Genomic DNA, 71,620 nt, shown 5'->3' with positions numbered 1-71,620 from the left:
TGAAGTATTTCATGCTTTGTGTATGCTTATTAGGATGTTTTATAGGGCATGCTAGGGAACACCAATCGCAACACTCCTTTCGTAGTCTAAATGCTTTTCCTTTGTAGTTAATTTTTATGTGGTAGTGATTGGTGTGTAACTAAGATGCCTTATTATTACATCTTAACCAAAAAAAACCGGTGAATTTTAAAGGTTGAACCGGTTTTGTCATGATTTTAATAAATTTATTGTACTTTAATAAAAAAAGAACATGGGTATTAATCTTTATGAGACGAAAATAAAGATTTTTTTTCGCATTATATCATTAAGTGTCATTATAGCCGCACTAAGTTGTGAGATTTTTTTAAAAAATAAAATTAAAAACATGCATTAATTCTAAGCGGTCAATTTTTTTTTTTCTCCAAAATCTTATTTCAAAAATTTTCCTGAATTTCATTAAGTTCAAAAGTTTAATGTACAATACTATGGTTTCAGAATTTACTACTCTCCAAAATTGAGTAATGATTCAACGCCATCTAAAGATACAACTTTTCACCACCTCGCCTATGTGGTAAGGTGGTCCCTCACCTTAATTCATTTTTAAAAAATAAAAAATAAAATAAAAAAACTCAAAAAGTAGTGGGGGACCACCTTGTCACATAGACAATGTGGTGAAAAGTTGTATCTTTAGGTGGTGATGAATCATTACTCTCCAAAATTATATAGAGACAAAATTTAAAACTAAGAACGTACTACATTAACTACCAATAATTGATCATATAGGTATTGTATGTATTAATTCTAAAAAAATTGTACAAATAAGCTCAAAAATCATATTACTCTTTTAGATTGATTATTTATACCACTCTATCTCTTTAGGGTTTGAAACATCTAACAGAGACATTCAAGAGAAGAACAAAGTGTTGAAGTACATAATTTTATTTTGTTTTGTTTTTTTGAAGGACTTTGTTTTCTTTTCTTTTTTTCTTTCTTCTTCTTCTTTTTTTCTTCTTCTTCTTCTTCTTCTTCTTCTTCTTTTTTTTTTTTTTTTTTTTTTTTTTTTTTTGTGGAGGTTGAAGGACTTCATGTTTTATGCATTTTTATAATTAGAATCTGGATATTCTTCTTGATATTTTTTTTTCTTTATACTTTCCGTTTTCAACCATGTCTACCTATGGGAATTTCCTGTATTTTTTTCCTTAACGTTTAGAATTATTTGCGTTTTATTTGTATTGAAATATAATAGGTATTACACAAAGATTCCTACAATTTTGTATTAATGTTTTGATATTTAGATTAAACTATGTATTCTTCTTGATATTTTTATTCTTTGTACTTTTCATTTTAAACCATGTATACCTATGGGAACAGAGATTTAAACATATTTTAATATATATGGATTAACCTAAGATAAAGACTCTTATGTTTTTCGGAATTTTTTTTTTTTTTTTTATGTGATTTACTCCATTTTTAGCCATTTTTTGAAAGTATTTTTATGCTTGTGAAAGAAAAACAAGGAAAAAACTTATTTGATTGTTGTGCCATAAAAGGAATATAAATACTTTTGAAACACCAAAGAGATATTAAGCATTGAACGTAACATGAGGATTTATTTGATTGCGTTAAATGTTTAATAAAAGATTTTGTTTATTTTGTATTAGTAAAAAAATATTTTGTTTAGTTTGTTTTTTTTAGTATTTTTTTTAAAATGTTTATAATTACTTGGATTTTATTTGTATTTAAATATAATAGGTATTACACTAACAATATCATAGATTCCTGCTAATTTTTTATTAATGCTTTGATAATCAGACTAAACCATGTTTTCTTCTTGCTATTTTTTTTTTCTTTATACTTCTTTTTCGTTATAAAATATTCATATGGGCACAAAGATTTTAACATGTTTTAATTTATATGGATTAAACTAAAATTAAGTGTCTTATTTTTTAGTTCATTTGAATGTTTTAAAGAATATTTTTGTTTTCATTTGTATGATTGACTCGATTTTCAGCCATTTTGTTTAGTTTGATATGTATTTTTTTTAGAATATTTAGAATTATATGGGTTTTATTTGTATTGAAATGTAATATGTATCACACCAATAATATTATAGACTTTTGCTAATTTTTTTTTTATTATTAATGCTTTGATAATCATAATCTATAGGTTTTCTTCTTGCTTTTTTTTTTTTTTCTTCTTGCTTTTTTTTTTTTTTTTTTTTTTTTTTTTTTTTATACTTCTTTTCATTTTAAACTATTGATATGGGAACAAAGATTTTAACATGTTTTAATTTATATAGATTAAAATAAAATTAAGGGTCTTATTTTTTGATATATTTGAATTTTTTGTATAAAATATATAAAATTTACCTTTTTTAGATGCTTCATCACACATTTAAATTGATTGAGATTTTTCAAGGAATTTTTTTTCTAATGCATTTTTTTTTCTTTTTTACTTTAATTGGAATTCATACAACTATCTAATTTTTTTTAGGTCAGGAGAGAGAATTTTGAACAAGCTTATGTAATTATTCTTAATAATAATATTGTAATGTGCTTAAACTTGATAATGCTTGAGAGGGGGTTAAACATGATAATGTTACGTTTTCAACCATGATTACCTATGGTAGGATGTGTTCTTGATCTGGCTATTAGTCTCAAAACTTAATACTTAAAATCAAACTATTAAATTTATTCATTATTATCCTCTTAAACTTTTAGGATATATTGTGATGTGAGAATTTATTAGATTCATTAAATGTTGAGTGAAAAATTTTGTTTTATTTTGTAGGATTTGGCTTAGGTGCTGTAAAAAAAAAAAAAATTACAGCACCATCTAGACTATTGAAAAAACTACAACACCTATGCTGTAATATTTGGAATTTAGATTTTCTTTTTACTATTTTTTTTTAAATACTTCTATTAGACAACAGTATATATATTCCACTGCTATATTATAACTCTGATGTTGTAGCAATGTCACGTGAAAATAAAAAAAAATTCACTTACGCCTTTTTGTAAAAGGCGAGACGTTACGGCATAAGAGACCATATTGATACATGTTATAATGAGCCTGATCCATCTACTTGAGAAACCCAATCTCCTCATTACCACCTCTAGAAATACTCATTTCACCCTATTATATTCTTTGCGCATATCTAATTTGAGCCCCATGTACCCCACTTTACCCCCACAGTCTAGTCTGTATGGAATGTAGAGTCATAAGCTGCCAGAATATTGTCAGAAATCAATCTACCAGGGATAAAAGTACTCTAATTGGGAGAGATGACATGTAGAAGCACTTCTTTTAGGGTCCGTTTGGATTTGCGATTTAAAAAAATGGGATTTAAAATATGCGATTTGAAAAAAATGATTTTTAAAAACGCAATTAAGCATTTGGCAAAATCGCAGTTTAGTCTTTAAAATCGCAAATTTGCCTTTAAAATTCTGCGTTTTTAAAAAATCATCTTACTTGCAATTTGAAAAATCAAATTTTCTGCGTTTTTAAATCGCAATTTTTAAAAACGCAGTTCCTAAACAATTTATGTTCTGCAATTTGGTTTAAAATCGCACTTATTGTTTACGAAATCGCAATCTCAAACGCACCCTTAATCTGTTAGCTAATGCCTCAGAGATTATTTTGTAAATCACATTACAAAGATATAGGACGGAATTCAGAAACATGGGTGGGATTCTTCACTTTAGAAATAAGGGTTATATTTGTAACATTAATCTGCTCATCCAATTGTCCAGAATTTAAAAAATTAAGGACAGCCGAACATACTTCCCCTCCAACGGTGGCCCAATTTTGTTGGTAAAAAAAAGCAGAAAACCTATCTATCCCTGGGGCTTTTATGGGTTGCATCTGGCTCAGAGACTGACCTCTTCCATAGTAAATTCAGACATAAGTTGCAGGTTCATCTCTGGGCTCACTTTTCTAGTTTTCTGTCAATGGCATGAGAACAATCATCAATGTTTCTCGGCTCTGCTGTGGCGAATAAATGCTGGTAGTATTGGACAAAAGCTTTGGAAATGTCTCCATTGGTAATGCACACTCGACCACTTTCATCCAGAACTTGGGTTCCCAAAAGCAGGGGTACTGGCGTCACAATGTGTAGAAGGTTTTCAAAAATTAATAATGACTTAGATGCAAACGTGGTGACGAGGCCTCCATGCATTCGGGTTTGTTAAAGGATTCGGGGGGAAAAGCAGAGAAAGGGATGATTATCACTAAAGATAAGGGCTCGAACAGACAAGAAGAGTGATTGGGAAATGGCGGCTAGATGTCCAAGATATTGAAGTGTTGGGTGTGGGAAGTGGCAACAGAGAAAATGCGACGACCTATTTTTTTATTTTTTTGTATAGTATACAAAATAAATCATCCATTAGCACGATTATTTGTCGCAAAGTCAATATACGATACATATCTCATAACATGTATCTGGTATAACAGAGTAAATATCTATGCAGCGGATAATATAATCTGAACGGTGGAAAGCAACTCTTATAAAACTATCATAATTTAATGCATCAATAGAGCCATTTCTAATTTGTTTGGTGAATATTATCAAGATGCTGCGCAGATATATGGTAGAGAAAGATCTTGCGTAGATATTATCAAGATGCTTTGCAGGTTTCTCCTTAATATATTATCAAGATGTTGCGAAGAAAAAATAGAAAAAAACGAAGAAGCATGAGAACTGCGAGAGGAAAGAGAACATTTTTTATAAATATAATAAAGGAATGGAAAAGCTAACTTTCTTAAAGAATAGAAAAATATAAGGTGTCGATTGCGGTGAATGCTCTAACACATTGAAAACACAAGTTTACCCTTTTTTTCTTCTTTTTTATTTTTTTATTTTTTTTTTATCATAACTATAGGACCAAAAAACATAAGGGGGCGAGATTGTATTAATTAAGCAAAAGAAGAGAAAATTTAGGGGAAATTATTCTAGGGTTTCAAATGGGGACGAAGGAGTAGGTGAGAGAAAGGGGAGTAGGTGTTCAAAGGGAGAACAAAAATGAAAAGTTTATTCTCATCATTTGGGACATGGTTTATCTCTTGTGAACTTCAATCGTGGCAACTAAAAAAAGCCTCATTCATGTATATTAAGAGCACCTAAAGAATAACCTCCACCCATGAGCATGTTCAGATGGATAGTAGAGCCACCCATAAGTAATAATATTGAACATTTAGAAAAGAACAGATTCTTCTCAAATCTACAAGTTGGTTAGCCAAGACATTATTAAAATTTAAATTTTCCTAACACAATCAAATTAAAACCGACAAGAAAATGAAACTAATTCGTATGCAAACGACGGATGTGTGGAATAAGAAATAATAGTTAACGCGATGTAGGGAGAGCGTGTCATTCATTTGTCTTCGCAGTCCTACCTAATCGCAAGCTACCAGAAGAGTCAGGCAGAATTACTGAACTTATATCCATTTCTCTGCTCTTCATAGGAGAAGATAGCCTATCTTTTGACCATTCTTTTAGGGCCTTGCGATGGAGGGCATTCATCCGAATATAAGGGCGTCTTTCTCGGATTAGCCTCTCGGCAGTTTTCCAATCTTCCACCACACCTAGAGCCACTAATAGCGCACACATGACAGCGACACTTCTTCCATGACCTAAAAGAGAAAGAAAAAGTCAAGTGCACACCTTGCTACTTGAACGCATAAAACAAGATTAGGCCAGAAAATAAATACACAAAGGAATAGCAGCAGATCTGATCAACAAATTAATAATTCTTATGTCAATTCATCTCAAAGCTATAATGAAAACCTTTTTCATAGTTTATGTAGAAATTCTTCGGATATAGGTTCAACTAGTCCTAGTAGTAAATTTGTAATATGCCTTTATTCTTCATTAAGCAAAATGGTTATATAGCTCCTTGCTAGAAACCTAGTGCTTATAAAAGTCATAGATATGTATAATGTATTGCAACCATGACTGGGCAGGCAACATAAAAATGAAATCCTGTGCCATCAAATCTGTTCTACTACTGTCAGAATGCTAGAAATTTTATGAGAGAACCTGAGACCCATGCCAACCTATTCACCCTTTACCACTTCAGTTAAGGCTCAAGAGGTGGTCTTCATTCCACATATATTAGTTATTTTTTAATTTTTGGGACGCCCCGCCTCTGCACCTTTACCCTCTATCTAAGCTGAGAGGCATTCTTGGTAAAGAATTTACTTGTGAATTTTAATTTCATGCACAAATTGATTCAATTGGACCATTGATACTGATTTCTCAAAGGACATCCGAGTAATGAACTCTTCCACAATCTGCACTAAATTTCTCCTGTGGAATTTTAAAAAGGCCAAAAGCCCTGGACATGCAAGGAGTGTGTGTGTCTGTGTGTGCTCGGTGTTTGGGGGGAGGAGGGACTCAAAAGGCTCCCTACAAAGAAAGAAGATAAAATAAATAAATATATATATGCCAATCGATATAAATGTAAGAAACATTTAGCCAACATTTCCCACTATTTTGCATCTAAATATGACATGTCGGCTGATATACTTCTAAATAATATTTTCGGACATCACTCTCGCTTCATCAAGAGATTAAATCATGCCCAACACAAACGTCCAATCAACCACTAAGACAAACACCAGCAGTAGAAACATCCATTTTCTTATTTCTCTGCTCCAGATATCCACTCCTTGCCAAAGTTAACTAATCTGATTCAAAGAAATAAAAATGAAATAAAGGGGCATCAAACTCCATCTATAACGGAAACTACACACGCATTCAAAGATTTTAGTTCATAATGATTTCATTGGAAGCGACAACAACAGTGGAGCACATGATGCAGGATCCTATAGTTTAGCACCTAACAACTACCAATCTACGAATTTTGGAGTTGATTTAGAGGATACTGATGGATCTTATCCATATCGGTACAGATTAGGTCCATAGGTCGTGTTTGGGATGTGATTTTAGAATTTAGGGCTGGAAGAATCCGAGTAAAAGAGCTGGAACAAAGCAAACAGCAAGTAGAAAGAAAATAATATTGGGAAAGACGAAGATCAACCTACCATCAAACTAAGGTTATTCAGCATCACCCCTACGAGAAGATGCATGATGCATTAAACAAGCAGTTGTGTTCTCCGTATCTTTCATTGCCCCATGAAAAGATCAGTAAATGACTTACATAGGTCTAAAGCTACCCTATTTCTCACTGACTTCTGAAAACATTAATGATGTCTTATATAGACCTTCCATAATGAAGCCCAACTAAACAGCTGCTGGGAACAACACAGAAAGACCAAAACTCCTGACTTCTAAAATTAAATCAAACTCAGTTAAAATAAAACCATCTTATTGCTGCCTGCATCATTCTTCCCTGGCTGCAGAAAATTTGTCCTTGAGTTTTAAAGTATTCAATTAATAAAATTTCCATTTCTTAAATTGTATCCTTGACATAGGATAAAAGGCTTCAGCCTGAATTTCCTCTCTCCTTTTTTAGTAGCAACCACAATGATACCAGAGTATCCTTTCCAATCTGAGTGTCAAATTTTTCAGGAATCAAATCAATAATGGGAACCATCAATATAGGTTGTGCGGCCTTAACTTGATGCCGCATGTAGAACTATCAAAATTTGCTTTTTTCAATTCTTCTAGGGAACTCTTTGTAGTAACAACAGGAGAGGAACCTGGATCTTTCAATTCTTTACTCCACAAAGTGTATTCCTTTACTTCAACTTTATCCTCTTCAAGGACATTTCTTGAATATTGTTGAGGTGTATTTGACACAGCTGAACTTTCAATTTCCTTTCCTCCAACAGACTGTTTGACCTGGTTCCCTTGCCTTCGCACTTGATGTCCTCCCTGTCAATCAATTCAATAGCTTCCTTTTTGTCGAGAGTTTCCTCTATACCATTCAGGTTGCCATTCTGGCACACCTACAAGTTGTCTAGGCATTTTGAGTTGCTGATTAGGCTCTTTGCTTGTTGTTCCTGCTCTTTGGGCTGTATTGCGTATTTGGTCCAACTCTTGAGCTTATTGTTTAGGTTCAACTACTTGCTCTTCTTGGTGTCCTACCTTTCCAACAATCTGTTTTAATAAAAAAAATTCCTGAGCTACAAGGGAAAGGGAAAGTTACACAAGGGGGTCTTTCCTAGTCTTGATCTTGATGGAAGAGAGAATGGGAGAAAAACTAGGAATGCTTCCAAACATAAGGTGGAAAGCGGCCCACTTAGCAACCTGATGTGCTCGAGTATTTGCACTCCCAGAGATCTTCGAAGCTGTCCGACTTTGAAGGAGGAGCTGTTAGTGAATATTTGCAATGACAGGTGAAAAGATCTAGGCAGCTCACTTTACTGCCAGCAGGGCAGCATGAGCCTCCCCTGCATTGGCTTCCACCAGAGGAAGGTGGCAAGTGGTTGCTGAGATGATGTTGCTTTCAGAGTCACTAAGGACTGCTGCTGCAACAACAAGATTGAAGCTTATGGAGTAGAGTTCTGCAAGGCCAAAAGATGTGCCCAAGCCAAGAGTTATCTGCTTCATAGTGGGGACCTCTGACTTGACTGCTTTATGGATAAATTGATTTCTTGCAAACCAAATATGATCCATGGTGACTGCTGCCATGATTTGAAACTAATGCATATCCCTTCTGGGGATGGCAAGCATGCTATGAGGTCTTAAAATGGCCTTGATCCACAATTCAATGGACTGGTTCCTAAACACAGAAGGGTCCAAAGGCCATTTAGAGCTTCTCCAAATATTTCTTGCAAAGGGGCAATCCAGAAAAATGTGTTGTATGGATTATGGAGGTCCTATGCAAATAGGGCAATTCCAAGCTTCCAGATCTCTAGATTGAATGAATCTGCCAGTGTTTGATCTCACAGGCCGAGAGTTCCAATCTATTTTCCAGAGTAAGTGCTTTAGTCTGCATTGGAGTTTTAAACTCCACAGACAGTTCCATTCTTGAGGATCTAAAGGGGGGGCTGGTGGGTTGAGTTTGGATAACCACTTCCTGGGTTGATTTAACTGAAAATTGGCCAGAGGGGAGGGAGCCCAGATCTATCGATCAATTGAGTTGTTCTGTGCTAGATGAATGTTTTGAATTTGCTGGACAGTGATGGGACAAAAAAGGAGATGCAACATAGCAGTATTCCAGGATCAGTGAGAGGGATTTATCATATCAGCTACTTGAATGGAGGGTTCAAAAGGTTGGGGTTAGGATTTAGTCTGAAACTAGGAAGAGAATGGATCCAAGGGAAAGACCAGATACTGATTTTTGCTCATTTGAAATAGCCCAACAAGCACCTTTTTCTACTACTAGTCATTTCTTTAGAGTTCCTTTCCAAAGCCAAGAAGCCCAAGGTTGATTGGAACATTAAGAAAAGCATCATTCGTCAGGTGATTAGGCAAGGCGCACATGGTGTAGGGCTGGGTGGGTTGATCGGGTTTTCTTCTGGGTTTTGAGGGTTTTGTTGGGTTGGGGTGCTTGCGGGGCAGGTTTGGGTGTTTGATGGGGGCTTCTTGGGTTTTAGGGTTGTTCCTTGTGGGTTTGTTTGGTTTTTCTTTTTGTAGGTTAGCTTTGGTTGTTCCTATGTATACTTCCGGTATACTTAGGGCCGCCTTACGCTTTTTATAAAAAAATTTTACTTAAAAAAAAAAAAAAACCCACAGCAAAGATTGATTGTTCATCATCTTCCAGCCCAATTTTGCAAGGAGAGTCGTATGGTTTTAAGGCTGAGCCCTCCAATAGATTTGAGAGTGCAAATGTTGTTCCAAACATGGAGGGTCAAGTTGTGTCTTCTGGTTTGAGGAAACCCCCACCAGAACTTTCTAAGGGCTGAATCAATTTCTTGACAGAGTGTCTTTGGAAGAAGGAATCGGGCCATGGTGTAGGTGGGAATGGCATTGGCAAGCATCCTTTTTCTAGATTTTCAACTTCCTTTTGGGGCAGTTTAGCTCTTTGTTTAGGCTTTTCTACTGGCTAGTCTTGCTGTTAAGGCCATCTTGCATGCAGTTTTGGCAATTCAACCTTCTCTTTGGGCTTGAAAATCTACTTTCTTCATTAATCTTATGAACTAGCTTCCGAGTTGACAATTTCAACAACTCCCCCTTGGAGATTTCACATCTGTTGTTCGCAGATGATACTCTTATTATGTGTGATGCTGATGTGGATCAAATTCATAATTTGGACCACATTCTTCTGTGCTTTGAGGCCATCTTGAGGTTAAAGGTTAATCTTCAAAAACCCGAGTTAGTCACAATGGGGGAGGTCCCATACATTGAGCTGGCGAATATTCTTGGTTGTAATATCTCTTCCCTTCCATTGTGTTACTTGGGTCTTCCTCTTGGTGCTCCCTTCAAATCTAAAGCCATTTGGGATAAGGTGGTTGAGAAAATGAAAAAAAAGGCAGGCGAGTTGAAACAAGATTTACTTGTCTAAGGGAGAACGCCTTACTCTCATCAAGAGTACGCTTTCAAGTAATTCCCACTTATTTTCTATCTCTCTTCCCCCTACTAGTTGGCATAGCCAAAAGACTTGAGCATTTTCAGAGAGATTTTCTGTGAGACAATCCAGGCGGGGAACACAAACTACATTTGGTAAATTGGAAGACTTTTTGCTCCCCAATTGCGAGAGGGGGTTTAGGTTTCAAAAACCTTACTCTATCTAACAAAAACCTGCTCGGTAAATGGCTTTTGAGGTTTAGGAATGAACAAGAATATTTATGGAGGCATGTAATTGCTTCGAAGTATGGGATCCAGAGAGGGGGGTGGTGCTCTGAGGAAGTGCAAGGTTCTTATGGGGTTAGTCTCTGGAGGTTTGTTAAGAAAAATTGGGGAGCTTTTTCCAATTATATTTCCTATAAGGTTGGGGATGGCCTTCACATTCGTTTCTGGCATGATATTTGTTGTGGTGATAGTGCTCTAAAGTGATCTTTTCCTAAATTCTTTTCCTTAGCTCGTAACAAGGAAGCCTTGGTTTTAGAGTACATGGATCACTCCAATCCACACACCCTTTGGAATCTTAATTTCATTCGAGATGTTTATGATTGGGAAATTGAATCTCTGGATTCTTTTATCTCTTTTATACTCTATGAACCCACTTCCCGGAGCTATAGATAGCATGGTATGGACTCCTTCGAGTTGGCATGGTTTCACAGTAAAAAGCTACTACATTATGTTAACTTCTCCTAGTAGTGAAGAGCCTCGTTCATTCCCCTGGAAAAGCATATGGAAGATGAAGGCCCCTCCATACATTGCTTTCTTCTTATGGGCCACAGCTTTGCGTAGAATTCTTATGGTGGACAATCTTAGAAGGCCGGGTTTTAACTGATTAATCGATGTTGCATTTGTAAGAAATATGAGGAAACTATTAATCATCTTCTCTTCCATTGTGAGTTTTCTGTGGATATTTGACACTTAGTGCTTAACAGCTTTTGGGTCTCTTGGGTCATACCGGAAAACATCCCCCAACTTCTCCATTGTTGGAAATTCCTTGGGCATGGACATCCTAGAGAAGCTATTTGGAAAGTTATTCTCGCCCTCTTAATGTGGAGCATTTGGAGAGAAAGAAACCGTCGGCTTTTTGAGAGTAGTGAGTTCAATGTGCTTCTTCTTAAATCCTCCTTCATGAGATCTCTTCTGGATTGAGCCCTAGCTCATGTTCCTAACTTCTCTTCAAGGAATTTGGTAGATTTGATTTGTTTTCTAGATTATAACAGCAACTAGTTCTTGGTGCTCTTGTTTCTCTAGCAATCAGTTCTTTGGTGCTCTTGTTTTCTTGTAAACTCTTCATCCACAAGGAATTTCCTTTTTCTTCAATAAAATTTATTATTCATCAAAAAATTAATGTTATCAATATCTCAAACCGGATAGCCATTTTTCAATAGCATCTTCAAATTTTCTCAAAACACATGAGATATCTCTTTTTTTTAATTTCAAATTTTGGCCCACTCTTGAATATAGTGATAGTCATATGATCACTCTCTACCACTCCAAAATTTGATAAATACTTCCTTACATTTCCTTGCATAATCAATTAAAAACAAATCACCTTGTTCAGAGTATTCAGTCGATCACGAAAATCATCCTGAAGATCTCGTAGAAGAATTTCTTCTTTAAGACCCTTAACCTCTTCCCAAGCAAATCCACTAATGTAGAAATCTCCATCATGTGAAAATATCATTGCAGACAATTTTCTAGCACCAATTATGGTGCAGAATCTTATAGTTCAGTACCTAATAACTAAGAATTTTGGGGCTGGTTTAGAAGATACTGACAGATCTGATACAGATTGTGCATATTAGGTTTGTAAGTTGTATTTGGGGCTGGGATATTAATGTTTAGGGCAGGAAAAGTCTGAGTAAGGGGATGAAACACAGCAAACAGCAAGTAAAAAGAAAGGAAAATAGAAAGAAAAAATGAAGTCAACTAGCATCCCACTGAGTTCTTGAGCATCACTATTCACACCCAAGAGAAAGATGCATCACAAGTCCAACCAGGAGCAGTGTTTTCCATATATGTCATTGCAAATATTCAATACATGACTTACATAGTAGGCCTCTATCCATTCTTAATTTATGGACTTCTGGAAAGATTAATCCATGCTTTACATAGACCTCATACATAACCAAGCCCAACTAACCAGCTGCTGGGAAAAGTATGGAAAAACCAAAATACCCCTGATTTCTATAAACAAGTAGAAATCGGTGGTTTCTGTTTTTGGGTCTTGTTTGTATCGCGCATAGGGGCTCAACCGGTGGTTTCTGTTTTTGTGTTTCTCTCTTCCGGCGACAATGTGTTCTTCTGAGGTGGCCGATTGAGTGTTGGGTGTGTGTTGAGATGGAGAAAAGTTTTATCGTGGAATCGAGGATTTTTGTCTTCTCGATGCTGGATGGGGCGTCAATGCTGAGGGTGGGGGAGAAAAGAAAAAAGTTTCTCCAAGGAGATCATCATCAGTTCTCAATGCTCTAAGTAGCTTGCATCGACGTTGGAGATTCTCTTGGGTCATCTGGAAGATCAAGATTTCATCAAATCCTTTAGGGAAGGGTTGAAAATATTGATTACTCAGAGAGGTGGCAACCAAGCGGGCCGTTTCTTAGAGGCAGTAGCATTCGGGATGGATGGCCGGAAAGGGTTTATCGCGATCCCTGAGGGGTGTAGAGGGTAGGGTTGGCTCAAATTCTCAAACAAGCTGAGAAAGGCCAAAGATTATCTCTCTGTCAAAACAGGTTGCGAGTCTAGGTCCTCGCTTGCGTCGGTCAAGACAGTTGGGAAGGAAGAAGAGGTTAGGCCAAGTTTAGCTCCTCTTTGGAAGGGGCCCTCCTTTGTGGAGGTGCTGAGGTCTAGTTCGGTCTTAGCTGTGAAGAAGGAGCCCATCGTGGGGGGTCGTCATTCAGGGTAGAGGGCATCGCCGGAGGAGCAGTGTGCTCTTGACCTTCTTCTGATGGTGAGGCACGCAGAGGTTGAACCAAGATCGGTGGTGGATTGCTTCTCGTTGGAGTCCCCGCCTCTAGAGTTGTTGGGCAAAGACCGGCATTTTCGTCCGAAGGGTAAGAAGGTTATCTTGCGTTCGAATTTGAATTTTGAAAATTCAAAATCCAAATATTCGAGAAGCGTACGTGGAATAAGCTGGGTTCCAAGTTTTATGTGACCTTGGGCCGGGCTGTAAGAAAACTTCTGGACTGGTTTTCCGGGTCGGGGATGGGTTGTAAACATTCAGGTTTCCGCGTGGCTTGTTTTTGGCCGAAACCTAAAGTTGCCCATCCGTCCAAATCCCTACCAGAGACAACGCCGAAGTGGTCTTTTGGGATGCTTTTGGTTCAGTCTCCTCCTGGGTATTTGGTGGGTGATGCGCTGGTAGCCATAGAGGGAGCGGGTCTGGCATCGTTAGCTTCTCCAGCCTCTAAAAAATTTGGGTTTCCCCCTTCCCCGACATCGGAGCTTGCTTTTCTGACGGCTCCTTCTCCAACTCGTCCTCTGGATCCTGTGTTTAAGGTCTCTCCTCTGAGGCCGCTTCAGATTCCTCAACCTAAGTTTGCTCCTCTGTCTCTCACTGGAGCGGCTGTGTTGGCTGAGAAGCTACGTTCTCCACTCCTCATTGTGGTTTCTAAGCCTTTTCAATGTTACTACAGGAGGGAGAAGGTGCTAAGGGAAGGGCAATCTATGAAGTGGAATAAGGAGCTATTTTCTGATTCTCTAGAAGCCGCGAAGATGACTGTTGGCTGCTATGTTAAGAAGGTTACTGCTGTTGAGCCGCCAGTGAAGAAGGCCGCAAAGCCACCAATGAAGAAGGGTCTTAGGAAGGGATTTCTCAACCCTCGCCCGAAGGTGCCAGTTAATCCCACATCGCCGCAGAAGGTCACCAAGGTCGGCATGGTTGGACCTTCATCCCCCCCAAGAGGTTGTCTCACTCTTTATTCATCTTTAGGAAATGGTTTTTCCCTTTCTCGCAATTGGCCTATCAATTTTGATCATAACAGGGAGATTGTGGCTTGGGAGGAAGACGATGGGTTTTGGGATGGCTTGCCCTTGGATTGGGCTTTAGATGGTGGTTTTGAGGATGAGGCCTTGGCTATTCGAGACGTCATGGAGGAAGAGTCTTTTTTTTGATAACTAAGAAAACTTTATATATAAGCGTAAGACGCCCCTAAGTACACCGGAGTATACACAAAAACAGCCAAAGCTAACCCATAAAAAGAAAAACCCAAACAAACCCATAAGGACCAACCCTAAAACCTGCATGCAACACCCACAACACCAAAAACTGCAAGAAACCCAAAGCCCAAAAAACCAAAAAAGCCCCCCAATATTCACCCAAATCTGCCCAAAAGCACCCAATCCCAACAGAAAAACAAACCCAAAAATATAAAAAAAGCCCAAATTACATCTGAAAAGCAAACTCAAAATACAAATCAAACCCCAAATACAAAAGAAAAGCCACAGCTACAACCAAGAAAAAAAAAAAAAACAAAAAAAAAAACTACAGTCGGTGGTGCATGACGTCACACGCACCGAAGCATGGCGCTACTGTCGCCGGTGCGACGCTAAACCAGCCGAAAAAACTGTTGGACATCGCGGAATCTGCTAGAAAAGCCGCCAGAGGGGTGCGTACGTGGCGAAAAGATCCCCAATACCGTAAATCTAACTCCCAAACTTCAAAAAACTCCCTTGGCCACGTGCACCGGGATGGCGGGTGGCGTCCACCCATAGCAGCGCCAATAACGAGGTAAGCCAGACCATGACGGCAAAACCACCAGTGAAGCACATGCACTAGTAGGAGGACCCAAACACAGTAGATCTACAACCCATGATGCAAAAGAACCAAAACCCACACACAACAGCGTAGCGGCCAACCACGGAAACGGTGTCGATGGAAGAGACCGGAACAAGCCGGAGAAGACCCAACCACCGAGAATTACACCCAAGAAATAGATAAACCCTAAGAACCTAGAGAGGCAGAGGGAAAGAGAAGAAGACGTGAGGAAAGAAGAGAAGAGGAAGGGAGAAGGGAAGAGGGGAAGGGACAAAGCTCTTCCCTCCTCCCCTGGAACAGCCATAGAAGGAGGAGAAAGAGGGGGGAAGCAGAGGATTATGAAAAAAGGGTGGAGAGCTTCTCTCTCTAAAAAGTAAAGAGAGAGAGACAGAGAGAGAGAGAGAGTTTTTGCATCTATATGAGAGAGAAAATGTTAGCACACCAAAAGTCAAAAGGCAAGAAGGAGCTTCCGAATCTGCAAAGTTCCATTAATTATGGCGACTGGTTAGCTTCCTCCAGGCATAGGAAAGGATAGACCCACGTTTTGTAGGGTTCGTTGTTGCTTTGGTGGGTTGTGGGTTGTCTCTCGGGCGTTTAGTTTTTTCTTGTAACTCGTTTTGGGCTCCTTTGTGGTTGTTTGGTTGTACTTTCTTGGGTTTTGGGGTTTTTTCTGTTGATTTTGTTGGTTGTTTCGGGTTAGCTTTGGATGTTTCTGGCATATACTTCTTGTGTACCTAGGGGCGCCTTTACACTTTTTTAATAAATCTTTTCTTACTTATCAAAAAAAAAAAAAAACAGTAAAGAGTTGCACCCACAAGAAACAGGGTAACTGAAATTTAAATATAAACATCTTTATTAGATTATACACCTTTAGAAGAGGGAAGCAAAAAAGAACTACAAAAAGAAATAATGAGAATTATGCTCCCTCTTGGTTTGTTAATTGTCTTAGGGAACAACTTCAAACCCTGGCATTAAAGTAAAGACTGAAGTCATTTGCATATGCAAAGGACATAAAAGTCAGTGGCGAAAGTTCCCCGCACAACAAGGTTGCACACAACCTTGTTGTGCAGGGATCATTTCCCTAAGTCAGTATGCTCACTATTTTCATGTATAAGCACGTGTGCAAAGTAATCATGTATGAGGAATGCACAAAACTAACATGAATTGTATCCAACAATTTCATTTCAGAAGACAAGATTGGATGCTATATTATCTAGCCTTAAAAAGCAACTATTTGCGTAGTATTTCCAGGAAAGCAAAAGGTAGGAAACTTAAAAACAAACACACTAGCAAGATTTCAATTTGAAATTTGACTAGCATGTAACTGATGCAATGCATAGTTCATTTTCTGTTACACTTCTATTAAATTTTGATTGACTATCTGTTAGTAAGATGTGATTTCTCATGCTAATAGCTAAAAAATTTCTGCAGGACCATGTTTTTTTATTACTTTTGAAAACAAAATAATATTGTAAGTATATTAAACGAATCATAAGGGACATTGCTATATATTTTTAAATTTGGGACATACTATAAGCTAATTCTCTTCCTTGCATATCATTAGCAATTACAATTATATGTAACAACACAACTATAACCACCACTGATTTAAGTCAGCAATATTAGTCATAATTATTCATTTCAAATGACAACTAAATCCATCATCGTAGACCATCGAGCATGGTCATCTCTCATATTTACAGCTACATAACACTATCACCAACATAAACCTACTTAACACTGAAGTACACCTATCAGTATAGATCTTCGAAAAGTACTACACACCTCACTGATCACTTCATTTACCTTATTGACGTATATATCGCCATAATTTTCTTATAACAATTTTATGTTCTGATCGACGACTATGAGAGAATGTTAAAAGTTAAGAGTTTGAATCCAAAATAAAACTAAGAGGATAATAAAGTTCTCTCTGAAATGTGGCAGAATTTCAACCCGCTACGAATAAAAAAGAAATGAAAATGCCATTTAATTCCTTAAGGAAAAAAAAAAAATGGAAGAAAAAGAGATGCTTTTGTAACACGTCTCTAGCATGTGGCAAAAGCAAGGAAAAAAAAAACTACTATTAAGACAAACCTCAGGTTTCATGGACAGATGGCAACACCCACTAAGGGGCTGATGGGATTCAACCCGCAATTGCTACAAGGAAAAGGGAAATGCACAGAGTTGTCTTTGACGCAATTACAGAAAGCATGACGGAACTATGATTAATAGTTGACCCTCCATGAAAAAAATAATAAAACATCATTCTGTGATTACTGAGATAGAAGGTATTCCATGTGATCAAGTATTTAGGTTGTAAGTCAACCATATTGATTTGAGTAATCAGGTCATTGCCAAAAACATACAAGTTTTCTTACTAATGTAATTACGTGTGGAAAACCCACCAACAGGAAGACTCATGCTTAGAAACATCTCTACTCTCACTTACACCAACAATCTGTAATATGCATTACAAAAAGCAGAAGCAGTACTACTTCCAAGTGAAATTAATTAAATGGTTTCAGAATTGAGTAACATACCATATGCACAGTGGATGAACACAGGCCTGTTCTGAGCTCTCTTTCGACAAGCCCACTGAACAGCTGACTCGATCTCAGCCGGCTGAGGACTCCTCGTATCCCAAGTTGGGATACACAAATAGGCATGGCCCGAGAATTCCAGCCTTCTTGGCAATTCACAAGTACAATCGACGACAGCAGGGTTACCGGACGGCAATTTATCCGGCGAAGAAGGCCATCCGCCAACATACAATCCCTCGCAAATTTCATTATAAGGGGCTTCCCCACTTCCCAATCTCCGCAATGCTGAGAAACCTCGAACGAAGTTCAAATAAGGGCTGAACATAATTATGGACCAAATGGGGAAGCTCCCATCTGAGTTCTTGCCCAAGAACATGGGAAGATTGATAGAAGGATGTGAAGCAATAGAAATTAACAAAGATATCAAAGAGGTATACAAGAATGGCATTGATAACAATGTGAAACCAAAGCTTCTAAGGTATGCAAAGAAGAGGAACATAACAGCTGCCTTAAATCCTATCAAAACTGAAATACCCAACCCCATCTTTTCTTTGCTCAAGCTATACAATATTGGAACCAAAACAACAACTTCAAATCCGCAATTCAAATGGGTTCCTACAAATCATAGAACTTTCAGATTAAAAGACCCAAAAACCAATTTATAACCAGAAACTATAGTATTAGAACAACAATCACTAAACTAAAAACTTTTCTGCAATTAGCGAAGTGTCAGGGACGGGCGTTTGAGAGTGGTCCTCCTAATCAAGCAAAGAAGCTGAACAAGAGAGAATAAGAAGCTGTGTCACATTAAAGACTCCGAAAGGTATACAACATTTGCGACCCACTTGTGCAACAGAGTTTCCAATCACTTTCCACCCAATAGCACTCCCACAATGCCAAATGGGATTAAAAATCACAATTAAATTTTGAATACCTCCCTATTAAATTTTGGATCAAATCATAAATTTTAAAGTCAATTTAAAAAAAAATCTCATATTTAACTTAGGGTTGACAATTTTTTACAGGACCAACAAATTGGACACGAACTCAATACCAAAATTAGGAGGTTATAATTGATGGATCTGATCCATTTAATTAACTGAGCTGAGCCGGTTTATAGTTTATTTATATAGTCTTATACTCATGCCTTAACACGATTCAAACCTGATACGCGATAGAAAGGTTGATATTTTTTACAAGACCTGTGAACCCGACATGAGATTAAGGGTGTGTTTGGGATTGCAATTTCGTAGAGAAAAAAAAATGCGATTTTAAACCAAATCATAAAAAATAAACAGTTTGAAAATTGCGTTTTTAAAAAATTGCGATTTAAAAACACAAAAATCAAAAAAGTGCTCATTCAAATCGCAGGCAATGAGATACTTTTTTGAAAACACATTAACCTATAATCTTATGTTTATGCTTAGACACAATTTGAACTTGACCCTAATTTGATCAAAACTCGAGCTACTTCCAAAAAGTTGACCCCGTCTCCTAGCACACACTAACTCTTTATTTTCTCTAAAATCATCCCAAGTGCAATCTACACCGAAGCAAGCAAAGTTATAAGGAGAATTCATGTTTTCTTTAATTTTTTTTAAAATTGATGAGACTTTTAAAATGATAAAAAAATAATAATAATAAAATAAAAAAAAAAATTGGAGACTAGTCGGGAATGGAAAAGGAGATCAAATTTTCTTGGGTTAAACACTTTTTTGCCCCATGTGATTTAAAGATTTTATTTTTTTGCCCTTTATGCTTCATTTCGTATTGCATAGGGTACATCGTTTATGGTTAAAGACTGAGATAGTACTTCCGTCCATAATTTGACGGAAGTTCACGTCAGCACTATTAAGAAACTAACACTTATCCTATGTCCCATTAAAAATAAAATAAAATAATAAAACAATTAAAAAACTAAAAATATTAAAAAAATTAAAAAAAAAATATTAGGGGTGGCTTAGCCACCGTTATAGCTGGTCTGGGGGTGACTAAACCATCTCAGGCCTTTGAGCGTGGTTTAGCCACTTCCAAAGAGCAAAAATGGAAGTGGTTGAAACCACCCCTAAGGTCCAAACCCTAAAACGATTATTTTTTTTTTTTAGCCTTGTGGGGTGGCCGAATCCCATGGGCCATGAGGGTGGTTCGGCAAACCCTAGACTGGCTATGGGGCCACCCTTAATTGTTGCTTTTCAAAATGTATTTTTTTAAATGTTTTTATATTTTTTTATATTTTTAATATTTTTTAATTTTTAATTAGACATAGGGACACGTGACAATATTTTAAGGCTAATGACATAGATTTCTGTTAACTTTTAAATAAAAATTAGATAAAGACACCATCTCTATCTTTAATCATATGTAAACAAAAAAGATAGAGGAAGAGTCAATTCAAATTAACAACCAACAGGCTCACAACTGGAGGCTGGTGTGGAGGTAGGGATCCCATCACCCCTCACCGAAACCCTAGCCCCCTCTAGGGGTGGGCGCGGACCGGATTGGGCCGAATTTGCATATTTTCCACAACCCGCCCCGCAGTGAACGGATTTAAAAATCAAGATCCGCAACTCGCATAGTGAATGGTCAACCCGCTGGGCCTTGGGTAGTGCGGATTGAGACGGGTTCATGCGGGTTCGGGTATTTTTTTTTATTTTTTTTATGTGCCCAAAACCCAAAAAATAATTCACAATCTTGTTAACCCAATTCAAAATTTGAAAATCCCTATTGAATCAACTTCACCAGCAAACAATAACAAGAAGAAAGAACTAGAATTACCAACAAACCTAACTGTAAATAACTTTTTTATTCTTTTATGTGATTGTAGATTGAATGAGTATGTGTATGTGAGAATGTAGAGATAAAAGTGTATATAAAAATGGAATAAGAATAGAGATGAAATGGAAAGTGCAGAATTGAATGAAATCAAAGGTACACAATCTGGGCAATTCGTGAGTCTTATAATTTTTTTGGAGAAAATTTGATGAAATCAAAGGCACACCCCTAATCATGATTCTTATAATTTTTTTGGGGAAAATTTGATGGTACGAATATAAAGGGATTGCGGGGTGGGGCGGGTGTGCGGGTGAGAAAAAATTTAATATCGCAACCCGCCCCATAAATCACGGGTTGGCATATTTAGGATTCGCACTTTTTTAGAAATGTCTTATATCCGTTATTGACGGGGCGGGTTGGTGCGGGGCGGGGCGGGTTCGCGGGTACGGGTGGGTTTTGCACACCCCTAGCCCCCTCCCCCTTCCCGATTCCTTTTTCCCCTCCTCCATCCGTTGCCCCGATTCTTTTCTCCCACCCCCCTTTCCTTTCTCTAGTCCCCACGGACTCGTTCCGTCGGTGGTTATCATCCTCATAGTCCTTTTGGACTATGACGGTTTCGTTTTTTTTTTCTTGTTGTTTTGTGTTGTTTTTAGTTTGTTTTGGCAGGTGAACCCACTGGAGAAGGTGCCGGAGAGGAGCGGTCGTCCCGTGCGTGCCGACGGCGGAGATCGTGGCTGAGTTTTCACACGCTTGGAGGTCAAATCTGCGATTTTCTGTCGTCTTCTGTTGGACACGCGCCCTCCAGGCTTGTTCGTCGTCGCATTCTGGTGCTGCTGCCGCTTTCCACGGCCGTGTTTAGTCCCGGTGGCCGGCGCGTGGTTATCACGCGTTTGTTGGGTTCTGGTCTGTGTGGCGCGTGATGACCACGAACCGTTTGTTTTGGCCGTGTATGGTGGAGATCAGAGGTTTTTGGTGAACGGCCGCTGTCTGGGGTCTTCTTGCGGTGACGCATGGGCCCCACGCGCCGCCTCCGGTGGCGATCCTCCTGGATGGCAGTTTCTGTTTTTGGGTTTTCCTGTTTAAGTTTGGTTGTATTGGCAGTTTGCTTTGTGCTTATTAACTTAGTCTTTGCTTTTAAGCCAAAATGTGTGACCGACTCCCTGTTCTCTAGTAGTTTTTATGTCACCGCAGAGGCATCATTTTGGTTGGCTAAGTTTTATTTGTAGTATTCTGTTTGTAATAGTCTGAGTCAGTTTGTTGGCTCAGTTTGAGTATACACCTTTATGGTGGTTCTTATGTTCACCTTTATGGTGGTTGAATTTGTACCCTTGTCTCTTGATTAATGAAAATTGATCTTCTCTTAAAAAAAAAAAAAAAAAATCATATGTAAACAAGATATCATTGCAATATGAAATGACTTTATATGCGATGGTGAAAACTACCACATATATTCTGTGAAATTTTTAACCAATGGGATGCAACCTAGGGATTTTAAACCCAAATTTTTGATGTTTGGTATTTTCGTCGCTTCACTCTGTTCCACGGCAAAACAACTTGGTTTATACGGGCATGCAAAGATGCAAGAGAAGTGGCAAGCCAAAAGTCATTTTAAAAAATATCCAAATATTCCATCCAACTAAAATACTATTGAAATGTGTAATGATATTTGCACAATTTATGCATAACAATTCATATAGTTGATGATTAAAAAAAAAATTGAAAGAGAAATGATCCCTACACTCATTTCTCACAACAAGCTGACGTGGCTAGTAATATTTTATTATTTTTTTACAAAAAGAAAACAAAACAAAACCAAAAAAATAATAAAATATTACCAGTCACGTCAGCTTGTTGTGGGATTGTTGTGAGAAATGAGTGTAGGGATCATTTCTCTTTCTGGGAAAAAGATACATGCACAATTTATATTATATAATTATTTCACAATCAAAATATATTGGGTAGGATCTATGTACGTGGGTTTCATATATAAATATCACCTAATTTATTTTGGGGTTATGCGATAGTTGTGCAAAGATTATAATTTTATCATTTCATAAGGGACAACTTCAACTTTTTTTACCGATAAAATATTCTTGCACAATATTGTACAACTTGTGCACAACACAAGACACATGTAATGGGTTCCGCCCCATGTGTCTTATGTTGTACAATGTTGTTGTGTGATCCTACTCATATGAGTCTCACGTATGTGTCTTGTGTTGTACACAAATTGTATAATGTTATTGTACACCGATCACTTTTTTTTTTACCTTCTTTCTGGGGATGAATATTGTCATGTGATGGGAGGAATAAGGGTTAATAAAGGTATTTCACATGCACTAGATGATTAATCCATAATATTATCAATTATCATAAGTCATAACAAACACACACACACATATATATAGATGATGTAAGAGCTTATTGCTCCTCATTTATCCATTAAATTTTTAAAGAAAAAAGAAAATATTATTTTTTCAGCATTTATGTGTATATATATATAGCTGAGACCTACATTAAACATATAACTATAAGATTTAGATATTAGCTCCACCGCCTCCACCAAAGTATTTGAACTCTTGTGTAGCACGGCCAGCAGCTTCTAACACAACCTTTTTGAGGGCTTTGTCGGTTGGTACTTGGTAACAGTTATTTATGGAGAAGGGAGTAGAGAGATGGGTGGTAGACATATCAAAGTGGGACCCATCTCCCCATGAGTTCTCCTCTGCCATCCTTCTCCTCCCTCAACATGAACACTCCTCCATCGCCAGGTCAGCTAACCTTTCCTCTTTTCTCTCCTTCACTCTCTGTTTGCTTGCCGAGAAACGAAATAACAAGAAAACCACAAAACTAAAAAAGTTTTAGTGAATATTATGATGCCTGTTTCAGAATTTTGCATAAAAGCTCTGTTTGGTTACTGAGAAATTTTAAAATTTTATGATCCTAGGCTGTTTCAATAATGTCAAATTTGTAGATTTGTTGTGTAAGATTCGATGACCTGTAAATGTGCCTTCACATTGGTAGATTTTTTAGAATGGAGGACAGAAAACGGGCACTTGTGAGCCGATTGCTTCAATATGCTCTTGTCCATCAAGTGTTGGGAATCCCATTTGATGAAATCACCATAAAACGCACGGTGGAGGGCAAGCCATATCTGGTATAACCAAAGTTAACCATTTTTATGTGTTTTTCTTTTAGTTTTAATTATGGCCAAAATTAGGGGGTGCTTGCATATAATACCTGTGTGTATATGTGTTTCTTGGTGATTATGTGGCTAAGTTCAAATTCAAATATAATTTCAAGTCAAACCGACTTACATATTTAATGAAATTTTTTTGCTTCTTATTGTTAAAGGCATCAGGCCATTCCAAGGAAAAAGAAATGGAAACATTCAGAAAAGTGAAACATCTCTTAGAATATGGTGAAAGACAAAAATATTTGGAAAATTTAATTAGCTTTGGTTGCAAATTCGGTAGTCAATCGAAGTATGATTTAGGGATAAGAAAGTAGGTCTCCATATTGAAAACCCTATGTTAAAATCATGCAGTTGGTTTTTGGTTTCTCAATAGCTCGTATTAAGGTATTCTATGACTTGTATGATTTAGGGATAAGAAAGTAGGTCTCCATATTAAACGTTGCCCTCAAACATATGATACTTATGGATGGAGATGGGTTTCTGGGTATCTTGACTGGAGATGGTTGCTAGTTGGGATGACTCTATACATCATGCAATTTCTTTTGTGCATCTTTGTATCCTCTGGTCATGTGTTGGCTATGTAATTATTAGGCAGGAGATGGTTCTGTAGCAACATGGAAATTAAATGGGGTGCCATTATAGTTAGTTTTTAATTTTTTCTTATGGTAATGGATTTAGTTTTTACACTTAAGAGTACATGCATGTGCCTCTCTCTCTCTCTTCTCTCGCTTTGCATTCGTGGTTTGTGCTGAAGCATGTGGAGATAGAATTAGGCTTTGTTGGAGCGTACACTAGCACATGGCATATGCTCTATAAAGGTTCTCAATCAAGGTTGTTCATGCAAATGTGTTTAGTAGGCCAATAAATTCTCTTTCTGAACCCCCACTCCCCCTTCCTTGACAGTCTTGAGAATCACTAATTTTATTGTATTAGCGAAAACTATCGAGTATAGTATCTGGAAGCATGTAACAAAGTGATCATGTATTATTATATTAATGGGTTAAATCCATTTCTAGTGCCTGTGGTTTGGATTGTTATCAATGGCTACCTAGGGTTTAAAAACTGCCAAACTGGTACATTCGGTTGTCTTACTAGCCTTTGTAATCCCTTCGTCTTTTGGGCATGTTTCATTGTTGGAATATTAATTTACTTCAATATGTGATAAAAGTTCTGGATATTGATTTCTTTAGCTTTAAAAGAGGTTTTACATTCTAAATAACGAGAGCTTTCTAAAATGATAGTAGTGCTATTCTTTTTCCCCATATTTTCATCCTCAATTCCACATGTGTGTTTGTGAGAGTTGATCAATATCATTACTTCTTTCTTTTTCTCAGGCACATTTCTTGAATCTCCAGCACCATAATTATATTTACTATACTACGTTCACTGTCCTTTTGTTTTTTTTTTTTCCAGGAATATGATATTGTTGGCTGCGAATTTCCCAATTTTAATTTCAATGTATCCCATCATGGTGACTATGTGGCCATTGCATCTGAACCTTTGTGCCTTGTAGGGTTGGATATTGTCTCTTGTGTGATTCCCCAGAAGGAGACAGTTCTAGGATTCATTCAAAACTTCTCATCATACTTTTCAAATTTGGAATGGGATAATATAGTGAATGCTGGCTCTTGTGATGATATTTTGGTCGAGTTTTACAGGTATGGTTGTACTTTAGTTGTAGAGTTCTTAACAGAAAACCATTAGATCAACTTGAATGCGGGGGGAATGAAATATATATTTTTAGCAATTGATCACTCGAAATATTTTTCTTGATTTTACTGTCAATATCCACCACCATTACGCTTTCACCCCATCTTGTAAAATGCTATTAAATTCAAAATTTTGATAAGCTTATATCTATTGTCCATTCTGCTGTGGAGAAAACAGATGAAAAAGCAAAGAAAAGATTAAGAACTTACAAGCCTCCAACGCTAAATGATTCCTACGTAGCTACTTTTATGTTTTCTTGTTTTTCGGCTACCATGAGAGCAGCCACTAAAATGCTGAAGTTAAGATGGTATCTAGCTACAACCACCTGCTTTGCCAGTACAACATTGGGTAGTTGCTTTTGGGTTATTGAACCTGTTCATAATCAGGAAGACGAAGATGAACCTTAAAGAAGGAACCGGTTAGGAACCTAGCAAATACAATGCACTTGTAGCTCTCTTCACAAGGCAGTGGCTACAAATACATCTTGCCCCCAACACACGAAAAGTGGCTTGTTCTTCCAAAAGAGCAATTTTGATTATTCTTTCGATTGCATATTAGTAAACTATCGTTAGCTTCTCGCCCAATAACGTTTATGGCTGTTAAGCAAGCAGAAATATAGGGGTGCAAAGATTTGAGCCTCTGGTCAATTAGAATATCAATTTGCAGTTTATACTTTTTGCAGATATTGGTCTCTGAAAGAAGCATATGTCAAAGCCACAGGGAGTGGACTGGCCTATGGGTTGGACAAAGTGGAGTTTCATAACACTAGCTGGAGCAGCATCTCTGTTAAAATTAATGGGGAGGATATGAAGGAGTGGGCATTTTGGCTTTCTGAGATGGGAAAAAGACATTTGGTTAGTTCCTCATCCTATTTTAATTTTGTATCCTTCATTGAAGTCTTGGCTCTTGAAATTTCGTAGTAGTATGTAGTCCTGTTTGGGGAGGTGTCATAATTATATCTTTAGTTTGGTGTAATATTGCAGTATTTGTACATTATGACAGGAAAGGCAGACATGCAAACTAATTGTTCATCACATTCACACACATAGTAATTTTATTATGAAAAAGGAGTAATTTTTTTATGGTTTTAAATTCACTTGATCATTTTATGTTTGCCATGGATAACAGCTTTTAATGGATTTACAGGTATCAATTGCAAGAGGACACCCAAGATCAGCCACTGAGAGTTATAAGAGGACATTAAATAGGATCGAGTTTAATGAAGAGGAATATCATATGGCTCTTCATCTTCCAAATGTAGATTTTGTCTCACTAACTGTAGAAGAACTTATTTCAGTCTTGCATCCAAAAGTTTATGACATAAATACTGATAAAAATAATACCTAATATTGTTGAAGCAGAAGACATGGTTATTGGAAAGTCATTGACATTGTAATTTTAGTGTTCAAACAGGCTTTCCCATCAATTGTGTGAAACAAATTAATTTGACGAGAAAAGCCTCTTGCACAACAAGAGGGTGCACAACTTGTGTACCACCTTGTTGTGCATGGATCAGTCCTCTTTTTTGACAAGCTTTCTCACACCTACCAACAAGAGGTAGGTGCCCTTGTTGCAAATCACTTTTATGTTAAGAGTTTAATTGGTAAGAGATGCTTTATACAATTGATTTCTAAGGGTTTGTGTACCTTCTCTCACGGAATGCTGCTCCGCTTGCATTATCAGCGGAGCTCATTCTATCAGATGTGGCAGTTTAAATGTGTATTGTCATTCTAAGTGCTAAATCATTATTTATCTTAAAAGTTTAAGCTAATAAAAAAAATTGATAAATATAATTATTTATTAATACTTTACTACTTTTCTTCACTTGTAGGTTCACTCTCCTCAACACGGGAACTTAAACTAATAAGAAATGGCAAATTCAATCATTTAGTTAATAAACATTGATAGTCAGATACCCTCTTTTTGTGTCTCAAGGCTACATGTTAGGATTGCTTCCCATATAATGTTTGGATGCTGTAAGGTTTCAAAAGATAAATGCAGCGTAGAATGTAAAATTTACTAGCATCACTGCATGCATCTCAATAAAAAATTTTACCTTATAGGCGTACCTACTCGCACTCAAACGACCCGCAAGTAGGGCTGGGTATCGATTAAATCAGTGACAGTAGAAATATTTTTGTCTACCGAATTGAAAAAGTTAGTTAAGTCAGTTAATTAACCGGCTTTATACCGACATGAATAAATTTTGACTATTTTAGTTAAGTCCGTTAACTCGGTGAAGTCGATTAAATGTCAGTTGGTTAGTCGAGCGCTTTATATATATATATATATATATATATATATATATATTGCTTAAACAAGTGTTTATTGGGCATATTTTTGGGCTAAACAAGTTATGACAATTCGGTTTGGTTTGATTAACTGACGAAATAAAAATTATACCGCTTACCGAACCAACGTCGAAACAGTTTTTTTTTTTTTATTTTTTTTTTATTTTGATTACCAACTGCCGAAGGTCGGTAAGCAACAATCGGAAATTCTGTCCACCACTATCCATGAGTTTATATTTCATCCCTAATTTATGTATCCAGAACAATTATATAGCATGCTGCTTGGCTGACATCGTCATATGGCTTCTTTTTTTTTTTTTTTTTTTTTTTTTATGGGATAATTGTAACACTGGTTCTTGAGGTTGGCCTAAATTACAAATCATTCCCTGTGATACAAAAAATTCATGGAGGATCCTTGTAGTACTATAATTATGAATCACTCCTTAAACTCATTTTTCATCCATCAAGTTAACAGATTCCGTTAGTTTGTCACGTTATACCCAATAGGAAATCGACACGTGTCCATTGCAATAAAATATATATATATTAAAAATATAAATAAATAAAACTTAAAAATTATATTCTTTTTTTAAAAAATAGAAAATAGTGAAGGGGTGCTGGTTGGGCAGCCACCCCCCACCCCCAGTGGCCGAGGGTGGCGTGCAGCCACCCTTTTTGGGTGGGTGGCCTGACCACCCCTTCACTATTAAAAATTAAAAAATTAAAATTTTATTTATTTATATTTATATTTTTTTTATTGTAATAAACACGTGTCGATTTCTTATTGGTTATGACGTGACAAATTAACAGATTCCGTTAGAAAACGGATTTAAAAAGTGATTCGTAATTATAGTTTACCATAATAACTCTCTATTAACTTTTTGTATCACAAAGAGTGATTTATAATTTAGACCAACCCTATGGACTAATGGTACAATTATTATTATTATTTTTTTTTTTATATATATATATATATATATATATTTTTTTTTTTTAATTTTTTGGTTTTCAACTGGGGAAAAGGGAACGGTTGTTGCCTGTGTTTAGTTGATATTATAGTATTTTTGAAGTTAGAGAATTACATAGCAGTCAATTTTTAGAGAGCATTCTATACACACTGAGGCTATCATGCATCATTTAAAGCTTCCACCATCATTTTCATCTATGATCTCATTGCCAACACATTTCCCCTGAAAAGTTGATTAAATCAAAACATGAACAGCTAGGGATCTGCCAAACAAAATTGTAGTGGCTTGGCTCTGAATAAGGCTTCCTTAAGTACACAAGCAATATACAAAAAAAATACACGCCTAGCTAGAAGTAGCAAAAAGAACAAGTCACTATAACTAATCGTCAAATGAGACACATAAACAGCTGTCCACGTATACAAAGTATTAAAGAATAATTATTTAACCTCCTCCAAAGTCCTCTTTCGCTCTTCAAAACTTATGTCATTTCATTCCCTCTATAAACACCATAAAAAGCAAGTATGCATCATCTTCTACACAGTAACACTCCGCAGACTATCAGCAGTCTACCAACAAACATGCACATCGACTACACTTACGTCATTTCATTCCCTCTATAAACACCATAAAAAGCAAGTATGCATCATCTTCCACACAGTAACACTCCGCAAACTATCAGCAGTCTACCAACAAACATGCACATCGACTACGCGTCTTGGCATAAATGACATTCAAGCTTTAAATGGCCTGGCTCTGAAGATTGATCAGCTTTAAAAAGGACAATCAAAAGACCTTGGGACCTGCTGGAGCTCTTGACAAGAGGATTGAAATCCAGTAATTAAATCTATAAATACAATAAAATAAAAAACCTTCTGTCCCTGTCCAAATGACTCACAATTGTTTGTATGGTGAAATGAATCGCATCTGGTAAAAAAGTCAAGAATGTAATAATTAACATGCGCATGACTATTAGAAACGATGGCCTTAAACATGTACATTACAACCTTTTTTTAGTGCTTTCAAGTAATCTCCACATGCAGCTTCAAGTCACATAACTACTGGAGCAAGCTCAGACAGAATTCCTGCAGCTACTAGTTGGAATCACGGGGATCCTCTTGGTGTCTTTTCCCTTGCTGCCAAAAACAGCCCAATCTACAACAGGGCAAACCCAGGATATCTCCCTCCTAACTGCACAGAATATTATTCACAAAATTGAGTGATTTCCAGGATCAACCCGGACATTAAAAGAAATAATCTGCACAGAAAATTCTTAACAATTGAGCGTATCCCATGATCACCCCATATATTTTAAGAAATAATCGGCATAGAAAATTCTTCACAATTGGGTGTTTTCCAAGATCACCCCATCTTTAAATTCATAATGGATACTGCAGAAGCTCACTGCCACGGGGTCTAAGATTCCAGTGAGGGCTACTACAATTCAAGCTGTATTTTATATGTATATTTGAGTCTTAAGGCTTGCTTTGGGTGAGGGTCTCCTTGCCTTCATCGTTACAATGTTAACAAGAGAGTTGCTTGGCTCAGTCATCAGCATGCAATCACTTCACTAGTCAAGATTTCCAGTGCACACTTGCAAAGACAATCAATTTCATACTGAAGTTAAATCTCAAAATTAAATTGAAATTGGTGCACAGAAGTTATTAGTACAGTAAATTTGAAATTATTATGCAGGAATATCAATTTCTAGTAAAATCTATTAAGGATTAAATTACACTGAGCATAACTTTCGTCCAGCCACTTAGCACCTCAAGTTTACTAATAGCCTTTGATAAGCAAAGATGCCATATTATTAGTAAAAGGTTCCTACTATTTATTATAGCAATAATAATCAATGGTTCTAACCAAAGCATTCCTTCCACCATGTTCTAATAAATCCCTGTCCCACATTCAAGTGAACTGCCTTTCTCTTCTCCTAGGATCAAGGAGATAAGATGTTTCTTTAGGAAACTCCCTCATAATCTCCTTTCCTCTATCTTTTCTCTTCTCTGTTTCCCCTTTCACTACTTGGACAACAAAATTTATTAGTGTGATTTTTTTTACATGTTTGACAGATTCCTCACCTTTACTGATAAAAGGATGAAATGATTTAGTTAAACGAAGTGAAAAGGTACAAGCAGAGACTGACAGTTAAACAAAGAGGCTTTACTAAGAACAAGAACAGCATTAGCAAGTATGAGTCATTGATGCAATCAAACGCAGAATACCATACACAAGTGCCACTCATGCATTCAAAGGATCCCAAGTCAATGACCCACGGTGACTACAAGTGCTTAGTAACAAAAGCAGTTGTGACTGGCAATAGCATCAAGACTCGTACACTGGTGGCCAGTCTTTTCCTAACAAGGAATTTGTATGTCCATTCATATGACTACAAATGACTGCCTGAAATACCATCTTTAGACATTAACGTCAAAGCTTTCTGGAAACATATCCATATTATTCTGACCAAGCTCGCTGGTTATGCCTATACCGCTCTCTGGTTGGTCTGACCACAATACATACACTTAACAATCGACATATCTGCAACTAGAGCCACGATTGGTATTAGTTCTGTGTCTTCCAGAGAAATTGCCACAACAAACGATGAGAGATGATAGTGAATAATCTACGCTCTAGATCATAACAGAAGAATTCATAGAGAAAACATACCTGTTTCCTTTGACAGCAGCATTATCAAGGGAGAACAGGATACAATCATTAAATCCTCTGTATAGCTTTAGATTCAATTGGACCAGCAATTAGAATTTGAGGATATAGTTTGGTTAATGATTGTATCCTGTTCTTATAACATCCCCCCAAAATGATGCCATACTCAGTAAGAAGCAAATATTCTTCTGGGAAAAAAGACTAATAATAATCATGTGCTACGAAATAAATCTTTTTTTTTTTCTGTAGAATTTCCCTGATAATGTTGAAATTTAAGTCATCATATTATGCTTTATGAATCAGAGTCCGAGATCTACAGACCTCAAACACAACTTCTAAAGTCAATTAAAGAAAGAAAGGAAAAAAAATAAAAAAATCAACAAGTTGTATAGATTTTTCAGAAAAGAAAAGATTGCCAACAGAAAATGAGATGAGGATCAGAACGTGACCCTTATTTCCAGTGTTAAATTATTACCAAGAAAAGAGCAGAGGGAACAGGAACATGGCCCTGTAATCCTTTATGGTGGTTGACCTTTGATTAATTTAAACTTGCATCTAGATGTTTGGTCTAAAATTAACTAACCCCAAAGAAATGCAAACAAAATTAACAATATATAACAGCACAAACCAAAATTTGCGTCGTGCAATAATACAGCAGAAGCTATGGTACCAATTGTAGCTTTTTCATACAAATTTTATCTAACGGGATAAATATACTTTTGGCCCCCTAAAGCCATTTTTGATTTAGCCCTATGAATTGACAAGTGTGACACTTAGACATATTAAACTATTATTTGTTGCATTTACGCCCCTCCGTTAGCATAAACTGTTAGTGCATGGAAAAAACCATATTTGACTAAAATCTTCCAAAACTACCCTCGTTTTGACCCTTGAAAAACTAAATTTACCCCCTTATAATTATTAATCAATAAAAAAAGGATAAAACTCAGAAAACAAAAAAAAAAAAAAGGAAAAGAAGAAGTCGAAATGGAGTGGCTAAGTCACCATTGTCTTGGCTGATGGCCACCCCCAGTAAATTTGGGGATGGCCAGCGCATGGGGTCTGGCCGAGCCACCCCCACCTTGATTAATCAAGGGTGGCTGAACCAAAAGCATGAAAATACAATGATGCAATAATTAGAACAAGATGTTAATTTGAGGAAACACGTATTTCAAACAAACCAATAACTTGAACACAATAAATCAGCCCTGATTTAGGATAGCAAAAATACAATTACCACTGTCATGGTAAAAACAAATTTGATGCAGCAATGGCACAAAGGTATTATGAGAAACTTAGGACAAGCACCTTGTGAGAAACTAAACCTGGGCAGCACAAGAACACACAAGAAGACAGATTAAGGCAAGCATCCTCAGGAAAGCCACTCAACAATTAGAAAAACGCACAACCGTGATTGATACGACAATTTCATTCATCATGCTCTTCAACAGTACAAAGTATTTAAGGAAAAAAATACATACATGCTGAACAGAAGCACCATGCTCTATTCCTGAACCATAAGGAATGAGATCATAACAGCTCCCTAAGAAGAATTGAAGCACTCCAAACTGATGCATGCCTGACTTCTCATTTGAAAGCTACAACACAAACACAAGGTGACAGAGTCTTGAGATTTTCCACAGTTAAGAGCATTATATTTATTCCAAAGTAAGAAAATATAACATACCTTAAGAGACACCCTTTCTGAGCCACAAATTTCGGTATAAAAGGGGAATTAAAAAGTGAAGCAAACATTCAGGTTCCAAGATTTAAGTGGCGCTAAATATGTATCTCAACTGTGAAGAAAGTTTATTCAGACCCTCAAGACATTCAGAGCAAAAGGCTGGCAACATGTATACCGGATAGAATACAATCTAGGAACTGGGACTATTTACCTTGCATAACAACTTTACAATAATGTAAACTTTCTTCTTAAGATACTTCTTTGACAAAAATTCATTAAGCAATCATTTTAATGGAGAAATCTCAAAAAAAATCTACTACTTCCTAAAATTGCAATTTAGTTTCAGAAACAACAGTTGCCAGATTGCTCAGCTAGCAAAGAAACAAAATATCTAACACACTACTATACATGGGGGTGCACATCTGACCTCAAATGCCACATGAAGGCCTTTCAGATTATATGAAATCTTAAGTGCATGAAGTTTTCACTGGCAAACAGATCCCGGTAAGTACCATAAAATAAAAATGATGCAATCAATAAGTCAAGAAAGCTTCAGGAAAGACAAACCAAAAGGCACTTAAAGGTAAACGTAATTTGTTATAAGTGAGATATAATCTGGAGCACATAAACAGCAAAGATATTTATTTTTTTCTTTCCCATTAACTAACTTCTTTAAATAAGTATACAAAAAGAATGGGCTTAATTACAATTGCCAATAGCTGGAGGCATAAGTTATATTGGCAGGTTTTCCCCCAGCAACAGCACAATCATTCTTATCTAAATAGTTGAATAATCCATGAGAATATACAGTATACTGTCTTTCAAAGCTTCATACTCAACTCTGAGAGGTCATCCATAGGTATGTCAAGGCCCGCTAAATCTTGGTCTTGCAAATTGTCATCATCAATGTTCAACCAAGTACTTAAATCTTGAGGCCCACCGAAGTCATTCACTACACCTAGTTCTATAGATTCTAATTCATGCAACTGCAAGTTTGTAATATCTAGTGGCTCCTTTATCTCTTTAGATGGATCCTGAGGAATGTCACCGTGGGACATCAATGCTATGCCTCCTTTCGCATTGCTGCCATTGGCAACCACTTCACTAGAACCTCTGGGTGAATGGTATTCAGCATGAATTGTTTCTGTAAACTTGTTAACAAATCCATTTCCTGAAGTTAGTAGCTGTACTGTCTTCTGCTTCGGCTTTGTTTTAGCTTTACGCTCTCCCTTAATGTTACCGAGTAATGTACGGCTGGCTTTCGAGACAGAATTTCTGCCAGATGTATCTTTATCCCTTTCTCTCTCACTTCTCTTTCCTTTTGCTCCACCCACTTGAGTATTACCCAGAGCTGATACAGCTCTCGAGGAAGCACTGCCACCAACATCATCAAGCAGCACTTCCTTCTTCTTCCCTCTGTTATATATGGGTCCAGTTTTGGCAAAATCCTGGTCAGATTGGTAAGTGAGATTACTAAAAACATCAAATGAACTGCTGCCAGTTTTATCACTACGAAGATCAAGCTGCTCAGATATACTGGGGAAGGGCCCTGTAAAAGCAGAAAACCCATATATCAAATACAATCAAGCTAGTGCAAGATTTTTTTTTTTTTTTTTGATAAGCTAGTGCAAGAAGTTAAAACAAAATACTAAAAAAAATGGAGTTTGGAAATAGAAATCCACATCACAAAGAGTGGTCGAGATCTCTATAAATGGTCCCTAATCAAACAAATCCACCCTTCAATTTCCAGCAGAATGGGATGAACATACTAGACAAATTGCCAAAAGTACATATGCCTTGAAATCAGAAACAAGTAGAGCAGTCACAAACCTGATATCCTTGACTTCATTTGAGATTTTTGAGTTTCACAAGGCAAACTTATAGCAACTTCAGAGTCAAAGCAACTCATAGATTCTGCAGCATTGCCATGAGAAGGTGCAGCAAGAATGACATCTCGAAGTGAAGGCTCAGTAAAGCAACTCTTTCCTGTGTCTTCAAATTTCCGACATTTACAAAGGGTCCTCTTCGTAAAAGCCAAGGCAACTGGTTTTGAAACCCTAGTGACCCCAAATTTTGAAGCACTACTTCCTCGAGTGGCCTGTCAATATTAGCCAAAGGCGAACCAATGAAACACAGCAATGCATCATATAATTAGAAATTGCAGAAGGCATATGCTGAGGCACTTTTGGATTGAAAAACATCACTTGTAGTGTTAGTAGCTTTAGTTTAAAAGAATACTTCCCTACCCCACTGACCCACTCTATGTCCAAAAAGAAAGAGAATATATGAAAAATTAACAGTTTGAATAGCATAAAGGTCCTAAAGTTTGCCTTCAATTTTGATACATCATTAATGAAAAAATAAAATCTAAATAGTCCGAAGGTAGATCAGAAATGAGTTAAATTTTTTGAGATCATTTGTGTACACTGCATTTCCCTAGCAGAGCACTAAACATATTCTAGCTTACTACATGATCAACACCTAACTTCTAGGTAAAACAACAACAAAGTAATCCAAATTAATAGAGTCACAAAATATAGGACTTTCCATGACGAGCTCCACAGTTGATTTTCTGTTGTGTTGGTGTTAGAAAACTAGCGGTCTAGTGGCATGGAAAGCCGTGCCCTCTTGCTTGATGTCATTTGATTGACTGGGATAACAGGGCATTCAAAGGAAAGGAAGAATCCAACGGACATATCAAAATGGACTTTCTCAAGGCTTTGTTTGATTGGGTCTCAATTCGTCCTTCATTTGCAGCATTACGTTCTCTCTCAGAGTGCCTTGATCCTCTAAGCTTTAGGATTTAAAGCATATTTTTTCATTCTTTCTATTTTTTTTTTTTTTTTTTTGATAAGTAAATAAAGTTTCATTCTTTCTATTTTCTTACCCTTTATTTGTTTATTTATATTTTTTTGGGGTCGGCAGCCTTCATAAACATCCTACATACTTGCTTTCTGCCCTTTTAAGCGCCATGTATGATATTATTAACTACCATAACATATACATAGGTAAATCAAATTTGAAGAAACAATAATGAAAACACACACAGACACAAAAAGTTACCAGCTGCTTTTTGTAAGCCAACTCAACAAGTCTGTCCATTGCAACCTGCTCAAGGTCCCTGCAAATAAACCACACCACATCAACCGCCAACATAATACAAAGAGATAATTTAACATTGACGCTCTACTGAAAACGTTAAAGGTCTAATATCTAAAACAGATTTAAATTACATAATATCCTACCGTTCTTCCATTTTCCTGCCCTCCTCAATTGCTTTAATAATTTTGTTCATGTGCGCATTCCTTTTAACAACCTACAGAATCAGTCATATATAGAACAAAACACACATTTAGGAAAATATTGCTAGAAACACTTCTAAAAAAAGCCAAATAAAATTCCAAGAATAGAATTGATCAAACAAAATTGCAAGGACATTTCTCTCACGGAAACAATAATTAAAAAAAATGTACTCCGTCCCAACTTAAGTGTTCCACCTTTCCTTTCTAGGATGTCCTAAAATAAGTGTCGACTTTCTAGAAATAGAAGCTCTTACTTTCCTTTTTTTCTTTTTTGATACGTAATTGGCCCCAAAAGGAGGGGGAATGAGAGATTCAAACTAGGGTCAAGCTTCATGAAACAAAGGTCACCCCTAGCCAATTGAGCTACCTCTTGGGGTCCTAATTTCTTATTTTTACCATAACATTTCTTAAAAAGAAAAATCAAACAAGATTCTCATTAAAAGTTGTGCCACCTCTAGTTTATATAAAGGACACTTTAGGAAGATCCCTATATATTTAACTATTTATTAATAGCCACATCATTGCCTCTAATGTGATGTTTTAGCCTCTGGGTTTTGTGGGCTGGTTTTGTAGGGGTCTTTGGGTTTCCTTATGTTTTTGGGTTTTTTGGGTGTTTTTCCTCTCTCCTCTTGCTCTCTTGTTTTGGTTTCCTCTTTGTATACTTCATGTATGCTTAGGGGTGCCTTTTACACTTTTTATAAAATTCTCTACTTACTTATCAAAAAAAAATTTGCACAGACCACATCCTCAAGCTTTTGCTTAAATGTTGTGAGATATAATAAAATTTGGAATATTAGAGACATCCAGAAAGAGTAACACCCATGAAACATAACCTGTTGGTGATGTTCCTTCCGTAATTTGACAATATCTTGATTAATTACGTCATCCTCTCCATCTGCCAGATCAGGCTGTGACAAGGGACCCATAAAGGAGGTTAAGCGCAAGGGCACATGTCCAACAATAAAGAGACCCATATAAAGCAATTGGTAAAGAAACGGCCCAGAACAAAATAAATATATAAAAGAAAAAGGGGGCTGAAAGAACTAAATGACAAAACCCTTCCAGCTGACTGGCAAACTTCAGCGCTGCAATGTCATTGCTTATGTAAATTAAATGCTCACCACTGTTTCTGGATTTAGGCCAATACTCTGCAGCTCCAGAAACAGTTTGTCCTCCAGAGACATTTGATCATATGGGCAGCCAATGGAGGAAATGCCAGAAGCATTTGTATGTTCAGCTAGCGGCCTGTCAACAAGATATCTGGAAAACGATGGATACATCCCATTATTGGAATGCATAAATCCATGATCTCCTTGGAATAGATCATCATTTGATAATTTACTGTGGATGCCTGTGCCCCTGGTGAAGTTAGTTCTCCCATTACAAGAAAATTTGTTGACAGCACATTGCTTCTGAGTTTGAAGATCCAAAATGGACTCGGAATTAGATTCAGTCCTGACCCTGTTGGTATGATCAACACCAACAGGTAGACAAGTATCATTAGGAGAATCATCTCTGTTATATTGGAAACACATATCTCTTTCTCCATTGTTTTCTTCAAATTCTTCAGTTTCATCTTCCACAATCAGAGCTGACAACACTCTTTGGTAGAATGGTGTTACGTTTTTCGTCCTCTCTAAATCAATTATTTCAAAATTACCAATATCCTGGCCATGATCATCTAAACCGCCAATCTTAGTCATCCCATTTGACACAATTTGTTCTTCCAGGACCCTCTCTTTTTCTCCAGAATCAGGAGCTTGAGAGGAACAATTCTTTCCAGTCACAGGCTCAACCTAAGAAAACACAATAACTTTAGAACTACTACTCGAAGAACCAAAAAAGTTTTTAGAAATAAGAATAACTTGTCCTCCAAAGGTGTGTTTAGTTTATATTTTGAAGATTAATGAGACGGAGATATAAGCTGCCCAACACTTAGTGAATACAGATAAGAATGTTGAGGCAAAGTAAGACGTACAAGAATAAGAAAAGCTGATTGAAATGGAGAATATAATCAATTGGACTCATGAATAGCACCTAATAATGTGAGTTAGCATGATAGACCTGTACAAAGAAATTAAACTCCTGCTGTTATATATCAGAGAAAATGTTTGTTGACAAAACCTAATGGTATCTAACACCAGGATATGATTTTGATTGATGTTACATCCCATGAAGATCAAACCATTGTGTTTATATAGAAATGTAATTCCCTTCATGATATCAGTAGACATTGTTGAATGGAGGATCAATTGAAGATTTTTTTTTTTTTTTTGATAAGTAGGATCAATTCAAGAATTTCATGAAGCATAAGACTACTATCACTCCTTATGGAACGATCTTTTGCTAACAATAAATTACGAGGATATCTTTCTAAATGGATGGATTTTACCCTTAAAGTTCATTGAAAAAAATGTACTGAATTATTTCCAGCAGAAATCCGAACACCCTTTTATTTATTGCACAGGGTTGTATAAAAAACCAAGTCATATTGATGTAGCACAAAATAGCCACAATACCAAATTTGATGTAAGCAGCAGCACGGGGACATTGTCTACACTTAATTAGGGTAAACCGTAGGGAAAGACTGTAGCTTTGAGGTACTGAAAGAAGGAAGAAGAAGTAGCAGGCTTATGGTTCAAATCAGGTTAAGAAAGATTGAATTTTGAAGGGTTTCAAGGGGCTGGAAAAAGGAATAAGGCTACAGGATTTTTCTTTGATGAATAATAAAAATTTTATACAAAAGAAGCAAGTTTCTCGTACACGAAAAGTATACAAGAGAACCAAATCTCTAACAGCTACTACAATCTAGAAAACAAATCAGATCTACCAATTCCCTGAAGGAAAGTTAGGAACATGAACAATAGCCCAATCTAGAAGAGATCTCAGATAGGGGGATTTAAGAAGAGGCACATTGGTCTCGCTATCCTCAAAGAGCCAACGATTCCTATTTCTCCAAATGCTTCACATCAAGAAGGCAGGAATAACTTCTCAAATAGCTTCTCTAGGATGTTCATACCCAAAAAATTTCCAACCATGGAGGAGCTGAAGAATGTTACCAGGCAAGACCCAAGAAACCCCAAAACTGTTAAGAAATAAGTGCCAGATGTCAGCAGCATACTCACAATGAAGGAAGAGATGAATAATAGTTTCTTCATCCTTCTTACACAGACAAAACCAGTTATAAGGCTACAGAATTTTATCTGGTAGTAGGTATTTGAAGGGAATTATGGTTGAATTATGATTGTTTGTATTAGAGATTTGTGGTTAAAAATATTAGGTAATTTAGGGTTTCAAATTGGGTAAGAAAGGAGATTTGGTTTGGCGGTAAACGAAGGAAGAGAATTCAAATTGGGAATTGGTAAGGTTTTTATCCTATGAAATTTAACTATAGTAGATCTGGTTTTGTGGGTTTGGAGGCAAATAAAAGGTGGGTGTTTCTAGGATTTTTATCCTATGAAATTTTGGCTTCTAAGGGTGGGAAATCAAGGTCAGATTGTACAGTTTGAAGGCTGGATGAATTGCTGGAGATCTAGGAATCACACCTAGTTTTTCAAAGTATTTCACATAGGGTTTCCTAAGCATCACACCTTACAGAAGGATTGCATTACGCAAACCTCAAATTCAGAGGGAGAAGAAGAGGCAAAAATAGGATTATATCAATGTTTATAGAAAACTAAACCTAACCCTAATGAGACTTGGGCTCTATAGGCTTTGATTACTATGCCCAAACTAAAATAACTAAAAGAACACACAAATATAATCACAAAAACACCATAAAACCCAAAATAAAATCTAATGGATCAAAAATACAACTTATGCCCACAAATTAAAACTACAAAAAAATACACTTCTCTCCTAAAACTAAATTAAAATAAAACCATCTTCTTGTATGCATCACTCATTTTTTTTTTTTTTGATTTGGAGGGGGTCAGAGGCACGTGAAGGAAGGGGGGGAGGGGGGGGGGGGGGGGGGGGGGGGAAGCTCTGGTAAGATGGGCATGGATATGTCCTTAACTATTTGAAGATTCTCTCAACAAGCAATTATCTGCACTAAGACACCAAAATATTGTTGCCATGGCCAAGGATAACAACCTTTCATGATTCTCTTCTGTAGATTTCAGTTGATGCAAATAACAAGATAGGCAACAGAAAGTATGAATGATAGACCACTTGAAACTAATTACAATATATAACCGAAAGTAAGATTCAAAACATCTTTTTTAGTTCTGATTTCTGGTTACCACTTGCTGCTTCAAGTAGGACGCATCCACCAAGCTGATAGAAGCAAAAATTGGTTCCATTTTCTTCCAGAATGAACTTGAACAGGCATGATCTGAGAAAGTAAGCAATTTTTTCTTTTTTTAAATACCCATAGATGAGAATAATACATTTAGGTACATCTTTCAAATGAAAGCAAAACAAAATCGAAGGTCAAACACATACAGCTGGCATTACAAGCAAAATTGGCAGCTGCTAAGAGTTCTTCATGATCATCATCTGATTCACCTGGAACATCATAAATAGTAGTATATCATTGCAACACAGGAAAAAAAAAAAAAAAAAAAAAAAAGCTATGAAAGCATTCTATCTCTTATTTTATTTTTTTCAACTGCAGATCACAGTAATGAGAACTACTATGATTTTGGAAATAACAATGGGAACCATGTAGAGACGAAAATGTAATCTTTATAGAAATGTATACCACAACTAAAATCTACACATATGCACAGAGACAAATATAGATGAACACCCAAATGGAATACAAGTTTCCACAGCCTTCTCAGTCGGAGTTATTCAAACCGAACCCAACTGGAGTCCAACTGGCAAAAATGTGAAAAAAAAACATATTTAAAGTTTGGTATTTTAATACACTGGATGTGCTAAGAACCAGTCAAATCGAGTCCAACCCACCAGTTTTAGAGAAATCCTGACAAAAACTCGCATGAATTTTTAAAATTCAAATTTCTGTAGGTATGAGTACTTGAACCTTCACGTGCTTGTCAAGACAAGAACAAGATGCAGAGCGACACTTAGACAGGTAGCTGCTTTAGTCATAATTGCACTAATTGCTTTGTTCCTTTTTTTTTCTTTTAAATCAGCTATTACTGCCTCATATACTCGTTCACTAAATTTTGAGTTCAATAATTATACATCATTTAATTTAAATCAAAAAATAAATGAATGTATGACAAATCTGAGAAGAAAAAATGTAATGAAAAACTAATAGAATAATAAACGCCAAAGTAAAACTAATAATTTTATACCTTTCTGTTTTAATTTCAATTTTCTTCAATGGTCGATCAATTTAATAACAAAATATATTTAAGCCAATGGTTCAACCATTGTATTGACAGTTGAACCAGTGACCTGATGACCCGACCTTTGCCAATGTTAATGTACTTATAGTTCTGATAACTATGCCTACAGTAACATTAATTACAAAACATGTTCACCCAAATAACCAAACCTTAATGGTCTAATTAGTTAATAGTAAATATAGAAAAGAAAATAATCAAATTTTTGGATTTCAGATTTCTCATTATTTCGGAGCTCTAAAAACTAAACTTCCCCTCAGCAGAGCTAAAATATTTTTTTCCCTGTTAGTTATACTTCACCCAAATGATGAATAGGCCAAATTTCTTTTCAAAACCAAAGTTCCTGCCATGCCAATTCAGCTATCATATTCAATCAAAGGGCTCCGTCACTTAATAGAGACATTCGAAAGAGTCTCCCCAGGGGTCTCCCAGGAGCCCACCTCTCCACTGCATCTGGGCAAATCATACCATACTGCTCATTGATTGACTAGCGCACTCCAGCGTCCCTTTTTCTATCCACAGCAGATTCCACATGGAGACAAAGATTTGTAGGAGAGATACCAAAGATAAACTTTACCCACATGTGCTTCTCTCCATTACTTTCCTTCTCTTAGAATGGTTGAATTTATTAATTACAATTCACATGCTGCCAAAAAAAATTCAGAAAATAAAAGAACCAATTTTCTTTTTCAAAAAAAAAAAAGGTAAAAGAAAAGATTAGGTTGTGGAAGAAAATGTTGGTCTGGTCCGCCACCATGGCCCTCCTGACCACTTTTTCTTCTTCCTTTAAAAGTCTAATTCTTTTGTGAATTATATTTCATGTATCTCCCACTCTCATAACATATTTAGAGATAGAAAGCTAAAGGTTGGACATTGGTTTTGGCAAAGCTCTTGACTGCTACAAAAAGCTGCTACAAAAAAGACCTATAAGCACCAACTTCTACAGGCTACCATCATTCAAGCAATTGCTCTGCAGACCCACATCATTCAGCACCACGACTCTCAACCACCATGACTGAATTCTGCTATCATCACGACCAAATCCCACCATGATCAACAAGCTCACCACATTTCATAGTTACCATCAAACTACCACCACTTCAAACTGAACAAACTTCACCGTCACCACCATACTCCCGTCAAGCCCATCTAAGCCATCTCCAATCAACTTAGATGCTCCGAATTCAGAGCCACCCATAGGCACCAACGCCAACATTTCTCAATTATTCTATTGTCATGAGAAATAGAGAGGTGAACCAAAGGAACTCTCTAGTACCATCCATGCTATATTGATCAAAGGAGTTTTTAAGGGAGTGTCCACGGCTACTTGATTCACCGTAGGTGTAAGTTGTAGAAGAGTAAGGAAGGTTGATTGATCTCCCTTAATTAAACCCATAGACCCACAATCGCAGCCACCATAATCCCATGGGGGGGAGACTTCAATGTAACGCGCTTTCCCAGTGAAAGATCTGGCGAGGCTCGTCTTTGTTCTGCTATTACATATTTCTTTGACTTTATAGTTGATTAGGGCCTCATGGATCTCTCTCTTGCTGGTGGCTCCTTTACTTGGTTGGTTTCTCATGATCCTCCTGTGTGGTCTAGAATTGATCGTTTTCTTGTTTCCCATGATTGGGAAGTCCGGTTTCCCTTGGTTTCTCAAAAGAGGCTTTCTCGCATTTATTCAGACCACTTCCCAACCCTCCTTGATTGTGGTGACGTTTCAAGAGGGAGCAGGCCCTTCAAATTTGAAAACATGTGGCTTAAGGTAGAAGAGTGCTTGGGTCTGGTGAAACAATGGTGGGATTCTAACTCATTCCAAGGTTCGCCTAATTTTGTTTTAGCTCGTAAGCTTAAGGCTTTGAAGTTGGATTTGAAGAAATTGAATGAAGAGGTGTTTGGCAACACAAAGAGAAACAAGAGGAAGCTTATTGAAGATCTTCAGGCCTTTGATGTTACTGAAGAAAGTAGGGCCTTATGGGAGGAGGAGCTTTTGAGAAAGGCTGAGTTTGTCAGAGTATTAGACTTATGGAGCAGGTGAGTTGGAGGCTGAAATCTAGGGTGTTTTGGTTAAAGGAAGGTGATAAGTGCACTAGATTGCATTTAATTCAGGAAAAAAGTAAAGGGAAGAAGCCTTTATCTCATTTGGAGTTGTCTATGGCTTGCTCTTTGTATTTCGGGGAAAAGGGGGATAGATCTACGGCTTTCCTCTCTGCCCTTGATGAGGAACATAGGCGATGGGATATGATTGAAGATTGTGAGCTTTAGGGGCTTAGGGGCTTAGGGTTGGGTGGTTTTGTGGGCTGTTCCTTGTCGGGTCGGTTGTGAGGCTGTTGCTTCTTGTATACTCCGTGTGTACTAGGGGCGCCTTACGCTGTTTTTAATAAAATTTGCAATTACTTATCAAAAAAAAAAAAAGTGCACTAGATTTTTTCATTCCATAGCCAACTCAAATAGAAGGTACAATTCTTTGGAGTCCTTACTAATTGGCGACACTCAATCCTCTAATCACACAGAAATCAGTGTGCACACTGTCAAGTTCTAGCAAAAGCTTTTTATCGAGCAGTGTAAGTGAAGGCCTTTGGTGGATGGTATCTCCTTTGATTCTATTTTGGAGATAAGGCGTCAGGTCCTAATGGCTATTCTATGGCCTTCTTCCAAGCATGTTGGGATGTTTTGAGGGGGGACATTATGGAGGTGCTTCGGGATTTTCATGATGGAGGTTTTTTTGAAAAGAGCCTCAATGCTTTGTTCATTTCGCTTATTCTGAAAATTCCAGGTGCTATTGCTCTCAAAGATTTTCGACCTATTAGTCTTGTGGGTGGAATTTACAAAATCATTGCCAAAGTCTTAACAAATAGATTGAATACGTTTTTGGAAGTCATTTCCAAATCTCAAAGCGCCTTTGTCAAGGGGAGACAAATTCTTGCTCCGATCCTTATTGCAAATGAATGTCTTGATAGTAGATTAAGATCTGAGGAGCATGGCGTCATGTGTAAAGTGAATCTGGAAAAAGCTTATGATCATGTATATTGGGATTTTCTTTTGTATGTGTTGAGGAGGTGTGGTTTTGGGAGGAAATGGTGCTCTTGGATAGCTCAATATATATCCTCTGTGAGATTCTTAGTGTTGGTAAATGGTTCTCCTAATGGTTTTTTCAGAAGTTCTCGTGAGGTGAGGCAAGAGAATTCTCTCTCACCCTTGTTGTTTGTTTTTGTTATGGAGGATTTGAGTCGAATGATTTTTGCTGCGGTCAGTAGGGGTATACTTGAATGCTTCAAAGTTGGCAATGCTACTTTCTCTCGTTTGTTGTTTGTCGATGATCCTTTGATTGTTTGCAATGCTCGTCCTTCTCAGTTGCCCTATCTTAGAAGTCTCTTTCTTCTGTTTGAAGCTGCCTCAGGCTTGAAGGTTAATTTGGCCAAGTCAAACTTAATTCCTGTGGGCGATGTAGATCAAGTGGAAAGTTTAGCCGATATCTTAGGGTGTGGGGTTGCCATTCTGCCGGTGAAGTATCTAGGTCTTCCGTTGGGAGCTTCTGATAAATCTATTCATACTTGGGACGGTGTTATCGAGAAGATTGAGCGTCGGTTGGCCAGCTGGAAAAGGTTATACCTTTCCAATGGAGGTTGAGTCACCCTTATCAAGAGTACCCTTGCCAACTTACCCACGTATTTTTTGTCTCTTTTTCCTCTCCCGACAAGTGTAGGTGCTCGCATTAAGAAGCTACAACGAAACTTTTTATGGGGAGGGATTGGTGATGAGTTCAAATATCACTTGGTGAGTTGGTCTAAGGTTTGTAACCCAATTTCAGAAGACGGGCTGGGTATCAAAAATTTGGTGATGTTCAACCGGGCTCTGTTAGGCAAATGGTTGTGGCGTTATGGGGTTGAGAGAGAAGCTTGGTAGAGAATTGCAATGGATTCCAAGTTTGGCAATTTATGGGGAGGTTGGTGCTCCTTAGAGCTTGCAGGTGCCTTTGGGGTGGGCTTGTGGAAGAACATCAAGAAATGGTGAGAGAAATTCCTAGGCCTTTCTAGATTTGAGTTAGAGGATGGGACTAGGACCAAATTTTGGCATGATCTGTGGTGTGAGTATACAGCTCTTAAGGAAGCTTTTCCTGTTTTATTTGGAATTGCTCGTGAGAAGGATGCTTCTGTTGTGGATAATTTGGAGCTCTTGGGTGGTTCCAATCAATGGAGCATGAGCTTTTCTAGAGAAGCGCATGACTGAGAAGTGGATGTCTTTGCTTCTTTTTTCCAGGTGTTGCACTCAGTCAATATAAGAAGAGGTAGTGAAGATAGGTTGTGATGGGTCTCCTCCAAAAAAGGCTTGTTTAAGGTCAAGTCTTTCTTTAGCTCTCTGGCTTGCTCTATGGAGAGTCACTTTCTTTGGAAGAGTGTATGGCGGACTCAAGCTCCTATGTGAGCGGCTTCTTTTGCGTGGTCGGCGGCTCTAGGTAATATCCTTACAATGGATAACCTCAGGAAGAGACATGTTATTTTGGTGGATATATGTTGCATGTGCAAGCAAAACGGGGAATCGATGGATCACCTTCTTCTTCATTGCGATGTGGATTACGCTATGTGGAGTGCTCTCTTTACTCGTTTTGGTTTGTCTTGGGTTATGCCTGACAGTCTTTGACTTGTTTGGTTGCTGGTGGACGTCTGGAAGGCCGAGTGCTGCGATTTGGAAGATGGTACCGACATGCCTTCTTTGGTGTGTTTGGAAGGAAAGAAATAATAGGTGTTTCGAGGATTTAGAGAGATCCTTGGAGGATATTTTAACTTCTTTTTTTCATACTTTGTATCTTTGGACGGCGGCTTTTGTGTCCCCCCCCCCCCCCCCCCCCCTTTTTTAAGTAAGAAATGTTTTATTAAAAAGCGTAAGGTGCCTCTAAGTACAGAGGGAGTATACACATGAACAACCAAACCAACCCACAAAAAGAAGCCCAATCAAACCCACAAGGAGCAGCCCACAAAAAGAAAAAAGAACCCAAAACAAACCCTCAAAAACCAAAAACCCTCAAACCCGAACCCTTAGGAAGCATTTCCTACTACCGCACATGAGCCTTCCCTTTCCTATGCCGAGTGGATGCACTTGCATCACCGTAGCTTATGGAGCTTACCAGATTCAAAATCTCCCTCCTGCCTCTGGACTTTGAACGTGCAACCTTAACTTCCCGCAGAAAGTCCTCTTCAAAGGCATCTAGAATCGCCAAGAACGGATCCTCATTCTCAGCGGTATCCACCTCCCAATCCAAAGCCATGCTGGGAGGAAGAGCACCCAAAGGGTACGGGGAATCACCAGCTTCCCCATCCCAAATTTCATCTCCTTACTCTCACACAACTACCTCCCCAGACAGATCAAACCCTACTAGCCACTTCTGAGATTAGGACAAACCATTTACCCTGAATTCATTGTCCTTTTCAAAGATTGGAGTCACGCAACCACTCAAAGGGGAGGGAAACCCTATCACCCCATCTTCCTTGACATCTAGAGTCAATGACGACACAACCGACTCTAACAGCGAGGAATGAGGAGTAGAAACTTTCATAGCCAGGCTCAGGTTGAGAAACTCCCTCCGAAGGAAACCTTTCTTCGAAACATATGGCTTAACTTTATCCTTCACGGAATCTGCTACTCTCGCAGAAACCTTCACTAGAAGCACTGCAACTGCTTCCTCCTCTGTAAAATTGACAAGCAACCTCATTGCTGCCACAGATTCTGCTAATAAGTCCTCATCCAACTACACTGAACGACCTTCCCTTGCCTTCCGGTAGTATTTTTGAAAAGGCTTAGAAATCGGTGATACAGAAAAAGAAGCACGAAGCTTCTCACCCAACTAAGCTGCCCCTGAAAGATGTGAAGGGCCAAAGATGAGCGGATAGATAGGCGCCCCAGACTCCGACATCACGGGAAGCGAGAGCTGAAGCTGTTCACCCAATGCTGCCGCCCCTAGAAAATCGGGCCCAACAACAGCAATGCCTGGCACCAAAGGAAACACCTCAAAACCTGGATGGACCTCAGAAAAAGCTGGACCAAAGACTTGCACAGAAGGGATAAACGTGCTAGGGAAAGAAAACGCAAATGCATGCGTAGACGGGGAAGAAGTGGCGTGCACAGACGACGCTGGAGCAAAAGAGTCCCACCCAAAAAACGCCGGAGTCGATCCTAGTCCAGAGTACGACTGGCCGGGACCAAAGAGGGAACCTGGAAACGCCGCCGAAGACTGCAGACCAGGAAACGCTTTTGGAACTATGGCCGCCGAAGACGTCGCCTCCGAGAAGAGGAGAGAGATTTGATCAAATCCCAGACTTGGACTCGAACCTAGACCTGAGACCCGCCCCACATCCGCACCATAAACCAATGAGGGCTCAAGACCCGAATCCACAGCAACCCTCATGGCATTGGGCTTAAGCACCAACCGACTAGACCCAGCCCGAAACTAGAACCCTATGAGAGCAACCTTATACCTCTTAATCACCCGGCCCGCCACAAAATTACCCATCCTACGTTTAAGCCTAAAAGAGGACTTAAAACCCAGTCTCTTCGAAAACCCACAAACCCAATCTAAAGCCTTGGAGAAGCGTCCAAATAGCTTGAGAAACTTTTTGAATGCCCCAGACTCTCCCAGCATTGAAGTGTCAACCTCAACTTTTGCATCCCTAGACACGCAAGCCGAGCTACATCTGAAGTCTCGAGCACTAAAGCGATCATCAACACGAAGGTTCTTAACCAAGGGACCAAACGTTTGCTTTTCCAGAGCAAAGCAATCCACCACCTGCCAAATCACCTCCATCTCCAAACCCAGCGGAAGAAGCTTCGCTAACTTGCACCATTCCACCACCGGTTGTGCTTCTTCAACCTCTGCCACACCCCGCAAACCCGAAGTCTGACCCAGAGGCCGGCAACCCATGACAGAGACAGTTGCTGCAAAGCGCACCACCTCTACGAACGACGAAAGTCCTGCTTCCTTTCCCAACTTATTCCCTGCCGGAGGACCACCAAAAGACGGAGACCCATCCGTGGCTCCAAGAAAGGCCAGAGCTTTGCTCAGCTCCCCAGAAACACGGCTCCAACCCCGCCCATCCCTCCCACGGCGTAAACCGCTACCTCCAAGAACCGACCGGACCTATTCTCACCTCTCTAAGTGATGGTCACCTTAGACCCCTCCTTAAAGGATTTGACGAAATCCTCACCCCGGGATTTCTCAATACCTCTTCCACTGTCAATAGCAGCCAAGTAATGCATCTCGTCCTCAAAATAGCAACCCCTAAGAACCCTTTCCTCTTTTCCTCCACCCGAAGCTCTGTTAGCCCTTTCACCACCGAAAAATGGAAGGATTTAGCCTCCACAAAGAACCGGGTCTCCATCCCCAACCGCAAACGGCAATCCTTACGGGGAACACATCCCTTTCTCGCTTTGCAGAGAGAAAGGGATGTACATGAGGGAGAGATCAAAGGCTATCCACCTCTGTTGTGTTGCTGGTGGAGAATGGTGGCAGTCACCTGGCTGTGTAGTGCTCGTAGGGAAGGAATCCCTTGCAGAAAAGGAGAGAGAGAGACAGAGAGACACAGAGAGAGAGAGAGAGAGAGAGAGAGAGAGAGAGAGAGAAAGGGGGGGGGGGGGGGAAGCTATCCACCTCTTCCACACTATTGGAATGCAACCATTTTCCACTTTAAAAAGCAATGTTCTCTAGAAAGCGCATTCATTGTGTCCCTTTTGTCACTTAATTTTGGCGATTTTCTTGTTCGTTTTTCACTTTCTAGTTATGAGCTTTCTCTTGTATACTTCCGATGTACTTAAGGGTGTCTTACGCTTTTAATAAGACCAGTTTATTTCTTATCAAAAAAAATAATCCCATATTTTCATTTCTTTTATATACTTCTATTTTTTAAAATTAGGTTCAGACGCTAGAAGCTTTATCAAGGCTTGAAAAGATTGAATGCTGATAGGTTTTAGGTCACATTAAGTAAAATGCAGATTTTCTCTAGCAGCATCTTATAATTGGGATTTTGGGAGATAGTGGTTAGGACTTTTAAGGTGGGAATAAGTCTGGAATATTTTTGTTGGTCTAGGTATATATATGGTGTACAAGGTCACGGTTCCTAAGCAGATAAATGCCAAGCCAATTACACCTAGGTTTCCAAAGCAATCCACCAAGGAAAGAATTTAAGGGTAGGAATTAGGATTTATGGTTCAATCAGGCGGAAAAGACTTAATTTGATGCTTGATATTTGGTCACTGGAAATTGGAAGAGCAACATGGTATGCGAAGTAATAGTTTAAGAAAATCGAAAGAGAGAAAACCTAGGCAAGCTCACTTTAAGCAGTCAAAACCTCCAGATAGTTTTCTTTATGAATAATTTGTTTTTTGAATTAAAAATCCTCAATTCTCACAATCACAACCTCAAGATAGTAAAATCTGCTGAAATTTTTTTGCATTATTCTCTGTCTTTCAAAATTTGTGACAGATTACATAAATATCTTCACAAAGAATATTGTCGACCCATTACCAACAAGGACTACGATTCCTTACTAAAAGCAGATAACAATAAGAACTACCATAACTAGGTTGGGAACTACTAAAATAAAGCAGGAAAATACTCCAAAACTTCAAATAAGATTCATGGGCCTCTCTTGTACAGCCAATTCCAGCAAATAGACAATTTACCAAATAACCCCGACTTAATAAAACTCAAGGAAACTTAATTATTAAAAAAAACACACACACACACACACAACAGCATACTTGCGCAAATAAACATAAAATAATACTTTTAGACCAAGACTTAATAGGGTTCTGACTAGGCCCCACATCAAATTTAGACAATATCTTTGTACTATATTGGTCTTCAAGCCTTCATTTCAAAGAGCTTCTCATTGCTTGCATAATTTTCTTTTTCTTTTTTCTTTTTTTTTTCTCAAAAATTTCCGAGAACATAAAAAAACCAATTGCTAGGACTACCAGAACACTGAGAATAAGTTCTTATTCTAACCTCCATATATATAAATTCATACTAAAGGTGGACTATTTTTGAGATTTTACCAGCTAAATCTGGGGAGCCGCCAATTGAAGTATGCCCAAGACGAGTAAAGGCCTTGCGATCAGACAGTTTCTTTAGAGGAGGACGGCCTGACTTACTGAAAATACATAGATTGAACATAACAATAATGAATTTTTTATGAGAGAGAGAGAGAGAGCTTTCATCCCATCAGCAAAGAAAAAATTTCAAAACCTTCCATTCTTTTCAGAAGCAGGCTTTGGGCATCTAGGCGGCTTTGTTGAAGCTGGAGTCTCCAGTTTCTCCCTAATTGGTGAAATGTTAGCCCTAGAAACCGATGAGCCCCTGCCACTCCTTCCTTGTTTCCGCTTACCATCTCTGGTTTCTCCCTTATTGAGTACATTAATCTTCTCTGTAAACAATACAGAAGGAACAACATTCTGAACAGAATTTACAGCTCTTTTGTCTACTTCAAAACTTCCAGACCCTTTATCCTTTGATCTACTTTCAAGATTTTCACCAGCACCAGATTCTTCACTTTCAGATAATCTGGCTGGAGATGAGACATTCTCATGTTTCACTCTAAAATGTTTGATGCCATTCCTGGCAAGAAGCAACCCATTGGTCCCAACAGAAGTTACTCTAGCACCTAAATCAGAAGGCAAACACGCTTCTGATGATGTCTGCAGCTCGTCACGGCCTGACACAGGAGACACCAGATTTGTTCTTCGGGTGCGAGAAATTTTTTGTGGTCTCTGACCAACCCATTGAGCCATGGGGGCAGAAGGTGATCCTGAGGGCACAGGACGCTTGCGATTGTTAGCCCCACTTGCAGAATGAAATTTGTTTATGCTTGGAGGTTGTTCACAAACTTCAAGTTCCCTAGAAGAGCAAAGAAGATTAGGAGATGAGCTTCCTGCCATTACAGGGCTAGACCGTGGTGCTCGTGGAGCCTTTTCCTTTGTTAATGGATTAGGACTGACAATAGAATCACCCTCACAAGTAGTTAACCTAAACACAGTCATGACAAATTAATCATTAGAATTCTAAAATAATACAACATAAAACTATCAATAATAATCTTAATGCAGCTTCAACATCTACTTATACAGGTCAGATACCAAACAATAATAAAAGATTGATCCTAAGGAGTGGAGACATACTTATTGTTTCCTTTTGCTATTTTTCGCTCTTTACTCAATGGAGAGGTTAAATCCCTTGAAAGAGTAACTCTGTCAAATTCATTCCTGGGAATCACACGAGCATTTGAACCAACAGGAAAGGAAGTACCATCTTTGTTAATCCCACTACTACCATTAAAGGATCCTGATCTGCGAGATATGAAGTTTCAGAATATTTATGTCACTCTTTTTTTCTTCAGATTGCACAAAAACAAGACATCGAATAAAGTCAACAAATATAAAACCGAAAACATAAACATTAAAAAAGTGGCCAACAATCCACATTGTAAATATCTACATTTTCAATAGAACTAGAGGAAACATCAAAGTTTACCTTTGCATATCGCAGCACATGATATTGCATTATTTATACACAAATGATGTATATAGTTCTGCATGATGCACAAGAGAGCACATCACTTTTCTCTTTTAGAACTTGATTTTAATCAACACTCAAACCAGTTAACCGCTAATATTTTTCCAACTGCTAAACATTCTCCTCAAATTACTGTAACTGTCAAAGATCCTCTTCAAATTCACTCTCTACCCTCAACAACAAAAAAAAAAAAAAAAAAAACCGGGGTCATTATCATTGTACATTTTTCAGTTGGAGATACCCCATCAAAACATATAATTATAAGATAAAATATTAGAATTTTAGGTCATTGACAGAAATTAAAAATTAGAAAATCAAGAATGAGAAAAATAAATAAGTCATGTTGTGACATAACCTTGTTGTAAACAAGGCAAACCAAGGTAGAATTATAAGTGGAGTTGTGTACTCCAGAAATTAGAAGTCTCCGTCAGATTATAGGTTGACTAATTGGCATTTAATATGTAAAAAGAATTGGAAAACCATGCTTCTTGAATCAAAACACACATGCTTTTCTACATCAATAAGTCAATAAAACAGAATATCAGGATCAAGTTTATAAATGAAAATATCATTCATGTCAATTTCAAGTACAAAATTAAAAGCATTCAAGTAATAACAGAGATCAACATATAAGTATATTGATAAGCTCCATCAAATACAATGATGCAAAGTGCGTCCACTTGGCATAGGAAAGGGAAGGCTCACGTGCGGTAGCGGGGGAATGCTTCTTGAGGGTTCGAGTTTGAGGGTTTTTGGTTTTTGAGGGCTTGTTGGGTTAATTTTTCTTTTTATGGGCTGCTTTGGCTGTTCCTGTGTATACTTTCAGTGTACTAACAGGCGTTTTCCGCTTTTATATATATATATATAAAATAAAAAATAAAAAAACATTTAAGCATGGCTTACGACTAAAAGCCACTGAAAGTTGTTTCCACCAAAACAAGATCCCAAGAAGGGGGAATATTAGTAGTAAAATAAGGATTAGTATAGTACGTAAAATAGCATTGTTGTCCCCAAACCTAAGAGGTAGTTAAAGCAACGTAATTTTACTATTAGTAGTACTTTTTTTTTTTTTTGTAAGTAATCAAAATTTCCTTAAAAAGGACAAAGACGCAACCCAGGTAGGTAGGAAGTATTCAAGAGATATACGTAGCCAAAAAAAAGAAAAAAGATGAAGAAAATTATGAAAGCTAGACATATTAAAGTAGTCAAAAGCAGCTATTCAATGTTAAAGAGTATATTGAAGACAAAAGAATTTAGTTCCATCATTGTCCTCTCGTAGTCTTCAAAACTTTAACATGCAAAAAGATTTAGGTAGGAAAGAACCATCTTTCACACTACTACACTTTGAAGATTGCCACATTGCCCTCTCCAACATGCAATGCAAAAAGATTGACCACTCGTCTAGGCATAACTCAAGATTGACACGAACTATCCCTCTAGGCGTAGGAAAGCTGGTCGGAGGATTTGTCAGGGATCGAACATGGACTCGCCGGAAGGGAGGATCCTTCCTTCCTCCTCCCTGGATGTTCCCTCCTACAAGTCTTTAATTCAGGAGAAATGTAAAGGGAAGAAGTCTTTGACTTCTTCGGAGTTGTCTATGGCATGCTCTTTGTATTTCGGGGAAAAGGGGGATAGATCTATGGCTCTCCTCTCTGCCCTTGATGAGGAACATAGGCGATGGGATATGGTTGAAGATTGTGAGCCTTAGGGGCTTAGGGGCATAGGGTTGGGTGGTAATGTGGGCTGGTTCTTGGGTGGTAATGTGGGCTGTTTTTGGGTTTTTGTGGGTTAGCTTAGGTTTCTCCTTGTATACTGCCTGTGTACTTAGGGGCGCCTTACGCTTTCATTTATAAAGTCTTATTACTTATCAAAAAAAAAAACTAAAAATAATATACCATAAGGCACTTGCAATCTCATAATGGAGTAAAAGATGATCCACAAACTCCCCACTTTAGGCCTGATTCAAGTGGTTCCAATTTTGTGTTTTGAAAAGTAGTTTTGAAAAAGTGAAATTAAAAATTATTGTCTGTAGAGTGTACGTCTGAAAATAATATTATCTGCGAGGCCAAAATCCAATGGCCACACAGTGTGCCGCACAGATCCAGCTGCCATGCAGTGGTCACTAGACAGATTGTTCCCACCAAATAAACTCAGCGACCACACAATTGTGCCACACAGAACCAACACCCATACAGTGGCCACTAGACATATTGTTCCCACAAATCTTACAGCCACGGAGTCGCCGCTAGATATATCTGACACTAATTCTTATTTTCTGATTTTTAAAACAATTTTAAATCTAGTTACTAAACATGCTTTCAAGAAAATAAACAAAAAAAATCCGTTTAGTGTTTTGAATATTGCTTTTCAAAAACATAAATTGAAAGGTGTTGTCTATGTTGAACCAAATCTGAAAACTTATTTGGAAGTCTGAAAAGTGTTTTCAGTGTTTAAAAAGCGAAAATTGAAAACTGAAAATGTTACCAAACAGGGTCTTACTTTTGTGTAGCAAATATTTTTCCTAGAAATTTGACAGAATCATAAACGGAAATCATATCATTCTTCTTGGATTCCATTGCCATTGTCAAACAAGAAATAATAACTCAAGAGAAAATTTCAAAACTAATGGCATCGCGACACTAAAACAAGTGCTTATACCTAAAACGTTGGACATCAGAAGATTGGAGAGCAGGCTCATTTTTATACTTATGATGCATCACTCGTTTTGGCTCTACTTCACCATCTATGGGTCTCGTAGAGACGGTGCCCACAGAACGTTTTCTTTTCATTTTTCTGTCCCACATCTCCCCTCCAACAGGCAATCGGCAAATCTTTTCTTCAATAGTATCAGAACCTTCACCGACATCTTTAAGCATAATATCTCTATCTTTTCCCATAAGCAGAGGCTGCCTCACAGAGGAATTTTTTCGACCTTCAGCCTAAAAAATTTAGAGGAAAATTTAAGATATTTGAGATATATTGCATAAAATTTCAAAAATTAAATGAGTACATACATTGAGTTATAGAGGTAGTTTGATAAATCAACCATTACTAGAGTAGCATTTTGCAATATATTTAATGATCTCTAAAGGTCAAAGACGTCATTGCGAACTGGAAAAATTACAATCATGTATTCTTTTGTACATCATTTTCGAGTTCTTTTTTTAATAAGATCAGTTTATTACTTATAAAATAAAAAATAAAAAAAAATCATTTTCGAGTTTTTTTAGCTGCAAGGTTGTTTCTCTAAAGGAAGATTCAATTAATCTTTCACGCTAATTGATTCTTGTTTAATTGTCAGCCATATGGTGTATCATTCATCAATTGCTATATTGTTGTGTAGCCTTCTGCTGGTGAATTTGACATGATTTCCTCTCCCTTGTCCTCTCCTCCCTTCTTTTCTAAAAGAGCAACATTTCTTCCTTGTTGCCTCTTCCTTTATTTTTTTGAAACAATTATAATTATTATCAGAGGACAACAAGAAGAAAAAGTAGAGGAAACCATACACTATGTTTTTCTATTGGTAAGTTAAAAGAGCATCTACTAAGTCTTAAACTCATGACCTCAACCTCCACTTTGTTCTAACAATGGGAAGAGGTTCATATAAGTTAGAGCTAATTGATAAGAAGAACATTTGCACCATACAGATGCTAAAACTAGAATGAACCAAAATTTGTAAGCTTTTATTGCAAAGAATATAAGAAAATTTTACAATAACATGAAAGGACAAAATTTTGTGTTACCAAATGAAGACACTCAAGAAAACCAACAAACTGCAACATGAAAAATAAAATGTAAAGGCCACAAATAAAGAACAAATTTCAAAATCTTGTTGCAGACAAACCTTTGTCTCCGCGACCGATGAGCGAACTCGCTTATTTAGAACCACATTTTTAGGCTTGTCCTCCATTTTTTGAGCCAGGAGGTATTTTGGAATTTGGGTTCCCGTCTTCAAGAAGTTTGACCCCCTTGATCTTTCATTTGTTAGCATATCACTCCTTTGTTGTTTCTTTGAGTTTAAAGCTTCGCAATACTTGTTCAATTTGTTTATGTAATCATCAAACTTCTTTATCCTACCCCTGACCAAAAATTGTTGAATCTTCAAGCAAAGAATGGCTATTTAAATGACAACATCATTACATTCTGGGTTCAGAATTACATAAAGGTTCATTTATATGCCACACAACACCAACAACAAGATATGTTCTAGTATATATGACCAGGGGTAAATAACCAAAAAAGAAAAAAGATTAACCTTGATCAATCGTAACTTCAGATATTTTTTTCAAAGATAGGCGTTTAGAACTTTGTAATAACGATGTAATTCTACAAATGTAGGATAACCTTGAGATCAAATTTGAATTTCAGAAAAATCTGAAATTACCTGGCCTTGATAGAGGCATCTCGTACAGTTGCTTTAAACCGTTTTAGTTCCTCTATAGCTACTGGAGGCAGAGGCTTTGAATGAGCAGCCCCAAAAATATTATCTTCCACAGTGCTCCCAAATGAAATCCCCAATACCCTCCTTAACTCACCTGATCGATATTTTTGATCCCCCATTGTAATAGGATCCAACATCAAACACTCGGATAGCGGGGGCAAATCCCCTGTTGACGTAGCACTCCCCCGGGAACTCATAGTGGAACCAAAAACACGACTCTCTCCATTCTCAGGGAAACTTCCAGACCTATCCAAACTGACACCTGTATAACTCCCCCTCTGCCCATTTGTATAGCTCCCCACAAATGCATATTCCTCAGGACTAGCTGAACACGACTCAAACCTCACATTTTCAGCCATCACCCAAACTCAATTGAACCAAATCAAATTGAGTGAGAGTTTCTCCTCAAAAACTCATTTCAGTGACTTGAGAAACTCCAAAGCAGTGACCTAATGCAACATGTTCAAGAACACGTCAAGAATCCAAACATAAGCACAAGAATAAATTCAAACATACTGCATTTGCAATACCCATGAGCTAGACTGAGTCTGGAACTCGTTTTTTACTCAAATTATATACTCCAACCACGTCCTCAGCATGTTCTATTCAATAAAGTAACAATGGGGTACAACTTTTGAAGGATATAGCAGTCATAAAGACCCTGTGATTAATTAATTAATTAACTAACTAAACTGGTCAGCTAAGAGAAGAAAAAAAATAATCCTATTGTACTTTAATTTTACTTTCCCAAGAAAAAGAAAAGGCTCAAGCTATGTTTGCAGCCGTATTCTTTGAGTGTTTTATGTTTTCAGTTTTGAAAAACACATTTTTATCAAATACATTAACAAACAACACAAAAAATAAAACACTTTTCAAAACAAAAGGCACAATATAAAAAATAAAATATATCAGATATTCTTGTAGGAATATTGACAAAATAAATGCTAAATTTTTGTAGGGGTATGAGCTAACTTGTTATTAAAAAAAATTAAAAAACAAAATAAAATAAATTGACTGTGTGACCACCTACTGAGGTGGTCACATGCCCATTCTCTTTTTCCTAAATTTTTTATTAGTAATAAGTCCACATGTAATCACAAAAACATTTTTTCAAATATAAACCCCACCAAAAAAAAAAACAGTTTTCAGTGTTATATCAAGTCAAAACACTTTTTTTAAAATTTATTAAAAAAAAAAAAAGATTTATCCGACTACACTTATAAACGTAGCCTCAGTTCAACTCAGTGAAAACGTAGTACATTAAGCACAGTCAAGCACGAGTTTTCTTTCTCAAGTGATATTCCAAACAAGCCAAAAAAGGGGACAATTCAAAATTTCATTCTCTTTTCTCTTCCCACATTCTCTCATAAACAGACGAAGCGCTTAAGCAATGCAAACAACTGTGAAACTACAATTACCAGAAAATCAAGGAAAGAAATAAAAAAGAAGCAGAAATCCAAAGGTTTAAAGCATATATAAACACTGACAATTCAAACACTTTTACACAAAAGAAATGCCTGAAGAATCGCATAATTCAGCAGAAACAAAGGCGCGAAGATTGAAGAATTTACAAAGGCCCTAAAAATTAGCAATCTTCGAAACCCTAACTCAAGCAAAAAAGTTATAGGGTTTCTCCAAAAAAAACCTCGAATTGCACCGACAGATACCCCTAAAATACCACAAAATTCAAGAGAGTATAGATAAAGAGAACCAAAACGCGCGACAGAGACGTACCGGCATTGACCGATCGAGCTAGGGATCGAATTGCACAGAGAGAGAGATAGAAGACCCTGATTCGGTGCGTTTTGGGCTCAAGAGCTGTCGTCCTGGAAATTCTCAGAGAGAGAGAGAGAGAGAGGAATTTTGGGGGTCCCGCAGAAATAGTAGAGTGAATACTAAAGTGAGTGAGAAACGCTTCTCTACCGCCAAAAGCACAACTTTTGGCAAACTTACTTACGTGGCAAGTGATTTTTTTAGAAATGATCCCTATACTCATTTTTCACAACAGCTCTACAATAATTTTATTTTTTCTTCCAACTGATTGTCAACCAAAACAAAAAGAAAACAAAATAAATAATAAAATATTACCAGTCACATCAGCTTATTGTGGGGCTGTTGTGAGAAATGAGTGTAGGGATCATTTCTCAATTTTTTTTTATTTTTTATTTTTTTGAAAAAAATCACAAAAGAGTTGGGGCTAGTTTGGCAAACTGTTTTGAGTCTTCCTCTATTTCTTTTCACTTCTTTCAAAAATATCAAATCAAAAACATTCTAACTTTTTTATACTTTTTATATCAAATCAATAATTTTATTATTATTATTCAAATAAAAAAATCCACTATAAAACAAAACTTTTTCACTTTTCTATAAAACATTTTCAAATTTTATATCACATCAATCACTTTTTACTATACAATACACAAATATTCTCCAACCCAATTCTATCCCCAACTCTCTCTCTCTCTCTCTCTCTCTCTCTCTCTCTCTCTCTCTCTCTCTCTCTCTCTCTCTCTCTCTCTCTCTCTCTCTCTCTCTCTCTCTCGCTCAAATCCCCCCCACCCCGGAAACCGCCGCCCCCTCTCTCTCTCTCCCTCTCGCTCAAATTCCCCCCCCGGAAACCGCCGCCCCCCTCTCTCTCTCTCCCTCTCGCTCAAATTCCCCCCCCGGAAACCGCCGCCCCCCTCTCTCTCTCTCCCTCTCGCTCGCTCGCCGGTCGAGCCCGTCCCTCTCCCCCAAATATCCCCCCCCCCGGCCAAAACGGTCGGCCCCCTCTCTCTCTCTCCCTCTCGCTCGCTCGCTCGTCGGTCGTCCCCTTCCCCCTCGTCGTTTAACCGGCGGCGTTGGTTCTCTCTCGGCGGTCGGCCACCCTCCACCGGGCCATCCTTCACCGGTGCTCTGTTTGTACTCTCTCTCTCTCTCTCTCAATCAGTGAATTTTTATGGGATTTGTCTGGGCTAGATTAAGCTTTTGAGATTGTGGGTATCTCCAGAGATTGCTTGATTTTCTTTCTGCTTTTTCTACTTTTACTAAACAATATGGGTTCCATTGGTTTGTTTCTGTTTGTGGTTGGCTGCTGGTGTTTACCGCATGGCCTTGTAACGGTTGTTTGTTTAGCAGATTTGTTGTGTTCTGTGGTTTAGTTCTATATTGATGAGTTTTGTTCTATAAAGGTCTTAATTCATCCAAAAAAAAAATATGGGTACCATTGGTTTGCTTTGTTTTTTTTTTTTTTTTTTTGGTTTTGATTTTGGGTGTGTCGATTCAAAGACCTTTATTAGTGCTAATAAGATCATAATTTAGTAAATCGAAATTCAGTTTAAGAGGACTATATAAGGTTAGCCATTGGGAAATTTTTATCCATATAAAGGTACGTTTGATTTCTCGACTCTCTGTTTGGTTCTCAGGAAATTAGACTTTCTGTGAATAGGTTATGGTTTTTGGCAGCTTGATGCTTTTTCTTTGGAAAATTCATTGTTAATTTTGGCTGTTGTGTGAAATTTTTGGGGCCCCGAAGATTGGTGCGATAGGTCTAGATATAAATGATTTTGTTTGTTGGATTTGTAAATTTTTTGGGGCAATTTATATATTTAATTTTGCTTTAAAATGCTCTTGTAGACTTTGCAATGAATCTCAATGCTAAACCGGTAGGAATTGAGCCAAAGTTTGTTTGTGTCCTTGCTTATGGCACAAACTGGTGATTAGTCTTTACTTATGGCACAAAGTCATCAATCTTTCTCTTACTCATATGTAGGTGAAGGCAACTTTGAGTCCAATATACCTATGGATCTCGATAACACTGGGACACAGGGTATGAGATGTGCCTGGCCTTTTGGTTATCTCCTAGACTCAGCTGAGCATGAGATGACCATCTTGCGAGAAAGCATTATGCAACAAATGTGGCAGCAAAGACATGATTAGTATTATGTATTGAGGAGGCTGTGGAAGACATTAACTGATATTATGCACTTTGACTGGTCTCGTTCTTTGTACTAATGGTTGCGGTTTTTATTGTGTAATATGTGTTTGGACTTTGATGTTTGGTTTATTACTGTCAGTTTAATATCATGTTCACATTGTGCTTGATTTTGTTTATAGCCCTAGTGAGTTGTGCTGAATATTACATTGTTCCATATTGAAGAGAATCAAAAAAAGAGATCCATAACAATGGAACCTAAATGTCCACAAAATCAAACTATTATATTGTTCCATAACAAAAAGATCCAAAAAGAGTAATCCATAACAATGGAATCTAAATGTCCAAAAAATCAAACTATTACACTGTTCCATAACAAAAAGATCCAAAAAGAGTAATCCATAACAATGGAACCTAAATGTCCACAAAATCAAACTATTACATTGTTCCATAACAAAGAGATCCAAAAAGAGTAATCCATAACAATGGAACCTAAATGTCCACAAAATCAAACTATTACATTGTTCCATAACAAAGAGATCCAAAAAGAGAAATCCATAACAATGGAACCTAAATGTCCACAAAATCAAACTATTACATTGTTCCATAACAAAGAGATCCAAAAAGAGTGATCCATAACAATGGAACCTAAATGTCCACAAATTCAACTATTACATTGTTCCATAAAAATCATACATGACTTCCTAATGTGGAAGTAATGACCTGCATCAAAAGACGGAAACTTTCGAGCTCTGCACCAATAATTGTGGGCAAGTTACGTGGATTGTTGAGTATGGCATATATTTCATTATAGATGGGCCGCACATACACTGCAATTGATGGGTCAGTTGGGATTATAGCATTAGCAACATCTGTCATCCAAACAAATTTTTGGGCTGAATTGATATTTATACAATATGTTAATTACCGCAACAAGTGGAGCAACACTACTTGGCTCAAAGGGAGAGGATCTATAGTCAAGACCCACTGCAGATTAACCTGAAAATATCAACTCCAATAAACATGTATATAAAATAAATGAATTTCAATGACCAACACAATACAATATAGAAAACTTCACCTTATAGCATAGCCAACTCAAAAGTGACATATCACCTCTACGTATGGTTGTAGTGAAAGCATCTTCATATTTTTGTTGGCTTACCAATATGGATAACTCATTTATTGGATCAATCGACAAAGGAGCCTAATGCACACATGAGAAACCACATAAATGGAAAGTGTAACGCCCCCAAACCGCTAAGGGTTAGGTTCGTCCATTTTCAAACACCAAACAGCAAAGATTCGTAAGGTCTGCCAACAACCTAGCTAATATGCTGAATTTAATAACACAAAATAATAAAGATTTTAAAACTCAGAGCTTTAATAAATGCGGAAATAGTTATTTCAAAATGAACAATTATGTTTGATTCAATAATTGAAAATCTAAAGAAAAACTAAATTTATTGTGCAAGTGCACTTATTAAGGTAACTGAGATGCAATGTCCTAATGCTAGCCTAGATCCCATCCCGGCCGCCTAGGTCTCTCTGCTCATAACCTGAAAACAAAACAAAATAAGGGGTGAGCGAAAAATGCTCAGCAAGGTAACCCTCAACCATAAAACGGTTGAGTTAACTTCGTTTTCTTTAAAACAATTATTAAAATACACTTGAAATCTAAATTTCTAGAATACAAATAATAACAAAAATTCGGCATTTTACTTAACACATAAAATTACTGGTTGGTAAATAAATTTCTCATATGTAGGGCCCATGTACACTATTACGCCCTGTGTACTAGGGTTGCGCGGTCTACTGCGACCTCAGGCAGGTAAACTGTGGCCACAGGCCCTGCCCCGTCAGCTAATTAATTGAAGTGCACTTAGCATGACATAGGGATGGATCCGCTTTCTCTATGTCCTTGAGCGGTTGCGCTTCCATCCAAGCAACGGTACCGAGCTTAAACTCTGCAAATCTCTGTGAATATATCTGGGGCCAAAATAATAGTCTCCTCCACACACGTGCCTCATTTATAAAAATCCCATTCTCACCAATTATTCTTATTCCTTTGATAACTCTTGAGGCAACGTGGGGGAAGGGTTTTTAATCTCCTTTCTCATTAATTTCAAAAAGCTGTAACTTCCCGTCTCGGGAACCAACTACACAATTTACGAATAATTAGAAAAATCCTTTATAACCAAAGCTTCTTTTAAAACAGTGATTTCAAGATTAATATTTTATACCGACAAATTTTCATCTCAAAACTATTTTTAAAACAGTCATTCATGCATCAATATAATTTGAAATATAGAACAAGAACAATTAATTGCAAATATGTTTAAAAAAAAGGATAAAGTAATATGACATAAAACAATTTGAAAAGGGGTAGAGGATCCCTTACCTCTCTGAATGCAACTAAAGCAATTTTCTTGACAGCTAGCTAGTCACCTGAATACAGGTTCCAACAAATTAATACTACATACTCGCCACTATAATATATCCAGACACTACTACGGTTCGTTTTGCTAGCCTATTGAGAATGGATTTCCGAGGTATGTTTAACGACATTAACCGAATAATAATAAAACCATTAAATAAGAAATAACATTTTTATTATTTGAAATATGACTCAATAAAGGCAAATGTCATAAGGAATATTTTCTATTTCGTGTGGTTAATAAAATAAGAGGAGAGGCTACATGTATTGTGAAAGCAGATTTCGTTATATAAATAAATATAAGTTACCGAAATATTATAAGTTATTAAAGTAATTTCATTAATATATAATAGGACCTATCAATACCAGCCCTTTACGTTTCGTGTACACACAATTAAGTGTCACAAATTATACATATACTCAAAATAATTTATTAAAGGTTCCGTCATTTTAAGCAATTTACACGAAGACTTGAAATACTTAAATTAAAACTGTTTTTTTTTTTGGCTTATTTGCAAAACAGATTTAAGACAACAAAATAAGACAAAGAATGATGAAGGGTGTGGGCCTAGCTAGGTTGTACCATGGGTGAAGGAGAAAAGGGTTAAATAGAAATACAAAAATAAAGAAACAAAAAACCAAAGGACAAGACAACAAATAAAAGGCAAATTAGAAAATCATACAAAAGTAAGAACCAAGTAAGGCTGAGAAATTTTAAGGGAATGGGTCTGCTACGGATTTGGTGAAAAAGGAGAACAACAAAACTGTCTTACTCCTAGTCTAATACATGAAGAGGAGAACAAGGAAGAAAATAAATATATAATAATAAGAAAGGGACAAGGACGGTACTTGGTTTAGAAAAAAAAAAAAAAAAAAGACAAAACTACCATCCCATGACTTGTTATCAAAAAAAAAAACAAAGTGAGAACTAGTCTGGCTAGAGCAACAAAAGGGACTGAAAAAAAATCAGAAAATAGATGAAAGGAAAACAGAGAGAAAATAAATAGCCTGCTTATTGCTACATAGGCGTGAAAAAAGAAAAAAAAGAAAGCAACAATACATGCTGGTATGAAAGTCAATCACTGACACCGAAAAAGAAAAGGAAGTAAAACACTAAGGACAAGAGGTGGGACTATTCGGCAACAACAAAAATAGAAGGAAAGAATGGAAAGAATACATGCTATGCCCATGATCAGTTAAAAAAAATATAAAGAAACAAAAAGGCAAGGAAAAGTTAAAGCAGATCGTTCATACCTTGGAAGGAGGTGGCTGGGAGGATTTCTGGGGTGGAAGGGGAGAGTGACGGCTAATGGGTATATATAAGGGTTAGAGTTTTATTATTTGACTACTAGGGTTTTATATAATAAAACATGTGTTTTAATAAGAATAAAATTGCATAAAAATATAAACTCTGGTCCTCATATTTTTTTTTTTTTTTATAAATGTAAAATATAAAAGTGGAACTTAAATTGATATAAATTTATTAAATTTAAAAGTAGGTGTTTTAATAAAATATATGAGTGGTTATTTAATATCAAGAAATATGAATTAATATCAAGAATTAAAAATTCATATATAACATCAGGTGTTTATTAATCCCGTCTAGTTATCCATTCTCATAGGTGGTAAAGACTATTCTACCCTCGAAAGGGGGTCGAGGTTATTACAGAAAGCCTACACAATGAACTAAAAAAATACATGTAAACCTATACCTGAAAAAGAATAGTTTCATGGTGACCATCCAAGGGTTGAGCCATTGTCGATGCTAAAGCAATGGAATCCTACATAAGTACATGAAATAGCAAATAATTATAAAACTCATGAATCACATTTCAATTCAACCACTTCTATCAAACAGATACAATTAAGTACATTAAATATTAAATAATCACCTGAGTATGAATTATATGACCGCTTTGAACATGAGTAGCAGACGGCAATGCAATTTGACATGCAGTGTCTTGATTTTTTGTTGCTTTGGAGGTCTATAATTAAAAAAAAAAAAAAAAAAAAAAGTTGTTTGAATGTGTTTTGAACGAAATGCAATAGAAATCTATATTTGGGGCAGTGCACATGTTTGTAAGTATAAGGGGAAAAAAATGTACCAACCTGATTTTTTCGTCTCTTCTGTTTCGCATTGTTGTCACTCGGTGGCTTCTTTGATGCTTGGGCCTTCTTAGCTGTTTGTTCTACGGTAGGTACTTTCTTGACCACTTTTTCTATAACGGATACTTTTCTCGTTGACAGTGGCCTTCCTTTACGCTTAACCTTAATAGGACTAAGCACCTTATTATTACTTTGATCAACTTCATTACAGCTATAAGATGCGACAATTGAAATGTGATGGGAAGAGGGACTTGGCGCGAGCTTTAAGGCACTATACTTCTCCCTTAACTTATCAACATCATTCATCAAATCCATGCAACGTTCCACATTTCCTGATGTGAGCGACAACACTCTTTCAAAATTCTGTCTCTGCTTGTCATATATTTGGGCATTAGGAGTATCACCAAAATCATCATAACTACTCTTAAGCATAGAGTATTCTCACTTTATATCCTTCCTCTACCTATCAAGAATATATCTTGATGGTAATGTTTTCACATTCTTTGTCATTAACACAGAAATAGAATGCCTACACAAGATGCCTCTTAATTCAAACAATGCACATGTGCACTTCACTTCCAATTCATCTTCATTAAAGTAAACAACAAATGTTTTTTCTATCTGGTTTCCAAAAACAACAACATATTCAATAACTTCATAGGTAGATATCGCACCTTCACTTCTAAGCACCTTATTATTACAGTACATAACTCTCTCAAACTGCTCATGAACTTCTTTGAATTTTGCATTTGTGTAAACATCTTGAAATTGCTTCTCAAAAGATGAAAGGCTTAAACATGGGATCGTGCGATTAAAAGAATCAAAATCAGCCTTTTTCTCATTCTCGACCATTCTCCTTAAACCACTATCAAATTGATCAACAACTTCTTTCAAAGTGGTCTATGAATGCACGTAACGATCAAAAAATGAATTCATACTTTCACTTCGCAGTTTCGTACTCATTCCCGCCCAAAATGTATCTTTCATGTATGCCGGCACCCAAAATGTCTTCTCACTATATAACCCACGTAGCCATGCATTATCATGAAGATCATAACTCTCTAGTAGATTTTTCCAATTTGTCTCGTATTCTTCACAAGTTTGGGAATCATACAAACAAGTATATAGGGCACTCTTAATGCCATCGAAATTAGCATGTGCTCCAAACTTTTCAGGAAGTTTTCTCATAATGTGCCATAGATAATATCTATGTCGAGTTTCAGGGAAAACTATTGCTATAGCATTTTTCATAGCCCTATCCTGATCAGTCATAATTGCTTTTGGGGCTCGGCCGTTCATGCACTCCAACCAAGATTTAAACAACCACACAAATGTGTCTGTATCATCGCTTGATATTAGTCCTGCTCCTAAAAGTATAGACTGACCATGATGATTCACTCCTACAAAAGGAGCAAATGGCATGTCATATCTATTGGTCAAATATGTCGTGTCAAATGTAACAACATCACCGAAGAATTCATATGCTGTCCGACTTCGTGCATCAGCCCAAAAAACATTTTGCAACCTACAATCATCATCCATCTCCATCACATAATAGAAGCCATTGTTCTTCTTTTGCATTCGACTGAAATAATCACAAAGTGCTTGAGCACCTCCTTTACCAAGCCGAAGCTCTCTTGCCTTGTTAATAAAATTTCTACAATCTCTCTCTCCAAAGGAAAGACTCTCAAACCCCCCATTCTCGACAACCAATGAATTAAAATTCTTAGTCAGACGTATTCCTGTTCTATCATTTAGCTCGAGTCTTCTTTTGGTAGCATCATTTATAATCTTATTGCATCTAAAAAATCTTGCTTTGCCCGGGCTTAATTGATGATTATGCTCAAGCACAACTTTCCTCAAAAACCACGTTCCATCATCACATTTCGACGCACAAATCCTTTCACGACACCCCGTTCTATTAGTTGTTGGAATTGGCTTCGAACTCTTACTTGTGCTAGTTTGTTGTAGGCGTCCACGACTACATGTAAGGATTAGGTATCTTTGTTCACCATGCACTTTTTTCGTGGTTCTTGTTAGCACACCAAAACCAGCTTGCTTAGCAAACTTCCTATAATATGTTCTCACTTCCTCTACTGAAGTAAATGTCATTGACAGTTTAGGTTCTTCAACTTTTTCATCCCCATCGATCATCTTCAATAATACAACATTGTCTTCCTCATTGTTTAACTCTTCATCCGAACTAGATGTCAATGGTTCAGCAATTGTTTCACCCACATCTATCCAAAAAATGATACACGTTAGAAAAAAAAAACACCTATCTTGGTGGGTCAAAACTCAAACAAAAGTGAAGAGCCTAACCATTTTCAGGGCCATCTTGGTGGGTTAAAGCATCGTCATTTGGAATATGTGTATACATAGGTTCAACTTCGCCCTCGTTATCCAAGTGTGAGCTTGCAGAATCCATTTAAAAAAGTGCTATATAGTTATATTTTTCAACATAAAAAATCATTAAAAAAATGAAGTGCTATATAAAGCAAGACATACTATATATATACAAAAGATACATAATCAATATGAACATAGTCCCAAATAGGATCTTAATGCGAAACACACTAATCCAACAAAAAAAAAAAAAAAACAGCTTATGTTAAACTAATATCATGAACTCAAAATTGTCTAATCACTTCTTAACAATAAAATGACACGATCAAGTAACACAATCAAGATGAACTTACTCACTTAAACTATATAATTAATTTATTAAACCACATGCTAGATTTTTGAAAGAACTAAAAATGCCTAAGGGCACGTCTATAACATTCCAACATGATATTTAAGAGAATTTAATGTCAGGTTTTATTTTAGTGATGTGTTTGTGCATGTACATGTGCCACCTTTTCTCCTTCCCATGTGCCAGCCAGGGAAATTACCATCTTGCATATGAGTTTTACTATGGGTTTAGGATGCGCTATAGCACAATGTCAAGGCTCAAATCAGGTAAAACATTTCCATTAAACCATAAAAATATTCCATGTAAAAGCTAACATTTCAGGTGTTTGAATATCGTAGAGTCTAACAGAATCATCCACAAAACCAGCAGCAAATTTGATTTACAACCACAACAAACTACTTGGAAGAGTGTGTGTACAAAGAGAACTTAATATACAACATCTTGATACCCATATTACAAATAGAGAGAGATATTACAAACAGAGGAAGAAAAAAAAAAAAGCATGTCAAAGATGGGGGAAGACAGAGATAGAGTACAAACAGACCTCGTCGGAGATGGAATCCGCCGCCGGAGACAGAGAACACCATCAAAAGGCTGCCGAAGATAGAGAACCACCGGAAAAAAAGTTTGTACACTAGTGAGATTTGTTTAACAAAGTGACAGCTGGCCAAGAAGATGAGGAACACGCCGCAGGGGGACCGCTTGCCGGAGAGAGAGAGAGAGAGAGAGAGAGAGAGAGAGAGACGAAATCTGGGGGTTTCAGCGTTGGAGGGAAATTTGGGGGTTTCAGCTTTTGGGGGGAAATTTGGGGATGTACTGTGTGTGGGGGAAATTTCAGCTGGTTTTAGTTTTTTGTTTTTTCAAAAAAAGAAAAAAAAAAAGAAAAGTGCCACGTACGCAAGGGGTGGTAAGAAGTTGTGCTTGTAGGTGGCTGTGAATCACTTCTCAAAGTGAGTAGGAGAGGAGGACAGTACGATTAATTTATCGCCACGTCATTTAAAATTAACACATCAACAAACTGACGTCAAACAAATCGCTTTCCGTTAAATCTCCCTTATGCAACGACGTCGTGTCTATACACTTCCAAATCATTGAAAATAACGGCTAAATTTTCGTTAATTTTGACTTGTCATCAAGTCGGAATTGTAGGTTTGCCAACTACAGGTAATATGTTCCTGTCGCTTTTGTGGGATAAAGCATGTAGAGGTGGGGGAACACTTAAGACAAGGTTTGTACTTCGAAATCCCTGTTTTTTCTTTCAGTTTTCTCTTTTCTTTCATTTTCCATTTTGTCTTTATTTTTTAGCATGAACATGATTATTTTTCCTAGGTTCTCTTTCTTTTCTATGTTTGGCATAAACATAGGACTGCATGGCATGAGTGAAATGCTTATGGAAGTTAGGGTAGGTTACGTAGGATTACAATTTTTCTAAATTATTTGTCCGAATTTAATAAAATTTAAACAGATAATTGTAAAAGACCACTTATGAGACCCATATGACCAAATAAAAATTAGAATATCCAACTACTTATTCAGTCAGGTAGGTCTCATTAGTGGTCTCTCACAATCACCTGTCCAAATTCTTTCAAATTTGAAAAAATGATTTGAGAGAAATGCTAGACTTCTAAAAAATTTCTTCCAAAATTTTGTTCTCAAATGATGTATCACAATCTCATGAGATTGTGACACATTTCCAAAATAATAGATCACATTAAATTTTGGAACATCATTTGGGAACCAAAGTTTGGGAAAAAAAATTGAGATGTGTTGCATTGCTCATAATTTGAGAAGATTCTAATCGAGGTTATGTAATGGGACCAAAACTTTTGAAGTTGGGTTTTTGCAGCTAGAGAAAAATAAATAAAAATAAAAAGTAGGGTTCGTGCATGGCTAGGGCTGTAAACAAACCAATCCGTCCAACTACCCACTCGGTTAAGTCCAACCCGAACTCGAGCTCGGCACTATATAAACCCGCTTGTTACTGTAGGAATCCACTTAATTAGTAAGGGATATATATCTGACTCGCTCAATGGAACTCGACAGGGGCTCGCGAGCTCGACTCGTTTAGGCCTCGCAAACTCGTCCGGTATAACGATAGACCCGACCCGCTCGCCCGACTCGTCGTTAGCTCGATCATATGTATGTATATATATAATGGGTTATATAAATATATAACTTATAAGTATATATATTTATATAGGTTATTTAATATTAATATCAATATTATCATACTTCGTTACTTCTTATAAATTTATAAATAATCTCATATCATATGATAATATTTTTTAATATCATAATGTTACACAAGTATATAATGTCATACAAATACAATATATATAGTTCGCTGATGTATGCATAATTCACGAATACATGCAAGTGCAACAATGGCACTATGACTTATATAATATCAAATTGAGTGATTAATATTTGGAGTAAACAATGTATTCGTTATAATCACAACTTAATCATTATCACAATTCACAAGCATGTCATTACAATTTAGATCATATCATTATAAACTTATCATATGAATTATCATTCGATTCAACAAAGTGAATATAATATGATCATAGGCTTGTTTGGTAAGTAGTTGTGTTATAAAATATTTGTGTGTTGTGTTATCATATAAATAAAATTATAACTATATAAGCATATGATTTACATATTATTATTAGATACGTAACAATGTGATTCATGTAATCATAAATTAAATTATTAGTATAATAGTATTATAATCAACAGTGTGTTTGTTTATAATCACAAATTTAATATTATCATAAGTAATCAAATATTATTAATTTAACATTATAAATTTATAAATTACTAACTTACTAAATTCTTAGTATTACATAATCACTCATTTAATAAATTATAATATCAAATTTAGTAAGTTAGTAACTTAGTTAATATATACTAGATTAGATAACATAGAATATAAGTAATAAGAGAGTTAGTTAATATGTAACTATATTGCTTGTTAATATGTGACATTATATACAAACTATTATAGTTTAACATTAAAATATATGATATTAACTAATATTACTAGACAACTAGTTAGTATATTATATATACACTAACGTATTAATGCTTTATAAATTTTTAACTAACATTTGTTTTATTTTTTTTTGAATCAATTAACATTGTTAATGGTGTTAAGTATTAACTTCTAGTCTACTATGTACTAACTCCAAAACACTATATGCTATTAATACTATATGATATATGTAATATGAATATGCTATGAAAAAAATACTATATCATATGCTATTTAAAAAATCTGAAAGTTTGTTAACATGTAAGTTAGTAAGTTTGTTAACTAGATCTGTTAACTACTAGTCTACTATCTACTAACTTCAAAATGTTATATGCTATGATGTATTAACTATATGCTATTAATCTATATGATATATCTAATATGAATATGTTATTAAAAAATACCATATCATATGCTATTTAAAAAATTAGAAAGTTTGTTAATAGGAAAGTTAGTAAGTCTGTTACTTGTTAGTTGTTAGTAACAGTGTTTGACATTATATACCTTTTATAAACTTAAAACTTATGTTAATTAATTGTATACCATTATATTTTAACTTAATGTTATAATTTATAACTTATAGTATATATATATATATATTAATTTTCTGGAAGGCAAAATGTCAGAAAAAAAATTGACATGTGGTAGTTTTTATATTATGTTTAGAACGCACAGTGATCAAAATTAAAGGTGAGGAATGAAATATCAAACTAATGAATCTAGTCGTGTGGTCAAAATCATTTACAACCCTACATGAAGACGAGCTCATCTTTAAT

General features: G+C 36.8%; 4 protein-coding genes and 1 long non-coding RNA gene across 10 annotated transcripts; 1 reads left to right on the top strand and 4 right to left on the bottom strand.

Moving 5' to 3' along the window:
• Positions 1–5,124: 5,124 nt before the first annotated feature.
• On the bottom strand, positions 5,125–18,610 carry LOC133879906 (uncharacterized). Its single transcript, XM_062318721.1, has 2 exons — positions 17,747–18,610; positions 5,125–5,610 (listed from the first exon to the last, which is right to left on the bottom strand). The coding sequence occupies exons 1-2, from the start codon at positions 18,288–18,290 to the stop codon at positions 5,348–5,350; spliced, it is 807 nt and encodes a 268-aa protein (XP_062174705.1). The 5' UTR covers positions 18,291–18,610; the 3' UTR covers positions 5,125–5,347.
• Positions 18,611–23,123: 4,513 nt separating this feature from the next.
• LOC133880451 (uncharacterized) lies at positions 23,124–26,850 on the top strand. Of its 2 annotated transcripts, none has more exons than XM_062319399.1 (5): positions 23,124–23,289; positions 23,552–23,675; positions 25,128–25,372; positions 26,107–26,278; positions 26,571–26,850. In XM_062319399.1, the coding sequence occupies exons 1-5, from the start codon at positions 23,174–23,176 to the stop codon at positions 26,769–26,771; spliced, it is 858 nt and encodes a 285-aa protein (XP_062175383.1). In that variant the 5' UTR covers positions 23,124–23,173; the 3' UTR covers positions 26,772–26,850. The 2 variants fall into 2 exon arrangements, with proteins under 2 accessions (XP_062175383.1, XP_062175382.1); XM_062319398.1 differs by having other exon boundaries at positions 23,129–23,289; positions 23,543–23,675.
• A 6,809-nt stretch (positions 26,851–33,659) lies between these two features.
• LOC133879612 (uncharacterized) lies at positions 33,660–58,530 on the bottom strand. Of its 5 annotated transcripts, none has more exons than XM_062318237.1 (15): positions 58,391–58,525; positions 56,600–57,105; positions 56,060–56,294; positions 54,874–55,154; positions 51,822–51,989; positions 50,893–51,669; positions 50,703–50,797; positions 40,783–40,845; positions 40,581–40,672; positions 37,458–38,132; positions 37,170–37,244; positions 36,280–36,350; positions 36,098–36,155; positions 34,865–35,132; positions 33,660–34,583 (listed from the first exon to the last, which is right to left on the bottom strand). In XM_062318237.1, exons 2-15 carry the CDS (start codon positions 57,013–57,015, stop codon positions 33,856–33,858), a joined length of 4,002 nt encoding a protein of 1,333 aa, XP_062174221.1. In that variant the 5' UTR covers positions 57,016–57,105; positions 58,391–58,525; the 3' UTR covers positions 33,660–33,855. The 5 variants fall into 5 exon arrangements, with proteins under 5 accessions (XP_062174221.1, XP_062174223.1, XP_062174225.1 ...); XM_062318239.1 differs by having other exon boundaries at positions 50,893–51,636; XM_062318241.1 differs by having other exon boundaries at positions 50,893–51,540.
• Positions 58,531–61,649: 3,119 nt separating this feature from the next.
• Positions 61,650–64,978, bottom strand: LOC133879628 (uncharacterized). Its single transcript, XR_009902128.1, has 3 exons — positions 64,899–64,978; positions 64,719–64,787; positions 61,650–61,776 (listed from the first exon to the last, which is right to left on the bottom strand). It is a non-coding gene; the product is annotated as an uncharacterized LOC133879628 (long non-coding RNA).
• A 593-nt stretch (positions 64,979–65,571) lies between these two features.
• Positions 65,572–67,540, bottom strand: LOC133879033 (protein FAR-RED IMPAIRED RESPONSE 1-like). Its single transcript, XM_062317583.1, has 3 exons — positions 67,435–67,540; positions 66,106–67,352; positions 65,572–66,012 (listed from the first exon to the last, which is right to left on the bottom strand). Exons 1-3 carry the CDS (start codon positions 67,538–67,540, stop codon positions 65,572–65,574), a joined length of 1,794 nt encoding a protein of 597 aa, XP_062173567.1.
• Between the last annotated feature and the right edge of the window lie 4,080 nt (positions 67,541–71,620).

The sequence above is a fragment of the Alnus glutinosa genome, chromosome 10 (genome assembly GCF_958979055.1).
Source record: "Alnus glutinosa chromosome 10, dhAlnGlut1.1, whole genome shotgun sequence".
Lineage (NCBI taxonomy): Eukaryota > Viridiplantae > Streptophyta > Magnoliopsida > Fagales > Betulaceae > Alnus > Alnus glutinosa.
This window is presented reverse-complemented; position numbering and strand designations above follow the sequence as displayed.

What these genes read in the sequence shown, in the direction of transcription:
- LOC133879906 (XM_062318721.1), bottom strand. Translation starts at nt 18,290, where the DNA reads ATGGGGTTGGGTATTTCAGTTTTGATAGGATTTAAGGCAGCTGTTATG. An exon ending in GTTCATCCACTGTGCATATG is followed by an intron (nt 5,611 to 17,746) that starts GTATGTTACTCA and finishes TTTCTCTTTTAG; the next exon opens with GTCATGGAAGAAGTGTCGCT.
- LOC133880451 (XM_062319398.1), top strand. Translation starts at nt 23,174, where the DNA reads ATGGAGAAGGGAGTAGAGAGATGGGTGGTAGACATATCAAAGTGGGAC. An exon ending in GAACACTCCTCCATCGCCAG is followed by an intron (nt 23,290 to 23,542) that starts GTCAGCTAACCT and finishes TCACATTGGTAG; the next exon opens with ATTTTTTAGAATGGAGGACA. An exon ending in AGATGGGAAAAAGACATTTG is followed by an intron (nt 26,279 to 26,570) that starts GTTAGTTCCTCA and finishes ATGGATTTACAG; the next exon opens with GTATCAATTGCAAGAGGACA.
- LOC133879612 (XM_062318237.1), bottom strand. Translation starts at nt 57,015, where the DNA reads ATGGCTGAAAATGTGAGGTTTGAGTCGTGTTCAGCTAGTCCTGAGGAA. An exon ending in CATCGGTCGCGGAGACAAAG is followed by an intron (nt 55,155 to 56,059) that starts GTTTGTCTGCAA and finishes TAAATTTTTTAG; the next exon opens with GCTGAAGGTCGAAAAAATTC. An exon ending in CGGCTCCCCAGATTTAGCTG is followed by an intron (nt 40,846 to 50,702) that starts GTAAAATCTCAA and finishes ATGATGTTCCAG; the next exon opens with GTGAATCAGATGATGATCAT.
- LOC133879033 (XM_062317583.1), bottom strand. Translation starts at nt 67,540, where the DNA reads ATGGATTCTGCAAGCTCACACTTGGATAACGAGGGCGAAGTTGAACCT. An exon ending in CCAAGATGGCCCTGAAAATG is followed by an intron (nt 67,353 to 67,434) that starts GTTAGGCTCTTC and finishes TTTTTTGGATAG; the next exon opens with ATGTGGGTGAAACAATTGCT. An exon ending in AGAAGACATTTTGGGTGCCG is followed by an intron (nt 66,013 to 66,105) that starts GCATACATGAAA and finishes GTGCATTCATAG; the next exon opens with ACCACTTTGAAAGAAGTTGT.